This window comes from Platalea leucorodia, assembly GCF_965183815.1.
Source record: "Platalea leucorodia genome assembly, chromosome: 14".
NCBI classification, from domain to species: domain Eukaryota; kingdom Metazoa; phylum Chordata; class Aves; order Pelecaniformes; family Threskiornithidae; genus Platalea; species Platalea leucorodia.
In genome coordinates this window covers 11,211,542-11,283,397 of record NC_138836.1, presented here as the reverse complement: position 1 = coordinate 11,283,397, position 71,856 = coordinate 11,211,542, and the positions used below count along the sequence as shown (strand labels likewise).

Genomic DNA, 71,856 nt, shown 5'->3' with positions numbered 1-71,856 from the left:
CTGTCCCTTTCTGGAGCCAGCTGACAGTCATCCCAGATCACCAAGTTCAATCAGAGCAGCAGTAGGATGCCATTGGGACAGTGAGCAACAAACAGCTCCAGGCTCAGCCAAAAGGCCATCTATCAGGAGCTGAGAAGTTACTTTACCCTTAAAAATGTTCTTTAGATAGGTACAGCACAAAATAACCTTTCAACTCTGGTCTTGGCCTCCAGAACCTGTATCTCACAACACATGGTGGCCAGCACACTTGAGCTAATGAAACTGCTGTGACTGCAGGCACCAGCATGCAGAGGTCTGGTTTGCGAACACTCATGGACAACTCAGTGGTCTCCATTAGGATTAGACAGGTCTGAATCTATTTCTGTCACCAGTGAAGGTTTACACTACCTCTACATCTTCACAAAACCAGTTCCCTGGCAAAACAGAAGCCAAAAGACCCATCACTCCTCTACAAAACCTAGCTGCCAAGGGGCAAATGAAGAAAGCTCCAATGAGCACAGTCAAAAACAAGGCTCAGAAGTCTAGGCCATGCCAACCCTCTGGCAGGAGCTCCAGCATTTTGAAGTCTCCGGTGCTTCCCAGGTCTAACTGGCACAGGTGGTACCAGGAGGAATCGTGGTCCTTCCCCTGCAGCCAGTTTCTCTCGCCAGAGACATGGGAAGAACAGAAACATAATTAAAAAAACATTGGGGAGATCTTACTGGAAAGTCTGCAAAATGGGTGGTGGCTCTGTTTGAGCTGAAAGTCAAAGTTCTGTTTGATCTACTCATTTACCAGAGCTAGTTCAGAGAGCTAAGTACTGGCATGGACCTCAAAAGTTTATTTCCTTGCCAGTATTCCCAGGCTTGTATTACCTTCTTCAACAATAACACTATAAAATTAGATCTTCATTAATGCTGAATTGCACAGTAATTCACAAAAGAGAGCAAACAGACCTAATCTGACCATTCAGGCATTGATTAAAATGAACACCCCTGAGAACACCGTAATAAAGATTCAACACTTCCAGTGCTTGCCATTAGAGACCTGTCTTTTTGTAATGATTTGCCTCATTAAGCCAGGCACCGCGGACCTGCCATCCCCAGTCAGATGCTTTCCGACACTCGAAACGGTTGCAAGTGGGAGGCAACACGCATCCCACAGAGATTTCCCTTTACCCAGCCTACCTCCTGTTTCTGGTTAAGAACTTTTAACAATTACTTTTAATGCCAAAACACAACGTTTCTCAGCTGATAGGAGATCTGCACGTTTCCAATGGGAAATGAGAATTTGTTTTAGAGGGCTTTTGCTGGAAGAATGCATTCAGTAAGTGGGGGGTCTTCTCGTTCCCCACTCTTCCTGAAGAAGCAGTTCATATTTCCTTTGGAAGTTTTCATTCTTTCAGTAAAATATAGTTTGTTTTTAAGCTGGAATTTTTAGTTGTTTTGGCTGAAGTGGCATGTTGTTACCTCTGGGGCTTTAACAGTTTAATTTTACTCTTTTGAAAAAATATTAGAGAAACTAACCTAAATGGAAGCCTTTATCAGAAAAAGCCATTAAAAGTTTTGGAGAAACTTTTGTCTAATTAAGAATTGCTCTTAAATAATACTGTAGTTCTGCTCAGATTTAACTTCTCCCTGTTTATTTTATTTACATTCTGCACCATGGTGCCTAGCAGGAAATTTGAGTCAATCCCAACTCAGATACATTAGCAGCACTTTCTTGAACATGCTACCAGACATTTGTGATTGTCAGCTTTGACTTAGCAAACATTTGAGTGACAAACCTTTTAAATGGAAGAGTTTTCAAAAATCTCTATTCAGGATCAGCACCTTGCAAATTTGCATATCACAGCTGATTCTGACAATTGTTCAAGTTTGTACTGAAAGTGGAAAGTGTATCTAAGCAGTTATTGAGAAATATTATTTTAAAAGAAAGAAAAAAAAAGAAGGAAAAATAGGTTCATGGGAGTATTTCTGGTTTGTTTTTCTTTTTTAAAAAATTTGAAATAGACACAATTTGGAGGTCTACAGAAGGTAAACAATTGACTCAAAAGATTCCCACCACGTAGACACCTCATAGTGATTTTCCGTTTCTGACCAGCTCTAGAAGTCATTCAAACCTAGCAGTAAAAAGAAAAGTTGTTTTAAATAAGTACCCTTGCCCACCTCTGCATCCCGGAGCATCCGAAGACCATTGCTTCCCGGGCTGAGTGAGCAATCACATGAGTCTGGCTTGGCTTAGCACCATAGGGTGGGAGAAAAGTCTTTCTTTTGGTACTTCTGTTTTCTCATAGACTAAAAAAAAAAACAAAAAAAAGGTCCCAAAATCAACCTACTGATCTGACAGCAGCCAACCTGACACTTTATTCACATGCCGCGGTGGAGCCAGCCCAAGTGTAGCACCAGAGAGAAAGAGCCAGGAGTAATTCCTCATGTTTATTTTCTCTTGGTGTGCGAGTCGCTGCCAGGCAGCACCGCTCACCTCTCCGGCACACAGCAGGGCTGTTGTGAGCCGGGCTCAGGGCAGAGGGGAAGGCTCCGAGGTCTGATGTTCAGGAGGTCTCAAGTTTTCCCTAGCGTGGAAAAGCCCAGTTTAGATTCCCAGCTGAAAAAAACCCCATCACTATGCCTAGCAAAACCAGTGCTTCTGACCTCCATGGCTCTAGAGGGAAGCATGATATCAAACACAATGGAGAATTCTTTCACAGTGGCCTGTTTCTACCCACAAGCAGACTCATCATTAGAAGCCCTGGCATATCATCAGGTCCTGTGGGGACTACAAACACTGCTATTCAGATACAGCTCTGAACAGCATCCAAATTTTGGAGGTCTGCAAAGGCTTTAGTGAGGCTCAGCATGCTGCCCTCTTCCCCCTTGACAGCTCCACAGAAGACACCTAAGGAGCCTGAGCAATGGAGAAGGTCCATTGACTACCACCCACCTCCCAGTAGTGCAAAAAGCTTCTTCTGCACTGGTGAACACAGACAGGTCAGACCACACACCACCAGCCCATGGGAACAGCACAGATTCACAGGAGCACACGGAGACCCTGTGCTCCCTTGGTCCTCCCCCAGGCTATCACCCACTGACTGCTCTGCAGAGAGGGAAGGCAAATAACATGCAACGGCCATCAAAATTTATTTTACTGTCATCAACTTTTGCTCAAAATGCTCAATCCCTCAGCCTCACAAAGAGATGAGCTTTAGCGCAAATCCAGGTCTCCCCCCTAAAAAACACGGTCACCCTAACCTTCTCCTGCACCATCCCTCCCTGGGGCCGTTAGACCCTTCTTTTGCAGGGTCAGGACTCCTCTTTCCCTGGGCACTTCTGCAAGGGCTGGTTGCTCAGAGCTCCTTACTTCATTCTCACCTCCACAGCTGCCATGAGGTGCTGGTTCTCCCTCTTATAAGGGCCCAAAAGACACTTGTCTAGGACTAATATGGAAGATGGGCTGCTGAAGGGATTTGGAGGCTCCCAAAGTCAGCTCCAGGACACAATGCTGCTTGTTTTTCAGAGAAGGTCCACTGCAAATCCACCCCAGAGTAGGAGGTACAGGGGCAGAGGTGGGTAAGGCAAAAAAGCTCTTGAGCTGGCTAGGCTTCTCACAGAAGATCAGCAAGCTGGTCTGTGTGAGGGCTGCAAAAATCAAACCCAGCTCCTCTGGCAGGTGGGTTTTAGGGAATGCAATCACTGGTGGAAATGGCAACACCTGCTGAGAAGAGCTAGGTGCTGCTCTTGGGATGGTCCACAAATCCCCAAGCTCTGTGAAATTCATTGATTGCCACACTCCAGCCTTTACCAGTGTCACAGCCACAGTCATAGTGATGAGCCCCCACGCCATCCTGCAGTGCAGCGGTAGCTCCTTAGGGACCTGCATCTCTTTTTCTCTTGCACAGCAGAGGCACCAGGCAGGAGCCCTGCAGAAGGTGATGGTGTGCTGATTTCTTTCTTTCACCCTTTCACCCTTTCACTTTTTTGCAGTTACTGTAGAGCTGAGAAGGGCTCAGAGATATTTGTTCCTAGCAAGTACCCTGATTATAACGTGGACGGGTTATGGCTCCATGGTAAAGCAGGTGAAGGGGGCTGTGGCATGTCTCATCCAGCAATTTTCCCAATATCAAGCTGATCCACCTCCACTTGTGTCCTTTAACAGTGAAGTGCTTGTTTTATAACCACGATGGAAAGAATGTTGTGAGACTGGCATTAAAAACTTCCAGAGCTGAATGAAATGCCACTGCCTGCTGCACCGCAATGTAGGGATACCGGCCAACCTCAACCGAGGCTGACATCAACCCATCCTGCAACAGCAAGGGCGAAGTTTTACTTGTACACATATATTTACCCAACAAACATCCATGCTGCTGCCATGACAAGCGGAGTTTTCCCCTTCTCAGTAGCTGCCAATCCCATCTGGCATCAGTGTTTGCTGCTGCACAGGAGCAAGGGAATAAACGTGGAAAACTAAATGCCTGCAGTGGGAGGGCTGGACTTCGGCAGGGTCTGCTGCGAGATCCAACTCACTCGCTGGCTCCGCAGAGAGGAGCAGTGGGTACGAGGGTCCCGGGAGGAGCAGAGGGGGACGGGCAGCCACAGACAGGGCTCGAAGCTGTACGCCTGCCTGAGCGAGCTGCAGAGCAGAGGGTGCGAGGATGCAGCCAGCTGAGGTGCCTCATCCCCGTCTTCCCCGACTGGCTGTTCAGTGGAGTTGAGCAGGGGGAAGAAGTCTCCGCATGGCATTTCTTTCTCTCTAGTGAGCATTTATCATCTGAGCCTCCTTTTCGATGTAGAACATCTCACTGTCACAAGAAAATGTCTCTTTTTTCTCCCTGAAAATGGTCCTTGAAAGCCCTCAAAGCTGCCACTTTTCTGTGCTTTGGTTTTGTTCCCTTTCTTTTCCTGCTGGCCCTCTGTCCTGCCCTGCAGACGAGTGATCTGTTCTCCCCCTCTGCCTTCCCCATTTGCCTCTGAAAAAGGGAAATGGGAAAAGAAAAGCAGAAAATGGAATGACTAAAATCAAATTTGGGGAAAACCTAGGGCCAGTTCCCTTTTCCTAGTGTTATTCTTGCTGAAAACATTACAAGTTGGTTTTTTTATCATTATTTTTTCAATGATTTTCAATTAATTTTCAGCCAGCTCTGCTTAAGTTTGATGTAGATGTAAAGGTGGAACTAAGGACAGGGTTGGCCAAAAACACAAAGAAAATGTTTTTTTTTCTTTTAAATCTCCATTGAATATCCATTTTCAAAACCAATCATCACCCTCACAAACAAGCAGTGCTTCGCAATCTTTTCACTCTGCTACATTTCTATGATTTTTTTATTAACTGCATTTATTTTTCTGTTCACCTGTTTCAGGATTCTTTTTATCTGGGCTCCTGGCAGGGGCAGAGTTGATCTCACATACAAACTCCAGCCTACAGCCATCCTACTGACCACAACTGGGCTTCTACAGATAAGCAGAAAACTTCAGGAGAAAGCTGTAAATACTTCCCTAAGCAGCTAAACTCACCTGCTCCAAGCCAGAGGAAACCTGTCAGATTTATTGTAGTTTATTCTGGCCAGAAGAAATCCTGTAAGGAGGTGGGGCAGCGGGAGGATGCAGGGAAGGGTGTTTTCACCCAGCCCAGGATGCCCAGGCTGCTCGGTAAGAGGCTCGTGAGCTTCTGGGCTGCCCAGGGCTGCCCGTGGCGCACCGGCCCTCGAGTGCTGCCGATTCTCTAACCCAGAGCGCTGGGGTATTTGAAATTTCAATTATTTATGTGTTCATGCTGTGGGTTAATGCTGACTGACACTAAAACACTGCCTAGATTTAGCTTCATAAAATTTTTATCCCCACTATGAACTGCAAGTCTTTCTCCAATTTCATTTAAAGGAAACAGAGTATTGAAAAGCCTACTGAGGAATTCATGAGCAACTAGCTACAACCTCACTTTTCTTCCTAGCCAAATCCTGGGACTTCATTACCATGGCAACATATCATAATTTTAATTCCTTTCCTGATTGCCGCTGCACAGAGACCAATACATCTACTTACTTTCCTAGGATCCTGCCACGCGGGCGGGTGTAAGGCGCATGGCATTTGCTTCTTGGGGCTCATGAGGGATCCAGAGAAAGATGCTGTGTCCTATTTTTGGGTGAAACAACCAGAAAAGGTCAATAAAACTCAGCAAACCCAATCCAGGCAGTGCTTCTGGTGCTCTGAGCTTTGGGCCTCTCAAATGTGCAGGCAGAGCCCAGCACAGTGGGAGCCCCTGGAAAGAACAAGTTTCGTGTCCTTTGTGGGGTTTTATGTATCATAGCAAGAAGGAAAGGCAGCTTCCACCACTGTAATGAGAACTGAAAAAGGGATGAGGGGTGTTTATGAAGACACACGGTCTCCAGCGATCACGAGTCCCTGCTTCAAGGTTTCTCTTATTTCAGCAATTATCACACTCAAAGGCATTTATAGGATTATAATCTCTATTTGCCTTACTGTAGCAGACTGCAGGCACTGGAGACGCCTTTCTGAATTCATCCACTGTACCTGCACGAATACAGCATAGTCGCTGAGAACAAACAGAACTCGCCTCGCTGGGCCTTGGGGCTGGACTCTGTGCTGGAACCTGAAATGGGACCTTGGCCTGCCAGCAACACCCTCAGACTGGTGATTATCTTAATTATTTCTCTAATTCACATAAAATCAGTGACTTGTTTGAGGCTGTAAACCTTTATTCAGACTCAGAGGCCATCAGGGAGCACAGGGGTGTCACAGGTGCCGCTCTGCGTCTAGAGGGCATCAGCCAGTGAGTGCTGCAGGAGGTTCAGACAAGCTGAGCCAGGGACGAAGACAGTTGCTCCATTGCTTGAGCACAGGACCATTAATTGAGAGAGGTGATGGGCTGCAGCACCCGCTGCCCTTCTCACTCCCCAGCTTGTCCTGGGCTGAGCTCTACAGCATTCCCCTCTCGGCACACCCCAGCAAGGATGGAGGGAGTGGGTGTCTTTGCAATAGGCGTTTCTGTGGGAATTAGCCCTCCCGTTGGCAGAAAATTCTGTATTTTTTCCTCCTCAAAACACCCTCACTTGATAGTCTTCTGGAAATTCCCAGCAGTGACAAAGCAGCCCTGCGCATCAGTAACTCACCCATGAGAAAACAGCCAGCAGCAGAGACCCACCCGCAGGTGAGCCTTTGGTCTCCGTAGGGCCTGTCACTGAGAGGTGCCGATAGAAAGGACCTTCTGGAGTTTGGACCTGCCCTCTAAACTCACTTAAACTGCACTATACATATATATATATATACTTATTTTGTGTGTATATACAGATAACATTTACTATATATGTGTATTTATAATGCCCAATTTTGTTGCAGACATCTGGAGAGTCACAACTCATTTAAGCACAGAAAAGACATGGGAGATTCACCTTTCTTTAAGGGCAGGAATGAATGCTTCATTGACAAGAGCAGATTGAAATCTTAGTGGTGTGTGTATGTCCCTACAAGCCAGCCTTTTCCTCCACCTCCAGCCCTTCCTCTTGCTGAAGGGTTAAAAATTCTGAACAGAAACCACAGTCTTTTCCTTCTTTCTCTGAGCTTTTTTATTTAGTTACCCTTTCATTATTGTTTTCCTTCATCTAAAATAAAAGTAATCATCTAAGTAATTATAATCATAAAATGGATGTGAGCAAAATGGGTACTGCGGGGTTTATAAAATACAAATTTCCCTTTTCTGGGAAATATGGTCTCTCCTGCACTTAAACCTTTCAAGCTCTGCCCAGGCTCCTAAGGTGGCACGAACCCCACAAGGCTTGTAAGGCCCTGAAGAGGAAATCACTTAAATATCCAGCCCTCCTCAGCAGATGCAGGATTGCTAAGCCAGTGCTTAAACTGAAGAGTGTGCTTCAGCACTGCCTGCAACGGGGATGCTGTCCTGCATTGGAGCGGGAAAGGATCATTGTTGGGCATAAATTAATAAATGTCTAACAGTTGAGTTAGGTAACAGTGGACGTGCATAGAAATGTCTTGTGTAGGGGCAAATTGTGCAGCTCAGCAGAACTTGCTTGAACCTCACTGCTTGCCACTGGGCTGAGTGTCTGACCTCTATTAGGTAACCCATACCCAAGCAGGAATCAGCTCCTCAGCCAGCAAAGGACCCCATTTGGTTTGGTTTTTTTTTCTTTCTTTTTTGTTTTTTTTTTTTAAACTCTTTTCTGAAAATGACCCAAGAAAAACCTTCCTTGATGTTGGCTAAGCAGTTATTGGCAAAATTTCACTGATGTGAAAACAAGGAATCTTTCTTAAAGGTTGAATGTATCCAAATTGCTCGAGCCTGGTCAAGTCCTCTTCTTTTTTGCTGTTCCTTTATTTATTTTTTAACTGATAACTGCTCTCTGCATTTAAGTTAGGCAGAAAGGGGGAATTCCACTTTGATTTAGGAAAGGAAAACATCAGCTATTAGCCTGAGACATCATGTAACCTCCATTAGAAATTAACTTTTATTTCCAAATTATTTATTTCCAAAACACTGGGTTTTTATTTCCAAAACATTGGGTCCCCTAGCTCCAGAGAAGTTCCTCGCTCCCCTCTGCAGTGGCAGGTAAGCAGCTCACAGCCTGGCTTTATGTTGAAAAGCTACATTTCTTCTTTCGTGGTCTATGTGCCACCTTAGCACTGGGGTATGAACTGCATGGGAGATGGCAGTGTTTGCAAGTGAGGCATCCCAGATCCTTTACAGTGCCTGAAATGGACTGCAGTGCATCCCAAATAATTAACTTAACGGCTATTCAGGTGTATGGACCAAAACTTTGTCTACAGATCCTTCCAGAGCTGTTATTTTGCCCAGAACAATCAATCAAGATTTTTTGAGAAGACTTTGCTTCACAGCTGCTTCTCAGACACTAGTATCCTCACTGGCAAGAAATAAATTCTCATTACTTTAAACAAATCCAGCTCATTTCAAAAAGTCTCACAGCTTTTGAACTGAAGAACTTCTAACCATAAAAACGTACATCTCCACTGTTTGGTGCAACCTCACCGTGCGACCATCAGCATTTCTCCACGCATGCGCAAAACCGCAGAGACATCGCGTAGTGTGTGACGGACACCCAGTGCGCACACGCGCACCCATACACATGTGCAAGCCTGCGGGAGGGCATCTGTGCAAAGCTCTCTGCAGCAGCTGCGGCTGAATCTGCTGCCTGATTTTGGAGGCATCCCTGCAGCTGAAACATCACCAAGGTTTGGGGAAGCTTCTTCTCCCCGTTGTCTTACATTCACAGCAGCTTTGATTTAGCTGCAGAAAAGCAGGCTAATGAGAAGGACAAGGGCTCGGTATCAGTCACAGGAAGGGTGGTCTAAGCCATAGGGCACCTTGTCTTCAGCAAAGTGGGAATGTCTGTGCTGCTCCTTCATAGCCTGGCCATGTGATTTGGGCGCATTGCTGAGGATGGGGATCTTCTCGAACATCCTCACTGATGCTCAGGAGATGAAGACACAAGTCTGAGCTGTCACCACAGTCTCCCTGCAGTCAGAGCAGAGAAACAGCCACTGCCAGAACATGATACCATTCCCACTAAAGTAGATTTCCAAGGTAGAAACATTTTCCTCCTCCCTTATATACAGAAAGCTGTGATTTAGAGTGTACATCTACAAAGGACTTCCACCTGCAGGAGCAGGTGAGATGAGTCCTACCTTGGCCTCACTCTATCTGAGTTCATCTGCTGGGAAAACCCTGCAGGCTCTCCAACATGAGCATCTCCATCCTGGCTCTCTGGGTGAGGATCAGTGTGGTTTGATCCAGGACAAACGGCCTCATCGCAGCTGACAGCAGGACCCTTTCAGGAAAGTATGGAACCCTGTGGCAGTGCTAGGAAGAGATGTGCCTGAGCTGACCACAGCATTCCTGATCCAAGTGCAAGGTCCTGCACTTGGGTCAGGGCAACCCCCGGTATCAATACAGGCTGGGGGATGAAGGGATTGAGAGCAGTCCTGTGGAGAAGGACTTGGGGGAACTGGGGGATGAAAAGCCGGACACAAGCCGGCAATGTGCTCTCACAGCCCAGAAAGCCAGCCCTCTCCTGGGCCGCATCCCCCGCAGCGTGGGCAGCGGGGCGAGGGGGGGGATTCTGCCCCTCTGCTCCGCTCTGGGGAGACCCCCTGGAGCCCTGCGTCCAGCTCGGGGGTCCTCGGCACGGGAAGGATATGGAGCTGTTGGAGCGGGGCCGGAGGAGGCCACCAAAATGATCCGCGGACTGGAACACCTCTCCTACGAGGAAAGGTTGAAAGAGTTGGGGTTTTTCAGCCTGGAGAAGAGAAGGCTCCTGGGAGACCTTATTGTAGCCCTTCAGTACTTAGAGGGGGCTTATAAGATGGGGACAAACTTTTTAGCAGGGCCTGTTGTGATAGGACAAGGGGTAACGGTTTTAAACTAAAAGAGAGTAGATTCAGACTAGATATAAGGAAGAAATGTTTTACGATGAAGGTGGTGAAACACTGGCATAGGTTGCCCAGGGAGGTGGTAGATGCCCCATCCCTGGAAACATTCAAGGTCAGGTTGGATGGGGCGTTGGGTAACCTGATCTAGTGGAAGATGTCCCTGCTCATTGCAGGGGGGTTGGACTAGATGACCTTTAAAGGTCCCTTCCAACCCGAACGATGATTCTAAGACCTCCACAGCAGGTTGATGGGTCTTTGCTAAAGGGATCAGTGATGTGATTTTCTCCTCAGGTTTTCGTCTCAGGTTGACCCAAATACATAGCCAAGTGCAGGACTGACTCCTGCACACGTACTTGTTTAGACCTTGGTGAAACTGCGAGAACCAACAGCAGCCCTGTGCAACAACGTACATTTTTATGCTAAGTACATTTTTTTTAATGTGCTGATGTTTTGGCAACATGACAGCAGTTAGTCAGACCTTTCATTTCTCTAACCAGCTTTAAAGGATTTGTAATATTATACTCACTTATTGGAGAGTAGAAGGAAATTGTTTGTCTGATTATGAATCTGTTATTTATTGTGCATTAAGAGCACAATCACCTAATGCAGTCAACAGCAGGATATTTTATCCCAGTTTTAGGGAGGTGGGGGTGGAAATCCACTATACCATCCTACCAAGTGACATAAACCTACTCTGATCTCAGAACCCACCTCACGAATACTAAAGAGCTAGGACATAATGGCTTTTAAAGAATATAGTTTCCAATTAGGTCATTGGTTTCAAACATAGGGTGTACTAAATGAGTAACATTTGGTGGTAAATTTCTTTGAAGTTCTCATTAATCTTGGTCTTGGGTTTGAACTTTTCTTGGCCATGTTCCTTATAGAATTTGGATCCCAGTTATGTCAAAACGACTGATTAGCCCCACAGTTTGAAGGCAGGGGGGATTAGGTAGGGCGGGTGTTAGATTTCATGAAAGGCCTATTTACCTAGTCGTTTAGCATGACCAAATGGGAGGGCAGCCAACAGGGGCGACGTGTTGGAAAAATTCCAGCGTTCCTGGCTCATTAGAGATCTCCACAGCAAGTGGTAGCATTGCATTCGTGATAACAGCCGCTGTTCAGATTCAGCTGCCTACTGGGTCCAGACAAGAGCTGAGGACTTTCCTTGACCTGTGGTGGCTCTTCTGCATAATCAGACTGCCTGTCTCTTCAGCTCTTGTGAAATCAGTGGAAAGGAAGAAGTACTTTCAAGGAACATCTTCAGGTGGTGTCCCCTTCTTCTTCATGAACGACCTAAAGCAAACTTCCCCAAAAAATCAATTGAACTCTTTCCATCTATTCCAATGCATTCAAAACCAGGCTTCTGAATAGCTCAGAATCACCAAAACCAAGAACTGTTAAGAAACTCAATGGGATGCTCTCATATAGCCTCCGTCTAAAGAAGCAATAGGTTTAATTCATGAACTAATGAACCATAGCCCAGAGGAGAAAATACACGGTGAGTCATGGCAGCAGTGAAGCTTGGGAAGTTCTCAATAGGACATGCTACAGTGAATCAAACCTGCAGCATACTCGTGTCCATGGTGCACATCTCCTTCCTGAGGCTCCAATTAGTCAAGGAACAAAGAAATACATCAGGAGGCCTTTCCTGGAGACGACAGCCCAGCATCAGAGATAAGCAGAAGACTCAAAAGTTTCATGAAGTGCTCTGTCTTACTGGAAGCATGAAACAACTGAGAGCAGATTGAGAGACAGGCTACTGTCAGTCTCCAGGGGACATCTGATCTCGAGCCAAGACAGAGTGCCAGCCCCGGAGGGTGCAAGGGCAACGTTATTTACAGGTCAGGTGGATGCACGCAGGCTTGGCACAGCTTCAAGACCCTTGTCATCTCTTGCACTTATCGCTTACTTCCATGGTACCAGAATGGGCAGGAACAGCATTTCTGGGTGGTCAAGCCGCGTGAGACACAAGCCGTCCTTCACACAGCTCGGCTGCTCTCAGCAACGCCCTGTGAGCAATGCTGCTCCTGTTTGTGCTGCAAAACGGTCCTGGTAGTGGAAATGACTACATTGTTTTGCAGCTGAAATGCATTAGGAAACTGCAACTGGCACAGCAGTGGCAACGCTTGGTAAGGAGCCCAGAAGACCCCAGTAGAGCGCTCAGCCACAATAACATGGTATAAAAATAAGTTAAACTCATCTTTTCCTTGAAAGGAAAAAAAATAATCTTGGGATTGCGCTTTCATTTGAGGAATTGATTGGTTCATCTTTTATTTTATATTAAATTCTTGCTTCCATCTCTAGACAATCTATCTAAACACTGCATCCGTGATCAGAAAGTCCTCTCTTAGACCAAAGTGCAGTCAATGTCAGGGTACAGACCCTGTTCTCACTAGCCCTAATGAACACATTCAAGTTCCAGCACGGATTCAGCCCCATTGACTTTAGCAGGAACTCTTTTAACATAAATAACGTTTATACATATGCAGAGGTGTTTGTAGGATCATGGCCACACAATTAATATAGAACTAACTTTAATAAGCCTAATTAGGGTCATTACCCAATGGTGTGAAAAGTAAGGGAGAAAAATCACAAGAGGGGAGAAATCACAAGTCTGATTGACCACGTGTTACTTTCCCACAAGTTGGTGACCTCAGGGTAGGACTTCAGAAATCTCTCCTATAAAACTGGAGCTACAGAAAAGCGAGCTGGCTGCATTTAGATGGAGCCATGGAAAATACTTTTCTTTTTTTTTCAGCAGTACATTTTGGCTCAGAACCATTTCTTCCACAGTTAGGAGCTTGGTAACGTCCCTCACATAATGATGTCAAAGTATGGAAAAAATAACCAAGAGGAGGAGAAAGAGTGTGTAAGAGCCCTTTGGAAAGGACTATATTCTAAAGAAGCGGAGATTTTTATGGTGCTTAATAAAAGTTACACAGGCAAAAAGAGAAGTTTGTTGTGGTGCTTATTGTCTTGCCTTCTTCAGAAAGGCAAAGACGTGAATGTGACCTGCAGCTGAAGGACAGGTGGCACAAAACCAGTTCATTTACCTGCTGGTTTTGTGGCCTTGTTTCACTACCGTTTATGAAGTTCTTCTCAATGGAGCAGAGTAATTTCCTCCACTTGTCCTTATCTCTGTAGCTCATAGGACCTGGCCCCAAAACCAAGCAACCCAAAGCCACAAGAGGCTGTGGGCTTTCCAGCACTGCCTACCTTGACCCCAGCACCTGGGTCCTTCCCCTGTGGCCAAATCTTCAGCAAGTCCAAAGACCCTGAGCTGTCTAACAACATTTTGAAAGTTGGAGGGTGTATCTGTGCCTTGGGGGAAGGGGAAGAAGGAGAAGTGTCCTTTCTTGGGGTGGACCATGACCCTCCCCGACCGACAGACACTGCCAGTGCTTCCAGCAAGAGCACGGTTGGAGTGAGCAGGCAGCAAATGTGTGCTCTGCAAGAGAGGGAAGGTTGGAGTTTTCCAGGGTAAAGCATTTCCTCTGGTTCATGTCCAATTAAAAATCATTCGGTGGCCTACAACAGCTTCTCATCTGGCATATCGTGAAACCACTATTTCAGCACAATTTACAGCCTTTTGGGGAAGGGAGAACTTGGTTATTTAGTAACTTCCCCGCTCGCCCTGAGGAAGGTCAGATCCTTTTGTTCCCTGCCAGAACAGTGAAAGCCGTAAACTACAGGAGGGAGAGCGTGTTGGGAGCTTGTACTTACAGTGCAGCACACCTGGATAACCCTGCAAACAGCCATACAATGCAGGGAGGTCACATATGGAGAAGCAGAATATTATGGGATTGATGCATCAGGGCATGGTACGCAGCAGCAGCGCTGGAGGGCAGCTTATGAGCTGAGTACTACAACACAAAGTACATGGATTAGATGCATTTTACTGAGATTTGGATGAAATCTGCTGCTTAAAACCAAGCATTCCGTGGACGCCAGGAGGGGCTGATCCCCATTAATTTCCCCTTACCTGCCTTTTTGCTGTTAGGAGATGGAAAATAGCAAAGCAAGATTCAGATTTTCTTCCCCACAGCTGCTGGCACCTCTAAAGCAAGGTGTGGTACCCAGCTTTGCTCCCAGGCTGTGGTGTCAGCGGCTCCCTCAGCTTGCAGGGTATTGCAATGATTGTATGGGCTTATAGCATGGTAAAAAAAAACAAGGCTAAGGCAGGAATGAGACTAACTTGCCAAGGAGCTTCCCCCCAAAAGAATATTTGTTAATACATTTTAAAATAATAAGGATTTTTAAGGGAAAAAAAGTTAGCAACATTATTTCTATGCTGTCTTGTGTCCCAGGTTTCATGGATATTTAATTGTTGTTATTTTCGGACACCTCAGGCAGGCTGTCATGACACAGGCGCCACAGCCTCCATCTAGGGGGAGAAGCCAGCTGAACACGCAGATAATTGTTGCACTAAATTTTCCCACGAACCTCACTGAATTTCCAACCAGGGGTTTCAGGAATAAAGGTTAAAAAATCCTCAGGGCTCAGAAAATTCACAAGCGAGAGAAGGAAACATCTTCCATTGTTGCTACACATTTGTTAACATTTCATTTCACAAGAAATCAATACAACCCGAACTGTTTCTGCCAAAAACACAAAGGAACAATGGTCCAGGGCCTGCAGCCTACCCAGAGATGTTTTTTATCACCCCACCGAGGTATAAAACAAACACTTTTCCTCTGCCTCCCTATTTATTCTGAACAATATTTGTCCAAGAAGAGCTGAAACCTATCTCCAGGAGGTTTGCAGAGGAAAGATAGTGGATGAACAGAGAATCAAGTAAAGCATTTTGAATAGTCCAGCAAAGATGGCAAAGCAGTAGTTCCCAACATCTTCTTCATCTCAGCTTGCTTGCTCAGCCTGACAATCAACATCTTATTATGCAGTCCTAACAGTTCTCTGAAATTTAAACACGGCATCGGTAATGGTGTGTGATCTTCAAGGTCACTTTCTGGAGAGCTGTCTTTAGCCCAGTGGTCGCTAGCTATTTAGGAATAAAAATGACAATTTCACTAAAGCAAATTACATCCTGGAAGTATAATACACTTTAGCAAGTGCAATGGAAATGATCCGATGGGGGATCCAGCTTGGAATGCATTAGCTTTCACGTGTATAAAGCAGGTTTCTGGGATCCTGAAACATTCCAGTGTAGCCCTTAAAGAAACAGTGCCTCCCCTTCATTTCTCTCCAGGTACATGGAATTATAATTATAGTCCGTTTAAAAAAAGCAATCTCTTGCTATTGTATCTGGATACATCAGCCTATTTAGAGTGTATTTCCTTAGAGGTTCTTTACCTTGCAAAAAAGGATTAATCTCTGCCACAGACAGGGAAATACTACATTCTGCCCATAAGAAGCTCCTTTAACCTATCGTGCAGTTTCCATTATTTCTTTTCCCATGCTCTTATCTGAAGAGAATCTTTTTCTTCCTCCATTCAGCAACTAGCTCCCATCTGCTTTAGCCAGTAATTGCCTGGGGTGTCACAGTAATTCCTGTGATGATTAACCGATGTCACCATGGCCAGGCTGTGACATCACAGAATGAGCAGGTTCCTTTTGGGAACAGATGGAGTTATTTATTCAGATTTAACCAATGTTGGCAAATGCCACGTGGTGTGTATTTGCCAAACCCTCAGGAAGAATTTTCTCACCTCATAGTGGAATAAAAGACAAACCGAGGTTGGGGAAAAGGGAGAACATTTGGCAATGCATATTCAAGTCAACTTGAAGTGAGTTCTTGGAGAACATGGTGCTCTTACATATGGTGAAAAGAAGGCCTGATGGATGGGTGGTGATGTAGATCCATGGGTTCACTGGAACATGGCACCAAGGTGACGACAAGACTGCAGATGGAAGAGGAACATATTTAAATTTACCTACAGTGGGCCAGTAATTTCCAATGGGCAACTTTTGATGCCTTTCCCCATTTCATAATGACTCCGTACAGAAAGACTTGTAAAATTGTTGTATTCTTAATTCCTGTCGATGTTCATATTCTACCAGTTCTTCTTTGCAGATAAATCTCATACATCCTAAGCCAGGACTGTGTCACTGCCTCAAATGGAGCCAGGCAGAAGCAGCCCCGGAGTGGGGTGTGCTCCTGGGTGCCGGGTGAGCCGCATCCAGGCTCCCAGGGAGGCTCACGCTGGCTGCAGAGAAACCCTTCACAAGTGTCTGAGCGGCATTCAGATTCTTGGGGCTTGCATTTATTAACATGCCAATGTGTTGCTTAAGACGAAAGGGGGGAGGAAATCTTTCAAATAAGCTTGTAAATAGGATTTTTTTTTCCCTAGTAGAATGACAGCTTTTGTATGTTAAGCGTATTCCTTCTAGCTACAGTGCACATACAAAGAAGCAGCGTAATGCCACATGCATGCAGTTTGCTAACTTGGAAAAGAAACCCCCCTGAAAACCAAGTCTAACATCAAGGACAGACCCCCAAACCTGAGCTAGTTATTGTTAGCAGTCTCCTCAGTCTTGCAAAGCCTTGCACTTCACTCAGCTCTTCTTAGATTTGAACAGAGTGGAACCACTTGTCCTCTTAGTGTCCATCAGAGGTGTGTACCTCTGTGGGGACACAGTGTCTAGTTTCAAAGTGCCTAAAGGATTTTAGCTGTGCTCTTTTGGAGACAGTGGTCAGGACCACGATGTCTACTGGACTGGACTGTCCTGCAGGCATTTCTTTCCGAAACAAGGGCTGGAAGGACATAACAGTCCCACCATAAGACCTCCTGGCTTTCAGCAGTAGGAAACCTCTGAGGTTTCCCAGTCATTTCCAAAAAAAGTATCTGTCATTTTTCCAAAAAAGATATCATCACAGTTGGAAACATCACAGCTGCTCCCTCCAAAAACACATGTTGGAACTTTAACCAGCCTCACCAGAACGTTACCAGTTACACCTAAAACAACCTCAGGAATGGCAAAAGTGGTCTGGAGGGAAGAAGCTAGGCCTTAAAGATGATGTCCTGGTCTACCCTACCCCAGTGACACCCATCACTGCCTGGCTGCTGGCAGAGCTGTGCCGTTGGGAACGCCAGCCCACACACCACAGGATGCCCCAGTGCTATTTTGGGGCTGAGCCACACTTTCATATCACAATATCACATATCACAAGTGCCACATGCAGGGCCACGTCTCCCTCTGCTGACACCATTATAGGCACTGGCTCATGAGCCTGCTGGTGTCACTGAGCTAGTTTTTTTGGTGTAGCAATAAATAACTGCATTGTGAGATGCTGGGAACTTGGCTTCAGCCTCCAAGGAGTGAGGGTTTGAACATGATCCACAGGCTGCCTGTGCGCAGGTTGCAGGTTGCATTGCTCTACCTCATGCAAAATCATCTCACCAATAAAGCCCTGTACTGTACATTTAACAGAGGAGGCAACTCACAGAGCTGGGGTACGTTACATACCATGATGCATTTACTGGAAAAATCTTGAAACTTTCATGAAGCTCCAAGCACTGAAAAATAATTGCCAAGACCTTGTGTTTGCAACTTGATATCCCTGCTTTGCTTTTCAGAGTGGCTACAAAATTCAAATTAAGTCTTCAAGTCTGCCGGCATTTTTTGATCAGAGGCACCACATCAGAGCATACCCCTCTGGTAGGAAAAGCCAGAACAATGCCACCTTTAAATTAATTTTTGATATTGAGTCACTTTATAACAATCTATCTGACCTCTCTTTGACGTGACACCCATAGAGAATGGTGGAGCCACTGCCTTGACACACTAGCATTGCTGGAGACCGAACAGATCGAGAAGCATCCTTGTTCAGGCAGACCTCAGGAGGAGCAGAGGAGAAATGCTCTGCCTTGTAAACAACGGCAGGAGCCCAGGGCTCTGCCCACAAAGAAGAGCTTGCTGGTGCTGCAGTGTCCTGGAGCTGCCTGCCCAATCCAGCCCTGGTCACTCCCAGACTCATGCCTGGCCCTTGCACCCATCTGCACCGCACCTTTGCTCTGCATCCCCAGCCTTGGCCTCCCTTCTCCTGAAGCAACTCCAGACCTGCAGGGTTGTTTGCTCCCATGTCCAGCAAGCAGGAATGCAATGCTTCACATCAAAATATCTCATTTTCCCCTAAGACTTCTCCAGAGCCATTAGCAGAGGTCTGAATAAGCCCTGCTCCACATTAGTGGTGAGACCACCCATGTCCTCCTAGCTGGGCAGAGGAGCACCGAGGCACATGAGGGACATCTGGGAGAAGCAAACACCAGTGGTAATAACCACTGTGACCAAGAGACAGAGGGGCTCATAGGATGTGCTATGGTGGCTACTACGGCTGGCCATACTGTGCCAGGCTAAACGCCGCTGAAATCTAACGTCGTGTCTCCTATTGACTAGCCTTAAACCTTGAGAGCCAACTGACCAGCAGGAAACACATGGTTCAGGCATGTCACAATGATTTAGACTATCTTAAAATGTCCCTAAATCTTTGCGTATTGCCCAATTTTATCGTGTCAACTGTCCCAGCACTTCGAAAGATTCAAACATCCCAAGGCTGGGAACAGGACCAATTTGCCGAGAGCTCACAGACACGAGATTAAATCCTAAAACATTAAGAGCCTTCTGGGGTTTGGGTTTCCCCCCACTTCCTCTCTTGCTGGAATCAGGAAGTGCAAAGAAGCAACTGTGAAAATAAAACTTAGTTTCTTTTCAGAAAGTTACTTGAACTTTATGACCCTTATGTTTCATTCCCATTTAGGGCAAAGATCCAAGATAGTTATTCCTGTACTTAAACGAGGTGCAGTCATCCTTAGTAATTAAGGGCACTAGATCAAAAATTAAATTTATTGTACCAGTAACACAACCACAATGGATCTTCATAAAATTTAACCACACGGAGAAGTGGGTTGCCTGAGATCTGCCATTCAAGCAGGCTTTATTGAATTTATATATAGAATCATGAAAAATAAATTAAGAATGACGATGACCCTTTGTCTACCTAGAGGCCCAGGAAAGATGTTTGCCTCTGATACAGTTTGAAAATTAGCATTTTATAGGGCCTGGGATGCTGCCTAACACACAAAATACTTTAAAATTCTGTAAATAATGTAAGTAAATTAACAAGAGATAGTGACTGCAATGAATAAAACATAAGTTAAGTACCTTTCCATTTCCTCTGAAGCCTAGAGGAAAAAAGTGACTAGATTCAGCTCTTTGGGGGAAAAAATTGCAAGTACTTGTAGTGTTTGTAGGAAAATACACAGATAATTTAGAGAAACATTGAAAAATCAGTCTGAAGGATCTTCAACTATGAGAAAAGCCAGGCTTTTGTGGCAAGGACAAGTCCCTTGGGTTGAGTTTTAGCCTCATCTGGGGCAGTCCAACACCCACCGAACGTTCAGGGAGATCATCAGTGAGTCTTCCCCTCCTTCCTCACTCCCCCTGCTTCCCCCTCACCACCCCACCAGGCTCCTTGGAGGACGTTGCTCCTAGGGAGGCTAAGCACAGCTCAGGGGGCTTCCTCCTTCCAGTACAGGCTGCTGTGCCCCACTACAAAGTCTTCTGCTGTCTCCAAAGCAAGTCAGAGCTCAGAGAGCCAGGGAAGAGCAGAGAAGTCCAAGTCTGGTGCTTCTTGCTCTGCTGTAAGGGCTGTGACTGTAGCTGTCATGCTTCAAGCTGATGAGCATGACCATCACCAGCCCCAAACCACTTCCCAGATTAGCACAGGGTGCTCTCTGCTTCATTAAGTCCACCTGAGAGCCTGGACATACCTGAGCAGTTGTAGCATGGCTCTGTCTGCAAGGCAACATGTGGCTACCACGTAGACTTACCTGGGGACAGAGGTGAGCGTGGACCTCTCTTAGCATTGACTGATGTATAGATGGGGTTGCCCACTGGCTTGCACAGCCCCCTACATCCTTTTAAAGAGAGAAACTTCCACGAGGATTTGGTATGACTTTGGACAAGAAAATTAGTTGCTGATCTGTGAAACAAAGCACACGTCCCAAAGGGGAGCTGTGAGGTCAAATGCATTACAGTTGGTGAGGCATTTGGTTGACACAACCTATATTTTTACATTTACACTTTGGATCTGGCCTTGAAGCCCTAACCTGACATCCCTGGCTAAGGCAGAGTGGGAATCTTGCAGCAGCATGCCGGCTCTGAGGCGCGAGCCTTATCAGATGGGCTGGAAATATGTCAGCAAGAGCCTCTCCCAGGATGTTTTGGCTTGTGATCCGAGATGAACACCTGGAAGCCAAGAGGAGCCTGGAACAGATTAAATGAATTGGCCAGACTTTCTCATCTTGTTAACATGCTGCAGGCTTCATTTGTGTTTTGGGCAGGGATTCAGAGTGGTTCTTTATTTGATTCAAACCAGATAGCCCATCACAAATCCAAAACTCCTGCTCGTATCAGCATCACCCAGATACTGTCCCTGCAGGAAAAGGTCTTTGTGCAAAGGCATCTCTGACAAAATCAAACGCACACAGACACAGACTAGGGTTTTGCTGCAGGTAAAAGCTAGCAGAATATTCCGCTTTGTCTCTTCTTTTCCACCTTTCATCCTCTTTTCTTACTCCTCTACTTCTAGTTTCGCTGCCCCAGATCACGGGACGATTCAAACCACGGCAGCTTCCAAACCCTGCATCAGAAAGTTTGGCTGCAACCTCTACAAGGACAAACTAACACCACCTCCTTGGAGGGTCTTAAACACAGCCACGCCACGTGCCATGGCCAGGATGCAGCTGGTGCATCATATCCCACCACCCCAGACAACAACTTCTATTAATTTTTCCTCCTGAACAGCAACTTCATTATCTCATATTTATGGAATTGACTCAGAGGTCCTGCAGAGGTCAGGTTTCTGTAGCCATCCCATGCCTTCAGGATATGTGTGGCAAAGACAAGTACGCCCAGGTGACACCCGCGATGACGCACAGACACTGCCATAGCACTCTGCTCTGACCCACCATACCTGCTTCACCCAGTGCTCACAACAACTTTCTTTCAGGAAACAAGATGTCCCATAAGAGATAAATAAATTTAAATTTAGTTGGGTGGCAATATTCAACGAAGAAAAGCATAAGGTGGGTGAGGACCCAAGACAGCAACACCACAGGCATGAGAAAAGGTCTCTATGCTGCTCCAAGACCAAGTGGTTTCATGACCAGGGAAGCCCCAGCCTGACTGTTTGCATTTGCAGGTAGCAAATAAGAGAAAAATACTTCAAGAGAAAGGCAGCTTCTTCTCTTGCCCCTACCCCTGCCAAGGACCCAACATCTCATCAATCATTTCCATGTGGTTCGTGCTGACAGTATGAAAATGTCCTCCATGCAGGCATTAAACTGCTAACATCAATTACCAAATCAAGAAAATGGAAGGATTTTATCAAGTACCATTACTGCCAGATCTGCCTGTGTGTAAGGCCTTCCAGCGAGCGTATAAATCATTGAGTTAAACTGTACGGAGGGGGGCATATGGCCCTGCTGCTAGAAGGGAGCTTGGCTCACAGGCAAGGGAAATGGTCCTGACCTGCATTTCCAGGGAAGCACCGTTAGTGCCCTCTCAAGTCTCTGCACAGCCAGCTTGAAGCAGGAAAATATTGATTTCTACCCCAAACTCTGTCATTTATTCATTTTATAATCTTGGGCAAAGTGCTGCCCCATTTTTGCCTCAGTTTCCCTAATTTAAAGTGGAAGTGAGCCCAGCCAGCTTCTGAAAACTGCTTTAATATTCATGGGAAAACAACAACCAACCAAAAAAAAACCCCACCAGAACCAAGCGAAGGTCTTACAGACTCATCAGTGTGAGGAACCAGCAACTATTTTTTTTTCCTTTACGACAGCAGAACTCTATGATAAAAACCCTATATGGGTACAGGCACTCATAGCTCAGCAAAGTGTTCAGTAATTTGCTATTCTTGCGGCACAATCAGCCCGATTTACACCGGGAGCTGCTCCTGGAGGAGACCTCGACTTCAGACACATCTGTGAAGCGCCCGACGCTGCAAGAGGGACTGCAGGAACTGTGCTGCGAGACCCAAAGTACAAGATGGTGCATGGGAGAGAATTAATCAGTCGGCTCTGAAGAAGAAATTCCCCTTGCTAGGGAAGGAAACAGCTTTGCCTACATGATGAAAAATTTAAGAACCCCTGGCCTGGCAGTTTCCTCCTGGGGAGAGTTAAAGCAGCAGCCTGAAGAGAGAGGCAGACCTTTCCCTTTACATGTAAACTGCGGATACATTGCACCATCTCAGTGAGTTTCCTAAACAAATTGCCCTCCTTGCTCTCCTCAAATCCAGGGAGATGCTCATCCCTTCCTTTCTCCAGAAGAGAAACAACTAAAAGAGGAAGAAGCCTTGCCTCTTTAGTTAATACTTTGCCGAGACTGAACTCTCAGAGCTGCACCACCCCACCCAAAGCCAATGCCAGCATCTCCCTTACCCAGTGTTAGCATTTGCTACTCTGATTTTGTAGGGAAGAGGCTAAATGCAGGCATTTACTAGCCCTGGCATCCTTCCCTGTAAGCCAGCTGACTCCCTGTCCAAGGAGACTGTCTACTTATAGAAAAGAGAAGCTACTTTTCTTTGGGATTTCACCACTGTCCCGGGTTCAAGGGGCTGGGAGCATCGCCCACCTCGCAGCTCAGCTCCCCCACGGGGGTAAAACAGGGACGGCAGAGGCATTATCCGGGTATGGGCACTGATGGCTGGGGATGGGCACCACACAAGCCGTGCAGACAGCGGCTGTATTCTCCCATCCTGCCTGTCCCTCCTCGGCAGGAGAGTCCGCTGTTTTCTCTGCAACCTCGAGACACGGACAAGGTCAGGGAGGGAACTCTGCACGAGGGTCCCCGGGGAGCTCTGGCACTGGCCCTGCTCCATTAACCACCGCTGCTAAAACCCCGAGCAAACTCAACGGGGGCTTCGGCAAACAGAAAGCGGGGCGGGCAGCAGCGCCCGCGGAACAAGCGGGGCTTTATACAAACATCTGCACCTCCGCTCCCATCACCAGTCAAGCCAAACAAAAACAAAGGCACAAGCTTTCCATTTTCTTCTTTTATTACCCACCTTAAAAAATAAAACAAACCACTGGTCAGCCACAGGATTCCTATTTTTATGGAGACCATCCTGCCATGCTATTGCTCCGCAAGGACGTTATTAATGCCATTTACAGCTCAGCTAATAACCGAGCCTCTGCCGCTCTGTAGGCGAGAGCAATGGAGGAGTCATTACAAAGGTGATCCCAGCAAAACCTAATTCTGCCTGGCCGCATGCTGGCAAGCCAAAGCGGCAATCGTTCTGCGGCCTGGCTGTAAAATCAAATTAAATTAAAGATCCCATTTCACCAAGGGCCTAATACTAATTTGTGTAACATTTCCATTAAACAATGCTGCCTACAGAAAACATACACTAAAGCACTTTGACGATTTAACAGGGAACATTCCAATAGGAAACATTATTAGATTTTCCTACTAAGCTGCTCAGGGCACACACTCGCTTAATAGACGTTAATTACATTAGCAAGGCTGCAAATTCAGTCCTGGTGGAATCTAAGTGACTTTTGCAAAATTGACTCAGTCCTGGAATTTCTGTAGGAACAAAAGGTAAAAAAAAACAAAAACCAACACATAGATAGAAAATTGGAACAAAGCCACCATGTCACCACTTTTTCAGCAGTGGCTTTAAAACACTTTAATGTACTGGCACATTTTGCTTTCACATTCCCAGAGTGGAATTTTCACTAATTTCCCAGCTTGGCAAAATAATTGGAGAGAGCTCATGATATTTGATTAATGGATTTTTTTTTTTTTTTTCCAGTGGAAAGAATGGTTGAAACAGCAAAAAGGCTGAGTATTTCAGTTCAGTGTTTTTGTGAAGCCACTAGAAGTATTTCATATTTCTTCAGCATGTGCTTGTGTCCTATTACGTTCAATGGGGATTTAAATACACACTTTGAGTTAACAAGGCAGATAATGATTAGCCTAAATCAAGATCTAATTACAGAAGATTGTTGACAAATGATTTCAGACAACATGTAAATGCAAGCCAAGCAGCATTTCGCTTGCACCCAACAGAATTACTCTTTTCGAGATAATTAGCTTTGGCCTAGATGTATCATACCTAACATTTGGGTCTGTGCTTCCACAGACTGCTAACCTCAGCCACGTTTTGGAAGCACCCACAGTTTTCTGCTGACTGCCAAGGGAGCCTAAGCATGACTTTAGGACTCCACAGCTATATAAAATTTCTTCTGGCTCAGTCCTTGATATTTTGGAGGTACAATTCCTCTTTGGTTGTGCTGTCCACCCTTACACTAGAGCTTTTTTTTTTACTAGTAAGAGGCAAGAGCCATTAAAAGCTCTGTGACAGGCTAAAAAATGATTCCCATTTGCAGGGATGGAAATGGTAAAGCATTTGCCAAGGCCAGTAGCAGAACTGGGGCTGAAATGCCCTCCCTGGGACCCCCAGCCCTGCCTCAGTGCGTGCGCATGGACATGCAAACCCCTCGGGGTTTGCGTCGGATCCCGGCGCAGGGGGTTGCAGGGAAACTGTGGTGTATGGCCGAGGCAGATGAAGCCCATGAAGGGTTTCTGACGTTGTGTCTCTTCACACGTGCAAGCACAGGAAGGGCACTTACATGTACAATGCAATCTCCTAAATCTTAATTAGGTGTACTGTAACTTAAATTCAATAATGAGCTGATGACTCAGGGCCCTGAAACAGCCTTTCTGTTCATTTAAACATTTCAGCATTAGAAATACTAAATACAGTAGGCACTTCAAATGTATCCAATGCCTTACCCTAATCCCTTCCCTTACTCTGACCTTACGTTATTTCTAACAGATGTGTTGCATTAATAATTAAGATAAATTAAGATAAAGGAAAATTAGGTCTGATGCAAGTTTCTGGAGAAGTGGGAGGTTATGGAGTTCAGCGCAGTGGCGCAGGAGGGTAAAAGACCCACCTGAGCTGTAGTTGTTACTGGCGTGCTGGAGGAACACCATCTCTATTCCCCCAAGGCTTCAGTGCTGTCGCTCCTGGCTGCTGGGTTATAACCTCAGTGGAGTTTCATCAGCCTCAAGAAGGGGAAATCAGCCCGGAGGTTCCTATTCATTTCCACTTCTGCAGTGCTTGGGAGTTGAAGCATGGCTTTTGCAGAGGACTCTCTGGTGCTGGGTCCTGCTGGGTTGCTGTTTCCCATCAAGGTGACACAGCCTGTGACAGCTTTCCTCCAAAAACAGTGACCACACTGTGGGTGAGCATCCTGAAAGAGCGTTCACAGTCTCTCATAGACTGCTGAATCGACATAGCTCGTTACTTTGAATTCAAGCTAGCGTGGGTACACCTCTTGGCCTGACTCACCCCCGCGCACAGTGTAGATGGAGCACCTGGAGCTGCCCTGCTCCTCCTCTCATCAGTTTGGCAAAACAAAGGAAGACCTGCGTTTTCCCCAGATGTCCATCTCTAAGACTCATACCTTCCAAAGCCACCTGTCTCAGCAGCCAGGAGAGACCAGCTCTCCCAAGAATCTCCCAGTCCCGCTCCGCTGATGGGCTCTAACCCAGGTTTTCCAAGGTATGAAGGTGTCTCATTTTGACCTCTTCCAGTGAGAAACCAGCAGGGATAAACACCTGAGAAGGAATTTGATGCCTAGATACTGCTCTCTGAGAGCCCGGCTGCTTTGCTGCAGGATGACCCCATGCCCGGTGAAGATGGACTCATGGTGTTGACTACCCAAGGGGCTGCGGAGGTGGGACCAGCTGGGCTGTGGGGAGCTGGGTGAAGGTGGAAAACCATGGAGGAGAAAGGGAAGGTATTTCATCATGACAGTACTGGGTAGAACCTGGGTGGGAGGGAGCTGTGGGTAACTCTCTGCTCAGTCGCTTGGAGCTTGCCCTGACCCTTCACCGACAGCAGGCGAAGGGCTCCGGCTCCATTTCCACCCCCTCGGGGCAGGTACATGTCTGCACCTTTTGGAGCACACCAGAGAGGAACAGCCATTTCCCCTCAATGCACCGAGGAGGGGGAAACAAGAAACGGCTCGACATTAGATTTCTGACAGCGTTTAAGCAGACAGACACAAACTGAAAGTCACCCATTAGCAGCCTCTCTCCCAGGCAATCGCTCATGTCCTGTCATTTTGGCTAAAGTGTCATTTAGACTAATTGGCCTTTTTCAGAGGCCAAATACTACTTATGAACCCTTCCTTAAAACCACATGCAGCCAATGACATCTCCACTGTGAAGACTTTCGGGCTCAAAACATCTAATTAAGTAGATGATAACATCAACACAACTTCTGCTCCACTCCAGGAGCTGTCAACACACAGAACTACTGTTTTCTGCAGTTTTTATCATGAAATCCATTATATTTGGCATTTCTCTTAAGTCCCTAGCACAGGGACGCACACTATTATGTACGCAACTCTCAACTCCCTAATTTAACTTCATTTCTAGCATGAATGCTTGCAAGAAAAAAGAACTCTAGAAATCATGACCCAAGTGTAATTGAGGCCTCAGAAGTAGAAGCTAATTCAAAGCAAAACAGACCCCCTCTCCTCTGCCCTCATGCCCTCATTTCTAACAGCAAAGCTAGACTCAGAATCACTTAGGATATTACTCAGCTCAAGTGATGTGTCAGGAACAAGGCTCTGGCTGCAGCTAATCCACTGAAAGCAGCACTAAACCCCCAAAAGCACGGAGGGACCTCGTACCATCTCCTACGTCCTGCTGTGTGCTGGGGCAGCCCAAGGGTCCGAGCTTGGCTGGACAAGACAACCTCGTTTCTTCACAAAATCAAAGCGTTCCTCCAAAAAGGCTGAATGCCAGATGTTTTAGCCATTGCCCCAAAAATGATGCAGGAAACGCACAGCCTCGGGCAAGCTGCCATGCTAGCAAGTCAAAGGACTGGAGAGGAGAGATAACCAGATAGGAGAAAAGGGGTTTCGAGGCTGAGCCCAGTGAATGCTGCCTTTCTGGCAAGTTTTCCCAAGCAACCTTCTGCAATAGGAAAGAAATCTTGGGTTTGAGTAGCTGATGGCGCTAGGGATGGCAGAGGGCAGCTGCAGAAAGGAAAAGCACTTTGAAGTGCAGCTAAGCAGCAAAGTGCTCTGCTCAGCCCAGGGGAACCCCAAGCCAGCACGGTCAGCGGGCAGCCACGGGAGCCAGGGAAGGGAAATTCCAGCCTGACGGGGGATATTTTGTTTGGGACAGCAGATCTGTTTCCCCCCCACCGCCCCCAGCTGCAACCCAGACGCTGGTTTTTATGTTGCAAGATGTATTCAGCTCCGCTCACAGTGTGCACAGAATAGGGACATTGGACTGACAGCTACAGGCCGCCTACCATGGGCAATTCCACAATTTTAAGGGCACTGAAGGTACAGCTGAGTCTACTTTTAGGAATAAGGGGCTAAAACTGAAAAAACTGCTTCTTCACCTCAAGAAAGACCTTTGCATCTATTCATATCTGTGCTCTAGATAGGAGAATCTAGTTCTCCAAAGCAAAAACACTCCTCCTGTAGATCAGGCAGATTCAGAGCCCACATCTGGTCATCCTATGGGCTGATCTCCTCTCGCTCTCTGACAAAGCCCCACTAACATCAGTCAGCTCCATCTGAAACTGCTTTATTGCTGTGAAAACACGCCCCTGCTTTCCTTTTTTTATTAAAACCCTTCCAAAATCTGCTACACCTTTGGCTTCTTCCTGGGAATAGCACTGATCGACATTTGTTTGGGTGTTTATGCTGTTTGCTTGCCAAGAAGCAACTCTGGCGCCTTTCTGCCATTCAGCACCCCATAAAAACATTGGAGTATATCATAACTTTCAGAAACAATCTTTAGACAGAAGCTGTTACTAATCCACGTGCAGCACACATCTGACCACCAAATTTTGTCAGCGGGTCTAGGATTTCAAGATGATCATCCTTGGGAGGTCGATGACCTGCCTGTCATTCCCTGTGCTTTCAGGCAGGGCAGGTACCAGTGAACAGCAAGCCCAGACGCTCGCCCTACCAGCACACAACTCCCATTAGCATTGCCATCCGCACGCTTATATTCATCCAAGAGCTGAACTCGGCTGACCTCGCTTGGCTGATGAGATCACAGCCCAGAGAGGTATGGCTGCAGGCCAGTGAGAAAACAGATGTCTGCTATAGACACCACTCATTGATACTTTATTCCCATTCATTATTTATTTAATACACACTCCAGGTCAATTAGGGTTCTGTTATTGTGAACTCTGTACTAACATTTTTATAAACAAGGTCTGTCTAAGAATAACTGGAGAGACTCCCTTGTCAGGGGACATGATAACTCGCCGTTGCAAGGGGAAGACTGTCTCAGTGATGTTTTTTTTTCCCCCCACCCTCCTGTTTTGTTCTGTGTTTAGAAAAATTTCTTATCCTCTGATAAGAAACACTTCAGAAGTCTTTTGGACCAGCAGCTCAGGGCCTTCTCCAGCCCAATGGCATCCTCCCCGAGGCAGAGCTTACCAGGAGTTCAGTGCAAGTCCAGTCTTCGCAATCAAGAGAAGCTGACAAATAGATTAAGCGCCCAAGCACCAGCTTTCCTGGCACAGCACATGGTTAATCCAAACAGAGACAGCCACAGGACACTTTGGATGTTTTGCAGCAGAAAACCACTGTTTCTAACCCAGCCTTGCCGCCTTTGTGCTGAAGATTTCACAAACAACTTTTCTTCAGTTACAATTGAGGGAGACAGGAGGAAACAATCAAGAAGAGATAAGAAAAAAAAAAATTATTGTACGCTTAACATCACAAAAGCACCTAACAGGACAGTGCAAATATTGACCACGTGAACATAAAAGCAACTAGGGGCAGAAAGGGGAAAAGAAAAAAAAAAAGTCACCCCATGGGGACAGGGAAGCCATTGTTGGGAGCCATCTTCTTGGGGAAAAGGCAGGGCTAGAGGCTAAATTCTCCTTAAAAAAAAAAAAAAAAAAAAAAAAAAAAAGGGGGAAATATATTTAAAAAAAAAGAAAATTAAAGAGAGAGATGTTGCATTGGCTGTGGTCTTCTGACCAAAAGAGAAACAATTACTCATGTATGTGCAACCAAAGCAGCTCTCAAGTTACTGTTGTTTGGCTGCAGGGAAAGACCCCCTTGTCCACTTTATCAGCTCTGCCCTGGGACAAGAGATCAGCCGCATGGTTATTTTGGTCCAGATTCACCTCAATCCCATGAGATGCCTAATTCAGGGATATAATTGACTTGGGTCCCCTCTACCCTCACTAGCCAGAGCAAGGCATCTGGACTCATCTACGCAAATTCCGTTTGTTGGGGAGGTCTAGGCTGGGAGATATGATGGGCTTTTTATTCTTCTCGTGCTCTAGGGCAGTACAGGAACATATCCAGCCCCAACATAATGTGTGGCAGCTTCCCAACAATCCGCAGTGGAAAGCAAAAGTGGGTACAGGTGCCCCGCAGTTCCCTTTCCCGCATTGCATTGCGGGGCTGAGGGCTAGGGAGCAGCCTGTGCAAACGCAGCCAGGGAGGTATTATCAAATGACATTTTCCTTTATCCAGCGATAACTGATGATCAGGCCATTAGAACAGAGATTAATGTCATAGGGTCACAGAAGATAGTCTAGAAGAGACCTTGAGGTCATCTAAATCCATCCAACCGCCCCACAAAAGGCTTATTTCTGACAGATATTTGACCCCTTCAAAATAAGAGGGAAGCTTCTGACCAATATTTTAAACAAAAGTTTTCTTTGGCCGACTACAAAATACTTCATTCATTTATCTCATATATAAAAAGTCTCTAAAGGCACGTTTTTCAGGTATTTTCAAAACAGAATCAAACTCTTTTTAATGTGCCAATCAAAAGAGGCACTTTTGAACTTCCAGATTGTTTCTAGCAAAATAATTCATCTTGGGGCAACCAAAACTCCAGGGATTTATTCTTTTCTTGTTTTTAAACTTTGTGATCTGCCAGGAACTTCAGGTTGTTTTCATTAAAAAAAAAAAAAAAAAAGATTGTTTAGCATTGCCAGCAAAAAGAAATAATTCCTATTTGCACAGATCCGAAGACCATTCATTTAGGACCAAGGACATGAGTTGGTTAGGGGATATACTGTGCCACCAGTGAAGCAGTAAGGACACTTGAGGGATTCGCTTGGAAGAGTTTTGGTGCAATAACCTCTCTTTTACACACTTTTCCCCTCACCTTGTTTCTGCCTCAGTTCTTGCCTGTGTCAAGCCAGGAGGCAGGTACGCCTGTTGGCAGGGAGGGAAGAGCGGGCTAATGGACCTTCGTTAAGTACTTTGCTGAACTTGACTGAAAGGTGCCGCCTAAGCGTGCAGCTCTGGGATGACGGATGTGAAAGTGTAATGCAGTGTTTCCCTCCCATAATTACAATTTCATCATGTAATAATAATAGGTAGTGATTGATCGTGACCCTTCACCGCTGCAGGATGTTGGTTGTTAGGAGGAACTAATTGATCACTGGAGCTGCCATTTGGCCATGCAGGGCCCTTCCACTGCCTTTTAGAAGAGGAATGAAAGTCTCTTTAAATAAATAAAACTTTAAAAGAACCCAGATCACTATCAGGAGACTCTTAGCCCCTTCCTACTCTCATTGTGTCAGTCAGCAGAGCAGGAGCTAGAGAGCTGCCTCAAAAGACATCATTTGGGTGCTGTAAGCCTGCAGAGACCCCTCCTTTCCCTAGTCACCCACCAGGCAGGGAGACACGAGGTAGAGGACAGCAGTGACCACCCCCTCAGGCACCAGAGGGACTGTTTCAGCTGGTGGTTCCGGCACGGGGACAGAGTTTCTGCCCTCTGATCCCTCAGGAGAGCAGAGATCCAGTCCTCAGATGGGATTTGTATCTGCTTTAATGCTAGAAACAAGAACTGTGGGCTGAGGGCCAGGACCCCACCTTTAATTGCAAGCTCTGCCACAGGCTTCCTGATGTCCTTGGGTAAATCACTTCACCCCTTTGCACTTGTAGAGCGGGGATGAAATTTCTTGCATCTGAATGGCACAGTCTTCGGGGACAAGGACCGACCATTACCCAGTGATGCTGCCCTTCCATCCCAATGGGCTCAATGTGGCCAAAGACCTTTTGGGACCTCCTGTAACAGCCACAAGGACCTCATGCTCGAGGCTGCATCCTTTTGCATCCCCTTGAGAAACCCAGCAGCTGCCCAGGTGACTTTAGGCACCGCTTGATGACAGGACATTAATAAACGGAGAGATCTGCTGTCTGACAGGGATACAGCGCCTGCACTCTGCCAGCATCTGCCAGAAGTGTTGTCAAGCAACTAACTGCCTGAACTGCCTGTAATTGAGCTCTCAGAAGTATCTGCCCTGAGGTGAGCCGCAGAGAAATTTTACAAATGAAGATAATAGATGTTTATGTCACACACAGGCAACGAGAAGCAGCAAGCTACGATCGCTCACTTGATAAATCCACCTTCAACAGTGACTTGCAACAGCTTCATCTGCAGCTGACTTAGGGTCTCTCTGGCAGCATTCAATGTCTCAGCAAGCAGAGTCAGGCTGCTTATTGCCCTGCATTGAGCCATGCATGGTCACAGTAACCCATGTAACACCATCTTTATCCCACAAATATTCACAAATTTCTCTGGATTTCCAGACAGGATTCATTATATGCAGGCATTCACCAGAACATCTGGAGAAACAGGGCCAGCCACATTGCTAACATTAATCAGTTCAGGTCCCTTCAAGACAACACAGCTATGCCAACTTGCCCTTGCCAAGAATTAGTCAATCTTTTCTAACGTATGAGCTCTTCCTGAACTTACTGTTTATTCCCAGGACACATCATTATTTACACTTTTAAATGGGAGAGTGAAGGTGGTGAACAACAAGAGATACACGTGCATGCAGCTGTAGTATCCAAGTGCCGCACCAGAATTAACACCACCACCAGGGTAAGCTAAGGCAGAACCAGAAGCTCTGCTTTCAGGGTGGAAACAAAACAGAGGCATGCAGGCAGGGTAAGGAGCTTGCAAAAAAAAAAAAAAAAAAAAAAAAAACCACAAACAAAAAAAAACACCAAAAAAACCAAACCAACAAAAACCACCAAAAAAAAACCCCCCATCCAAACAATCCAGGAACAAAACCCAAGCCTCTCAAAATGCAGGTGTTTTGTTGTAGTTTTCTTTTTTTTTTTTTTTTCCACTTTTTAGATGACCTTCTAACAGAGTTGTGGACCTGTGAAGAAGCTGAGAAACTGCCCAACTGCCCAAGCACCTGGGGATTAAATGTTTGAGGTAACATTTTCAGAAATAATTGGTCCTGAAGCCCAGATCCCAGTTAGGCATCTAACTGCCAGCAGTGCCAGTGCAAGCAAATTGCTTTTATATTTTGAAGCTAGAGGCCATAGGAACTTAGTTCCCATTAGCTTTCCATAGGAAAATGAATGCCAAGAGCCCATGTTGCTTTTGGAAATGGGATTGTACAGAACTGGAAAAGCACCTCATTATGAATCTTTTGGAGTGCCTGTGAAATGCCAAGAAACATCCAGAAGATCGAGTCTCCCACCATTATCCTTCTTTGAGAGGGCAGAAAGTGAAGTTGAGTCCCTGAAACAGTCAGAACTTCTGAATGTGGCCTTCTCCACCTGCAATGGCCTCTTGGTTTGGTCATCTGTGCAGACCCAAACAGGCACTCTGGGCTTCATCTTTAAGGAGCTACACGTGAGCACAAGGGTTAATTCCTTTCACTGGTGGCTCTTTGAGGGCTCTACCACAAATGGCAACACACTCAGCAAATATTTCATACGCTCCCCTTCCACAGCTACTCCAGTCCTCATGTCCCAAGTCCCAATTGCTCCTAGAGGTCCTGTGCAAGACCCCTCACCCCGCATTCCCCATACCGCCGTACTATTTGACTCGTATCCCTCTGATTGGAGGCTGTTATTCACTGTTGGTACTAAAATACTGTGTATTTTCCAGCACAACACTTGAACAACTGAGTTGCCAAGCATGCTTTCAAACAAAGCCGTATAAAGCAAATATACACAGAGGGGGTGTAATGAGATCCCTGTGCTGTTACCCCTCCAGGGGTGAATAATGCCAGCCTGACACACAGCACATGCATCTCCTGAGGACTGACAGCCAACTGGATTTCTTGTACAACCGTATCACTTCATGCATCCGTGCCCAGGTCAAGGTAGGCAGAATAAGAGACAATCTCGACCAGTACCGCGGTGCTGCTCAGGATGGAGCAGGAAAGCACCTGACTGCCCAGGCATTTGCTGCTGTCTTTTGAAGGCTTGTACTTCGCCCAGAAGCTGTGTAGAAGCAGATCCTACCAGCTGCCCTAAGCCCTGCTGATCCACTGAAATCCCTTGGACATCCTCAGCGGCAGGGTGCTAAGTGAGGCTGATTTACACCAAATTGAGGATCTGGCCTTCCACACTGGAATTTGATGCAAAGATCTGAAAAAAGTTATTACAGTATTATTCTATGATGATCTTGAATTGTCCACGTCTCTGGATCCCCTGAGCAGCCCACAGCCCATACTGCAGACAGAGATGCAACACACTCACAGTTGCACGTGACTGTGGCCCCAGCTTTTGGGTAGATATCTGCTAAATTTGACACTGCGCTTTAGCAGGGCTGGCATCCCCAGGCTTTCTTGGTGCTGCTGGGCCCTAGGAGATCTGTGCTTTGGAGCTTCCCCTAGCCGAGCCGTGTTAGTACTTGGCTTGAAGTTTACTTTTTCCATCATTCTTGTGATTAAAGAAAGCCAAGTGCAGTCTGACACGTCTGCTGTCAATTCTGTTTTAGTCCATCGCTGAACAGCAGTTAGCATGGGTTTGGATACCAGTACAGCCCAGTGGCTCCAGCATATCTCCATATCTGCCTGATGATAGACCTTCATCTGCAAGTCTGCTCAGGTATCAGCTGGGACATTGGGCTTTCGCCTCCCTCCCTGCTGCAGAGCCACATCCAGCTGTCCGGGTCCTTCCTCTGATCCCCACTGCCCCATCTGGCTGCCTTATGCCGGGTCAGAATTAGCAAAAAAAGTGTTAATGCCACTCCATTTTCCAAAAAGTTGTTTTCTTAGTTTTTAACTACATGGAAGTTTCTGCAAAGCAGTTTTCCACAGGTGAAGTGGATTTTCCGTAGGAAATAATGAAAATCTGGGGGAGAGAAATGAGTCAAAAAACTCCTTTGGGTTTTAGGGGAGTTTTGCTTGTCAGGCTTTTTGTTTTTCAAGATTTGCTTTGGCTTAGGAGGAGGGGAGAGCAAGACATAGGGTAGAACAGCTCTGCATCTCCTACAGCAGGTTGTAGACAACATGGTCTCTCCTGTGCCCACTGAGACGTGGGACCCTGGGTCCAGGGCAGGTTGGCCAGAGCCTTTCCCACTCCTCAGCAGTGACATGTCATGCACCAGCCAGAGTCCTCCAGTTTTATGGGCTGCAACCACATGAGTGTTGTTCACCTGCTCACTTTCCCCCTGTCCCTCCCTGAGCTCAGCTTTGGGAATTCACCATTGGAGCCCGGCTGGTCATCTCAGAGGAAGCCCATGGTAAATCCAAGCCAGCTGTAACCACATTCCCCTTGAAAGCTGTTGGTGAAGCCGCAGGGGAATGCTGAGCTGTAGGTGACTTCTCTTATCCCAAACCAGCCAGCAGTGCAATTTCACTCCTGATGAGAGCTTGAAGAGCTGTGGCTAGTCAGCCACATCCAACTTACTTAAATTATGCACTTATTATCTCAGTGGGCATGACCCACTGGGTTTCAGAAATGCTCTTACATATAAAGTACCTCTTAGCAACCCCTGCCCATGCAAAGGGCGCAGAAAGACAATATCTGAAGCATCCCTACACAGTCCTACCTGACCCATTTTCTGTATCACCCTTCAGCGACCTGTTCGCTGCCTGCAGCTGCCTCCCCAGCTCGCCCTTCGAAGGCAGCCAGCCTCTGCCAGCTGAGGCTCTGCCTGCCTGGCATTTCCCTGCTGGCATTTCTGGCTGCGTGCTCCCTCCTGCTTTCCCCAGGGAGGTGTTGGAGCAGCTCTAGCTGTCTGCCCGGGTCATCTGCCAACCAGGTTACCTTGCAGCAACCCGGGCTGGCTGGAAACAGCAGATCCTCCCATGGGAGATGCAGTAGGATTGCTCTTGGTGACTGTGGGTAGCAGGCTCTGCTTCTGCAGTGGTTGGAAACAAAGGGATTTTTTGGAGGTTCAGGCCAATATATGTAAAGCACCCAATACTTGGATGCCTTTCTAAATTACCCAAGTTTCTTTGATCTGCAGCTGAGGCTGGAAGTTTCATAACAAGGGGTATTTGCTAATCTTTTTATGTTACATTCAAGGTCTGCCTTGACCAGAGAAGGGACTCAGATGCGCTGCTGGACAAAACCCAGGCAGAACACGGACCTCCAAATTAGAGATTCACCTCTGTTCACCTACGAGCAGCAGAAGAGAAAGGTTCATCTCCAGTTCCTTGCTCTTGGAGCTATCTGGGGCTGGAGATGGGATACTGGATGCAAGCTACATGTCTGATCCAGTCTAAGATAAAGTCCTGTATGGGAGCATCCTCAGAGCTTGCTCCAGGGACTTGGAAAAGAGCTGAACTTCAGAAAACAAACCATTAGTAAAAACCAAGATGTGAACCAAAGCAATAAAGCAGGCAAACTAACACTTCCAATAACCAGGAAGCACATGCCTGGGACCGAGCCACAGCTGACAGGTGGAGCAACCAAATTTAAATTTCTGCAGCAGCCTGTATCTACGAGAAGAGCCAGGGATGCTGCGAGGAACAGAAGAGCCAGCAAGGTTCTGTGAAAAGCACTTGACAAAATTCCCTGGGAGCTGCAGGAAAAAGTGTGGGGGTTTGGTTTTGGTTTTTTTTTTTTTTTTTTCCTTTTGTTAGAATAAGAGACAAACCAGAACCTGCATACCTACCTTGGTACTAGAAGAAAGGACAAGGGATGCCTCAGGGAGCGAGGACGAGCTGAGGCCCCGAGGAAGACCTGGGGTAGAGCCCACCAGGGTTCCTGGGGAGGGAAGCTAGAGTTGTGCCACACCAGACTCCCTGCGCCCTTTCAAGGGTGATGGAGAATTATCTAGGGATGCTGTTCTTATTAAAAAGAAAAAATTTTCTTTGCTTCAATGCCAAAAAGTTATATAAAAATAATTCATGGCCAGATTAATGAGAGAGAGAAAGTCATTAGAAATCAAAAACGAGATAATTCCACTGTAGACATGAGTGATGGTGAGAAATAAATTATATTTGGCTGACATTACTTAATTAGTTGGAAACATGGTGCTTTCTTAAATTTTCTTTGGTAAAGCTTTTAAGCTTTTGACACATAAATTCCCAGCTAAATAACCTAGATGTCAAAGCAGCCAGTTGCATCTTCTCTGCCAAGCCATTTTTTGAGCATATTATTTTAAAGCTTCATTCCTTTGTTCAGAATTTTGGTTACTACCAGGGCACAGCACGTAATTTCTGGCAAGAGCCCAACATCCAGATCAGACTTTGTTCCTGAGGACAGCTGGTACCAATGTCCTCCCTACCAGCTCCTGGTGGGATGGGAAAAGATCAAGCCAAGACAAATGGTGATGCCTTCATTGCTGTAAGCAGCTTGAATAAGCAGTAATACTTAGCACTGCTGTACTGCTTCTCATCAAGCACCTGAGAAGACTTAATGAGCACGAATTAAGCCTTCCAGTTATAGCTGACTGTATAAATAGTTGCAAATAATATTCCTGGAGGATGCTCTTCAGTTTTTAACCCAATTGTTACAGTGGCTGATTCTTGCAGTCCTATTTGTAAGCCCCTACTCAGAGGGAGGGGGAAATTGTGGAGGTAGAAGTTAAGATCTAAAAATCCTGCAGGACTGAACCATGGTCTGCTGGAAAATAAGGGAAAGCAGCAGTAAACAGAGCAAACAGCTTAGTGAGAAGAGCTTAGAAACAGCGAGATCAACCAACCTACCTTGTCTTTGGGACCAGTTGTTCCCTCCCAGTGAATTAGGGTGTAGGACCCTGCGGTGATCTGGGATAGATGGCTTAATGAAATTAGTTATAACCCACAAATGGGGAAATCGTGATGGAGAGGACGCTCTGAGGACTCGCAATGGCCATGAGGTTTTACCCCAGCTGAAGGTACCAACACTAACATTTGCCACAGGAATTCCTCTCTCTAATAAAGAGGCCATTCAACAAGGTGCTGAACACTTACCTTGCATAGAAACATCTGAATGATTTATAACTAATTAGTCAGTATTATTACTTTTTTAAATATATGCATTAGGAAAAGAGTTAACACCATGGTTCTTAACCACAGAGAGAAATTGGAGGATAATAAAGTTTAGCATTAAATAAAGCTATTAATGGACAGATCTAGTGGCTAAGTAAGATTTTTGAAGGGGGAAAAAATAACAAAAACTCAGGAAGAGAAGCAAAGCAATTGTTATTGCAGTATCCTGGCGGTTAGGGAACTGGGACTGCCAGCAGCACAAACTCTCAGCCATCTGTATACCAGTCCCACGGAAAAAAAAAGCACTCATGTAATAATGACTTCTGCCTTAAACCAGGCCCCAGTAAAAACTTTCTTAAGCTTCGAGATTGTTTTAAATGCATTATTATGGTTCAAAGCCCAATAAACATGGAGCTACCTACAAAACCCACCAACTTTTTCAATGGCTGCGTCAGCATGGACTCACCTCCAAGCTTTAACAGCAATTTTTGCCTTCACAGGTCCCCCGAGCTCTTTCCCTCGTGCTTACAGGCTACCCCAGCTCTCTCCTCCCTCATTTTAACCTCCCCTCGCCCTCCTCAGAGGCCTCCGCACCCTCCGGGTGCCACATGAAGATGCTTACAGCAGCAGCCCTTTCACTTTCAGATGAATTCCCCCCCTGCTCTGTGCTTTCCCATCCCTGGCACCAGCCTCTTTGCAAGGTGACACCCTTCTGGGGTGTTGTCTTAGCACCAGACTCCAAGCACCTTTGCTAGAAATGCCACCTTCGTTTGCACAAGCTAGAGACCTGGTTGATTTTTAGATGAAAGCAATAGCTCATCACCAGCATAGAGAAAAAGTAAATCCACCTTAGTTATCACCATCATTAGCAGCAACCTTTCATTGGCTGCCTCTGCCTCACCTACCTCCTCATCAAACCATTCTCCTTCAAGAACCTCCTCCCTTAGCAGAAGCCCCCAGAGCTACCACAAGACCCTTCAGGCCACCTCCTTCAGAGCAAACGCTTCTCTGCATTCAGGATGCGATCCCATAAACCACAGACACTCTTCTCTTCTAGATGCTCTTGCCAAAAGAGCATCTCAGAATGGGGCCCGGCCCAAACTGAGTGGGGAAGCACTCCCCAGTATCCACAAGCCCAGGTGCAACTGGGAATAGCCTACAGGGAGATGCAGAGGACGGGGCAGATGCTGAACACCACTTCCCAGGGACTTACCTTCCCTTTCCTCTGCAGCACCAGTCCCCCGCGGAGGAGAAGCCCCCACACTCCGTCCATCCCAGAACTGAGTAGTTCTTAGAGAACACAAGAACGAGGGACAGCACCCCATGAGCTGCTGCCAAACCGGGTTGCGCTCAGGCCTCGGGTGCCTACAGGATCGACATCTGCTGGGGCAGCGGCAGAGGAGCACCTGGCTTTGAACGCAATCGAGGCGAGGTGAGAATGAGGTAACAAGTTGCTCAGCTCCATCAAGCTGCGGTCAGCTCTCGGCACACCCAGCTGTGCCACTCAAAGGTACATGGGAATTTTAAAGTAAAATCTATGTATACATATTTTAAAAATGAGGCACCTATAGAGCTTAAGCATTGCTAGGGTTTGGGAGCAGCTAATTACAATCCCGCCAAGCTGGAGGTTTCCAGGTTGAACTCTTCCTAAATCACTGTATTAAATCTTGTGCTTACTTTTGACTCCTTTTCTAGAAGGTCTCTGAAAAATGGGCAATCTGAGACTCCCATCAATTACTCCGCACCGGATGCAAGACTTGCTAAAAAAGATTAAATTATTTTAATTCAGTTTAGTTAAGTGGCAACTGCTACATTACATAAACCTGTAACGCTCTTTAGGCGCTGCTTTGTGTAGCACTGGCCTGGGACTCCTCTGAATTTAATGATAATGAATTTTTATATCTTAAAGTGCGAAGTGTATAGGGAGCAATGGCAACCGCTGGCCCCAGAGGTTTGGCCCAGCATCACTACTCTGAAAGCAATGCTTTTGAAAAGAAACTTGGCACTGGGGAGTTTCCCCACCACCGGCCATAAAGGACTGAATTTGTCCTCCAGCATCCCTGACGCAGGAGGATGGCTTCACCGAACACCAAAGCCGTCCATCCTCAGGACTGAGGGCAAGCCCTCAGGTCTCCTTCTCCGAAATGGTGTTTGATGAAGGTGCTGTCGACGGGACGGATCAGCCCCCACACAACCCGACCGAGCAGAACACGTGCACGTTCACGCCCCAGCGAAGCCTCGGGCTCCCAAACACAGCCGGGTGCTGGGTGGGAGCCCACGTATGCGATTAAATCCTGCTGGCTTCAGCACGCGCGGCGGGGCTTTGCCGTGGGGCCGGCGCAGCTGCACGGGCGTTAATGGGGTGGCGGGGGCAGCACCACCAAACCCTCGTGGGGAGGCCACCTCCACCTCCGCAGCGCTGAAGGAATACAACCGTGTCCGTCGCTTGGTAAAATATAGTTTTTATTTGTTCATACAAATAGTATGAATTATCAGAATTTCATTTTCCTAGAAACATCTTTCTTTCTCTGTGTAAAATTAATTTGTGTTGTACATACCACAAAATACTCAATTTACATTTTTTTCAAGTTTTCTTTTTTGTGGTTTTTTTTTGTTTTTCTTCACGTTTTGTTCTTTTTTTTACAAATTGGCTACGCTACAGTACCATGTTACAGACAACACATCACTAATACCTGTACTGCACTTCTGAACACAGGACTGAATGAAACTCAGCCATAAATTAATGTTACAATGTGAAAAAGAAAAAAATAAAAAAAAAAAAGAACTTCTAATCACACCTCCAAGCTTAATTTAAAAGATATTTTTTTTAAAATGATGACAATAGTACTAATTCCAGTATTAGCAACCAGACGTACACCACGGGGAATTCACTTCATTGTCTTATTTGTTAGGTAAGGCCTTGACGTTAAAAGTCTAGTGCAGACTTCATTACGGAGGATATTGAGCCGGGGCTAACGATTTGCTTAAGGTTAGAGGAGTTATTATTCACTCTCTGTATTTCTACTCCTCAAGATTGCTTCATGAGAGCATTTTGCAGCAGGGCTTGATTATACAAATCAAGCCCACGCTCTGCTGTACAGCTGAGGAAGGCATCGGGGTATTAAAAAGTTGTTTCCCAGAAGGAAGAAGGAAGACGTAGCGGATGCGGAATCCTCCAGCGTTCGGGAGCAGGCAGGCACACGCGCTCGGAAGGGACCCGGGCGGGAAGGAAGCCGCGCCGACGCGGTAGATCCCGGCGGCTCTCGCCACGCGGCGCAAGGGCTCAGCCAGCGAAACCGCCTGGGGAAGCGGCGCAGGCGCGGCTGGGAGCTTGCCCAAAGGCCAAGTGGAGAGGACGAGCTTCTTTCCATACATTGCATAAGCTGGCTCGCAGGAAGACCGAGGTTTTGTGAACTCAAAATCACTCTTTTCCGCCAGGAAGTATTTTCTTCTCCTCCGCCCTCACCCCCTGCAGCCCCTTCCCCGCAGTCACCCAACAGCAGCAGGGTTTGTGAGAAGCAGACACGCTCGAGCGTTCATCGCCTGTCCTGGCAGCGAGGAACAGAGCCGGGGACCTGGCTGGAGCAAACACCAAAGACCCCAAGCATGCATAGATCCAACTACCACTCGAGTTTGCAGCTGGGTTTTGCAGGACGGGGGTGGTGTGCGGTGTCTGTCAACCTGCGCAGCCCAGCAGGTCCCGCACCCACGCCCGTGACCTCTGGAGCAGGACCGCGTCAATCCGAAGCGTCGCTTCGCTGCTAGAAATGGCTCAGGGCAAAAAGGGAGAGGATTTGCCCAACTGCCCCTTTTAGTAGAAAGATGTGCTTGGAGGCAAACCCCAGGGAGGGATTTGCATCCCGCTCACAGCAGGTTTGCTGGGCAGCTCACTCCTGACGTTACGCTTAGCATCTGCCTTTCCTTGAGGACACCGCAGTGCGTTGCACCCCATGTATGAACCCACACGCGTCTCACCGGCACTGACAGGGGTGCAAGTCCCTAAATCCCGTCAGAGATGTGACACAGCTGAGCCAAGCCAAGAGCCCTTAGGTTCAAAGCAAGCACTGAAGGGCAGCGCTTTACCTGCCGATCCCTGCAGTGGACCCAGATGTGGGTCTGCTGTTCGCTGTAGCCACCTGAGCAGGACCAGATCAAGACCCAGGGAGAACAGGCCAGGCTCCGAAGGGCCTTTTCATCACCAGAGAGAGCTGTAAGGGGCAGGCAAGAGCAAGGAGGCTGCAAAAGTAAAAGAAACATCTGGGAAATGCCACTGAAAACACTTCACCACAGCTGGGCATGGCTCAGCAATGTAATGCTCAAAGGTGGTTTGCTATGGGTGACCGGGGAGAGGTGCAGGGCACGCATTTACACAGGCAATGCGTATGAAACTAGAGCATTAACTCAACTCACATATGCTCTGCCCGTTGGTGCGTTTGCTGTTTCGAGTTTTACTTACGCCGCTTGCTCTATGCAAGTGCTTACACAGTAAGACACGAGATCTAACCAGCAAGCTCCGCGCCCGGCGCAGGACGTTCTTTCAAAGCTTGCAGGTGAGGTGCGTGGGTTTTCTGTTGCCCGAAGACAACATGGCCCTGCTTCTGGTAAAAATTCAAGGAGCGGATCACTTCTGCTGTCACCTTGCTCCAAAAATGTTCCAGTTGAGCTACCAGAACCTCTGACAGTAATGATAAGGCATCCGACACACATGGTATTTATCAAAACCTCCTGAGGACGCAAAACACGGCTAGAGCTCTCAGGAGAGCCCCGCCACCCTGGCCTAACGCCCCAAAGCCTTTGGTTCCACCTGAGGTGAAGGATCTCCAGGTTACTGTGCCTGGGTTGATGGATAAGAGCTCAGAGCCTCCTGTCCTGCCTGGCTGCCACCCCTGTGCTCGCCCAGGGCATCGGGGAGGCACCCGGTCACGCACGGGCTGCCAGCAACGCCCCAACCCAAGTACAGCCCCCTGCTTTTCTACAGATTCATCCTCGTTGGCAAAGCAGTGCTTCTTCCAGGCTCTAGGCAAGTGCTGCTCCTTGGGAGAGACCACGGATAAGGTGTTGGACCAAAAAGTACTGGGAGTCAAGAGGGCCAAGGCTGATGTTCCCCAGTCTCACACACCGGGGGCTGTGCCGGTGGCTGCAGGGCGGGAGGTAGCGCTGCCTGTGCCGTGTCCTGGGACACCCTCCGTGCTGGGAATTGCTCCAAGCAGAGACCTGGGGTTTTCGCGTGGCTCCGCGGCTCTGCCAGCGTCTTTGGTGGGTGGACGCTGCTCCCCGCACTGCCGGCGCAGCCGTCTCCCAGCGGTGCCCTGGGCGCACGGGCACCCCTGCAGCAACGCTTCCTTCAAGTCATTCAGACCAGCACCGAGCGTGTCACAGACAGATACATATACTTTTACATTTGTCCTGCAGTAAAGATTTAAAATGCATAGAGGGATCGTGGGAAAGAGCCTCCTTGACAAAAGGCAAGGAGGAAGAGTATACAGAGGAGACAGCTCTGCCCATGCAACAGGCTCTGCAGCTTCTCTGCTAGAAAACGAGCGTGTTCCCCTCCCGGCAGAGTCCGGGGCTGCAGGACAGGAGCCGTACGGCTTGGGGTTCCCTGCGCTTCACAGCCACCGGTAAGACACGCTGCTGCTCAGCAGAGGTACGTGGGTTGCAGAGGGATGCCCAGCCTCCCTCCCCACCCGCCCCAGGGAAGCCCCCCCGGGGCCGCGGGACTAACCGGAGAGCTGTGGGACGCGGGAGCACAACACCGGAGCAGAGACTGGGACACCGGAATAGGGAAAGCAAGTGTTTATAAAGGCCAGATACCCGTAACAAAAATAAATTTGTGCTTTCCCTCCCTCCTCGCCCCTCCCCTGCCACCCTCACTTTTTCTGATTTTTTTTAAAATACAAATTTTGTTTAGGAAAAATGGAAGCACTGTTTGTTACAAACCAAACCAATAAGAGGAGAAATCAGGAGGAGAAAAAAAAAAATAGAAAAGGAGAGACATATTAGAATTAAACTCCGTGGAATGTTAAACAGGTTACGGGCTACCGTTCTAGCCAGTGCGGTTAGGCAGCTTAGTGAATTAATTGCTTAGGAATTAAAAATAAATTATTATAAAATAGATTTCTGTACATTTTACATACATATATATCTCTTTATATACGCAAACCGTGCTGAGCAAGTAATTACAGGGGACTTTCCCACGCCAGCCTCAGTCCCAGCCGAAGTCCTGCCCCGTCATCTGGTAGAACTTCATGTTGAAGGGCCGGTAGAAGTCCCGCAGTCTCTGCACCACCTCCTGGTCTATGTCAGGGTGGGTCCTGCCTTTCGTCTTCCCCAGGCAGTGGGGTTTGCTGCTGCCTTCCGCCTTCTTCAGGCACGGGAACCCCTTGGTTTTGTTGAAGTAGAAGTGTTTGTCGGTGATGATCCTCTTGAGGCCCAGAAAGTCCTGGACCCTGCCCAGCTCCCCCGCGGGGTCGCTGATCAGCCTCTCCCCGCTGACGAAGAGGATCTGCCCGATGGGGAAGTAGAGGAGCCAGTTCTCCAGGTGCTTGGCGTAGATGCCAATCTGGATGGCGCTCCACGAGGTGTCGATCAGGCCTGTAGTCCTGTTTTTGAAGGTCAGGCTCTCGAAGGTGGGGATATCGGGCTTCTTGGAAAGCGTCTGGGTGTAGTCCGAGATGGCTCTGGTCACGGGGTCCCGCACCACCACGATGAGCTTTGTGCCCTTGGACATGGAGGAGATGCGGGCTGGGGCCTCCTTGGTGACAAAGTAGCTGGGGGTCTTCTCCATGGTGATCTGCCCCTCCAGGGTCCTGGGCATGAGGTCCCTGCCAGCAAAACACACAGACATGGGTCAGAACAGCAGGTAACAGGAACAAAAATATGCATATGCATATATATATATATATATATATAAACACATAGATACACAAGAATTTTTCTCCTTAAAATGCCTACACAGGTCATCTAGCTCATACAGATAAATCCATTTTCCATTGATTTAGGGATTAAGAGGGGATTATTATTAAAGGCCACTGTATTAGAAATCCAGCTGAGTAATCTCCCAGTTATCCATGAGTGGATTAGCTGGGCTGCACTCTGCACCTGGAGTGCGGCTACATGTACCACACTGGCTCCCGACCGGTCAGGATGAGTCCTACGCTGCACCAGGCAGCTTCCCTGGCTCAGGTCAACGCCAGAGAGCCCTCCGCCCCAGCCCAGAGCTCATTTTCCCCAGAGGAACGAGAGGAACGCTGTGGTGGAAAAGCGGGAGCTCACTGGAGCACGTCCACCTTGCTTTCCCTTAGCATCCCAAACACAACACCTTTCCCAATTCAGGCAAGAGGGTGCAATCTGTCCCTGGCTTGTCAACAGCAGGACCTCACCCAGCCACAGGGGTCCTCTTGCACCCAGCTTCACCCATTGCTTTACTATTCCCTATCGCTGTGCAGACTTGTTCCCTAGCACGCACTAGAAGGAGCATCAAGAGCTGCTGATGGCATCTTCGGCACATCCCAGGCCAACACCCAGCGAGGACAACCTCTCCCCTCCACTGCCACGCAGGCTACAGCAGGTCAGGATACGGCGTACAACCATGGAGAATGCAACCTCAGCTCATTGGTAGGACGTACCCTCACAAAACACCCTTGAAACCTAAATCCTTCAGCAATTCCACCTTATTCCCTGGCTATTTCTAATTAACCATGTGGGGAAAGACTAGAGAGCTTGCAGAAATTATGGAAGCAGCATGAAGCAGGAAGAGTAATTTTTTCCTATCATTCACTAGGCAAGCCTAAATATTTCAGACCATTTGCCAATTCTTTCCCTTTATAACCCAAAGGGACTCATTTGCTCCGGGCTGCGAGACAGTTAAAAAAAAAAAAAGGCAAGAACAGAGTCTGCCACAAAATTAAAGCTATAAAACTTGATGAAGTTTTCAAAGCATCCACCCAGCACAGAGAAATACCCAGCCGGTGTGTGACCTGCAAGCCTCGAACAGCGTTCCCCTCAGACGTACCACGCTGCACACAGAGGCTGTTTGTTCCCTGATGGTCACCTCCTCCCTTACCACTTTTATGCTTCTACAGCAAAGATCACTGCGGGCTCTTGCAATTCAAAAAGCCACTGATAATTTCTGCTAAAGCCAACGGTTGCCCCAATAAAAAGCCAAGGAAAAAAAACTGACCCATCTGTTCTGAGGCCAACAATAGGAAAACCAGGAATGAGAGGTGTGATTGAATCAAAAACCATCATGTGCCTACGAAAGTTGGTCAGTAGCTGTTTTATGCAACTGCTATTTAGCTCACATTGTACCTGGTATTTTATTTCATCAGCTTCTGGCATTAACTTTATGCAATGTGTTTACTGGCAAGGGGCACCCAATGACTACGCCTCTGCACCGCAGGTGAGGGAGCTCGGGTCCTCCCCATAAAGCCCCTTCTCTGTAGACCCACGGTGGGAGATGGTCCCCATACGAGACGTGCACAGGTCTCTGCAAGAGGAGGCGATGGACAAGCCGGACTGTGGAGGAAGGGGATATCAGCTTGTGGAAACCTCCAGCCATGCCCAAGAGTGGTGGCAACCCCTAGGGCTGCAATTTCAAGGCCACGCAAGTGGAGTTTCACATGCAGATAAAAATCACGCTGGTCCACCAGACACCCGGGACGCGAGAGCTTCTGGAAGTCAGGAGCCAGCATGTGCCAAAAAACTGTGACCAAAATAAAACTCTATCCTTCGCCTTTCTGGCCAACTCCGCAAACCCGTAACGCCGTCGTAGAACAGAGCCAGTCAACAACGCTCAGAGAGCAGCGCTTAAATCTATCGCGGGCTGATGCGGATTTCGACAGTCTACTCATTAAGTAAGTGGTGTCTCTTTTTATGGCCACATTAAATCTGAGTTCTACATCCTGCGCTGGCCACCAACCACTTTCCAGCTTGATTTAAAAGGTTGGTTTCAACCCATGAAGTCCTTAATGGCCTGGGACCTGCCTAGAGAGGAGACTGCTTCCCACGACGTGCTCACGACGGCCGCGCTGCACTGAAGCCCTTTGGCTTCAGGTCGGGTCCACCCGATTGCTTGCTGTACGGGGCCCTGCACCTTCAGACCGACTTCTCCTCCAGGAGTTCTACAGCCAGTATTTATCAGTCTCCTGGGAATGACGCAAGGCTTATTTTTTCCTCCTTGCACAAGAGAGGCACTGGGTAGGGCTGGGCCGTGAAACAGGAGGAAATTGCTGGGGGTGGAGGTGCTCAATCAGTTGATCTGGTTGGGAAACACTGCTCTTAGTGTTTCAGCGAACACAGAGGAGTGCACCAGAGAAGTGGAAGACGGCAAGGAGCAACCCTTTGTCTAAGAGGCACCCACCAGCCCGGTGTCAGTCCGTTTGCAGACCAGTCAGCACCTGAACCCACACTCTTGATTTGTGGCTGAGGACATCCAACATGTCTTGCTTCTCATAGAGCTGAGAGCACCCAGTTCTGTGCAGGTCTAGACCCCCCCCAAATTGTGTTTTTTTTGGAGAGGACCTGAACCCTTGGCATTTGCAGAACATCTCGGTGGTGACCCATCACAGCAAGAGAAGCCACACAAGGCACATCATTGATGCTGCTACTGCTGTCTGACTTGGTCAGCACAGGCTAAGATGAGCAGAGATAGAAATGGAGCCTTCAACCCAAGAACAAGAACTGAATCCACCAAAACCAGCCTTCAGCCCGAGCTCCAGCACTCTCTTCCTTCGTTGTACCCAGATAGGTGCCAGGCACAGCCCAAAACTAAGATCCTCGAGATTGTCTGAGACACTGCCCTGTTTGAAAAGTGGCTGCATAAAAGCTAGACAGCAGCAAGTGAAGCCAAATATTGTGGCCCATTAATGTGGTTTGAACCTCTGGCAGCACCACATCCAGGAAAGCAAAGTTCTATTGCATGGGTCTGCCCGTTGTGAGGAGCTTTCCCATGGTTTTCACAATTTCCCATAGAGGCAGCAATCGTCATGCTGGCAGCCAGAGACAACAGAGCCTCAGGGACAGGAGGAACTGGTAAATTGGCTGGTCTGAACTCACACAGGTGGAAGTCACCAAGAAGTGTTTATTCCCATTCAAAGCACAACTGGATAAGGGCAACTCGGCCCACGTACAGCACTGCAGCTCCAACACAACACGCCGGACGTACGTGTTGGTGGAAGTAGGACCAGACTCCAGCTCTGAACACATCTGCTCCTGGGGCTCCAAGACAGCAAGGGCTGCACTAAATGTCAGCCATTGCAGAAGGAGGGGAAAGAGGAGCCGTAATGGTCAGAAGAGCTGTAGCCATCGTGCCCTGGCAGGGTGCAACCCCCTTGGGCAAAAGTAACAGAAACCCACGGTCAGCTCAATGGTGCGTGCACAGTCCAGCCCAGGGGCAGCTCGTGACAGCTGTGGAGTCCTCTATTTCCACGGGAGCTTCACAGGCACGTTAGAGCCCTGGGCAGCTTCTGCCAGCGCTGTTTGGTGCAAGGTAAGAACGGCAGAGGTGCAGCTGCCACCGTTGTCCGTATGGGAGAGGAAAGGGAGACGATAAAGGGAGTCAGGCTGTGGGAAACGGGGAGCTCAGCTAAGCCCTCGGACAAAAGCTGCTGCACCAGTCGGGGCAGAGCTGGATGGAGACACCACTGAGGGCTGTAGCGGACACTGTAGTGGAAAATAAAGATAGTATGAAAAGCTTGGCAAGCAGTCCCTCCTGCCTTGTTATCCTCCTGCCTTCTGGCAACCTGGAGTTCAAAGACCTCTGGAGCCAGCATCTGCATCCAAATCATCCCATTTCATAGCGACTATGAACTGTCTAATCCTTTCAAACCCGTGAATACTTTTGGCCTTGAGAACACCCCACAGCAGAGAGTCCCAGCACTGAAACACTGCCTTCACCCGTCATTTGAACCCTCTCCCTACCTCCCTGCTCGGGAAGGGACAAGGCACCTACTTTCTGAGCATGGAAAAGGAAAAGCAAGGATGAGGAGCACCAGCAGAGTCCCGGCATCCCTTATTCCCTGCTGAGCCTCGCCGGCAAAGCGCCGCTCTGCTGACTTCGGCAGAGCTGCCGGCAGCGTCGGGGGTCCCAGCGAGGGGAGGGAGCTGCTGCCTGAGCACAGGTATGAATTTTCTGCAGGCAGAGAGCAGAGCCCCTAACCCTGAGCTATTAACATGTCAAGAGGGACAGAGGAAAAGCTTTTCCTTTAATGAATATTTCCTCAGTGAAGCCTACACCCTTCGTAGGCGAAGTGATAGGCTTAGTCTAAAGATGGATTGGCCTACTTTACCTATTAACCACTTAGACTAATGTAATAAAGGCTCTCTTTATTCAAACAGCCCTAATCCCCAGCCCCACACAGCTCTGAAGCCTGCAATAAGAAGGGATGCTAAAACGAACTCTGCCAGGCTGCTGCTTGGAGAGGCTCTGGGGGTGGGGAAGGGAATTATATTCTATTTTCTTAAGTGCAAACTTCTCCAATATGAAAACTGGACCCAGAGCGAGATAAATTTACAAAGTGGGGATGACAGGTGGCCACACGGTAATCCAATCCTGAAGCCTAATGCCCTTTGGGGCAGCTTTTGTCTGCGCAGAGGGGCTCCGGGCTAATCTGCTGCCACTTCTCAAGGAGGAACAGCGAGGGGCCGCGGGCCGGGGGGGTGGCGGGGACCTCCGCAACCTGTTGCTGCGTCATTCGCCGCAGGTAGGACCGGCCGGCGCGCGGGGCAGAGCACGGCCGTCATTACTGCATTCATCCCCAGGGACATCTGTCGGTCTTCCCCATGCACCTCCTGCCATTCGCAAACACCGGCTGGGATAAACCCCTCCAGGGTCTGCCGGAGCCCGGGGGGCTGCAGAGACAACCGGCCCCGCTGCCTGCCCACGCGGAGGTCGCCGTCAGGCTGCCCAGCCGAGACCCGGCGCGCTCAGGTGCTCCTGCTGCCGAACAGGAGTCCCACAGCCGAGCGGATGATGAGCTTTCCTGCCTGGGGAGGGTTTCGTGCCGGATACATTCCTACCCAGCACCCGGAGCCGCCCAGCATCACTTTCGGAGATGTGCCCCTCACCCCAGCGTGCTCGAGAGCTGAAGTCCCACTGGTAAGTATTAAAATCGAGGTGCCCCACGCTGCAGCGACAGCACCCTCCAGTCTCAAACCCCTCCGCTCCAGACCAGTCCCCTTGCTCAATCCCCTGAGCTGCCTCAGTTTCCCTCTGCAAGGATGACAAAACTCTCCCAGAGGAGATGGCCAGCTGGGTATAGGGTATTGTACAAACAAGAGAAAGGTTGTTATGGTCAGAATAAAATGCCATAGTATCGGGATGCAGCTACGAGATGCAGACCGGAGCGCTCGCAGCAGTCCCCGCGGCAGCTCTGCCAGCAGATACAGCAAGAATCGCCTCTGGTGCAGAATTTCTAGACTTTCCCCCCACAGCTGTTCCTTAGAAGCAAGGAAAATAGGGGAAAGGGGAGAAAAAGCAAGTCAAACTCTTTTGGACATCAGCCACATTCATGCCGAGTTCAGGCCTGTAATCCAGAACCATTTGCTTTGCCGCCTGGCAGTGCACAAGCAGAGCATCCAACCTATTTCTGGACAGTTTCTACCCAAACTCCTGACTAGTGCTTCAAAAAGACAAAAAGTAATTTCTTCCCAGAAAACCAAATTTTGGCAACTTGACTGTTTCTGGGGAAAGCGCCCACAAATCCTCCCAAAAGGCTGTCTAAGAAACCACATAGATTAGACAGAAAGCTTATGGTGAGAAGGTGAACAGAAATGGAAAAAAGGAGACACAAAAGCTCTTCTCCCATCCTGGGATGAGACAGGTCTTTAGCTTCCAGAGTTGTGACAGGGAGTTTGAAAACTCGAGGTGACAACAAGCCCAGGCAGCACGACCTGGAACATGGTACAATTTGGTGCACGTGATGAATTTGTTATGACTTTTGCTGCATTTCTAATTTGCAGGTTAGAAAGCAAATAAGCCTGCTGTTACCAGCTCGGAAAAGCTTTAAAGGAAACAAATGGAGAAGACGAAGCAGGTTGAAGCCTGACCCCCTCCCATGTTGATGCTCTCCAGCCTCTGCATCCTTTCCTGTCCTGTCCTCGTCCCCAGGGGCAGTTTGGTCCCCTGTCCCCATCCCAGCATGGTCCCACTCAGCTTTGCTCTGGTTAGGATCCCACCAAAGCCGAAGGGATTGTTTCAAACCACGGTCCGTCCATCTGTCCGTCCGCTGCCTTAAATCAAACACACTTTTGAGAAGGGCGTTCCTGCCCTGCACAGCCAATTCTCATTCTAAATCCCCCAGCTTCTCTGCCTCTTCCTCTCCTCAATAAACAAATTTAGGCCGAGCGAGCTAAATCTAGTATCTTTAAAAAGAGCTGTAGACACCCAGGAAAGGATGGGGGTGGCATCTCCATTGCTGGCAGCTTTGCCTTCCAGCCCACCCCGCCCTGCCAAGGCGATACCCACTTGTTCCCAGTCTCCGAGGCAGCCCGTTGCTGTCAGAAAGCAGGAAAAATGTGCAGTGGTGATCAGAGCAGCCAAGGGCTGGATTGAAACCACAGGCTTGTAGCCCCGCACCGGCACGTGACAGCGAGCAAGAGCTCTGCCGTGCTCCGGGAAGCAAAAACCCAGAGCATCACCAGCACCACCAGCACAGCTCCCACGGCTACCACGCTGGACCCATCCTGATCCTCCTCTCCACGGGACTGATCACAAAATCATCAAATCCCAGAAATACTCCCTAAAAGCAAGAAGAACCTGACAAGCTCAGGGAAAGACTGTTAAAGTAATAAAGCATTTTAATTACATCGCGGAGCCTGCCACCAGCATCAAGGTCAAATGGCTTCAAAATTACCCACTTGGCTTTGACTCTGCTTTCTGGTAGCAGCAGCTCTGGATGGGGGAAGGAGGAAGATGGAGAAGGAGGAGGAAGAAAAAGAGAGAAAAGAAGCAATAGCAAATTCCTCTTTGGGCGTAGGAGCACGTGCTGGCTTATTATTTGATATATCACATTTTTGTTACCAAAATTTCCCCTGGCTCAGGCTGCCATTGCACCAAGGACCTGTACAGTAGCACACAGCCTCTCCTCTTTTTATGACCAGCAGTAAGGGCAACATGTGTGCCTTTGTCTCGAGCGGGAGCCCGTTGTTTGGGTTGGCAAATTATACAACAATAAAAGGGAACGGCTGGGAACCAGCCTTGGCCTTTTTGAAACGGGTGTAACCCTATCCAGCTCCGTCAAACACTCACCACGACGTTTACACAAACCAGATGATGGGAATTAATGAACTTTGGGGGTGAGGAAGGGGTAGGTAAAGGAGGAGGGAAAGGGGGGAAAAAAATATGTGGGCCTGAAAGTAATGTTTTTCTCACTCTCCTTGCTCCCTGCCCCCAAATCTGCCAGGTGCCCTTCACCTGTTGGGGAGTTTGGGGATTAAAGGAGGCAGAGGAGGGTAACAGCATGCGAAGGCTCCTCATCATCATGAAGCCGCTGCAGGGCTTCGATGGGGCCAAAGAGCCAGTGGCCATGGGTGGCATCACCACATACCCCACAGGAACAGGCTCCAGCCCCGCCGTGGAGTCTGATCTAAGTTCCTTTGATGCGGACAAAAAAAACCCATCAAAGGCTGGGGGAGCGGGGAGACGGGGGGCATTGGCAGATGGTCCTTTGGTCCCCACTCCACGCAGGCAGAGCCAAGTCGCACCAAACAGCCCCGGCAAATCAAAGCCAGCAGTGCCTCGAGAAAGGGACAACGTGCTGCTGCAATCATGAGGGGCTGGGGTTTTTTGGGCGATTTTGGTTGGTTGGTTGTTTTTTTTTTTTTTTAATAAAGGGCTTTATCCACCTCGCCCAAAGTCACTGCATTCAGCTCACATCCAGGAGCCACCACGGAGGTTTGACGCTCCCTGCGCTGCAGGCGAGGGACACGGGGCGCCTTGCCCGGCCGCAGCCACAGAGCAGACGGTTTGCAGCAGCATCTGAGCACCCGACCTGGACAAAGCAGGGCCTGATCCACGCACAAAACCTGGAGGGTTTGTGTCTCCAGGAATAGCAATCAGTGTGATGAGCAGAACCGGCCTCTGCCGCAAAGGCTGCCTCCCACCCCGTGCCAGCCAAAAGCCACCTCCCTCCCAAACGCCTCCCCCACCTCACGGGTGTAAGTAAGTGGCTTAATGACTCAGACTTAATGTCTTAATGTGACTTAATGGCACAGACTCATAACAAAGATAATGACATGTTATCCCTCCCAGGGCTGCTGCCCTGTATAAGTGCCATATACGGTGCACTGTATAGCTGCAGCCTACAGGGGAGGAGTAATGTAGAGCAGCAGAAACACTTGATGGGAGTCTTGTCTGCATGGGGCTGGGGCTTGTGCTTTCACCAGAGAGCACAATAAAGAGGCCAAAGAGCCACAAAAACTCCTTTGAGGCTGGTGGGTGATGCGGCCGTCACTGCGGGGACAAGCCTGTCCTTGGCGCGGATGCAAAGGCACAAAGTTGGTCTTGGAGGCGGCTGGCTGGAGCGGTCCCACTTCCCGCCCTAGAGCCGATGCTCCAACGCTGGCAGCCCTTGGGAGGAAGGACTCAAGGGCATGGCACCAACCTGAAAGCTTGGGAGAAATGTATTCTGCTTGCGGATGCTCACGTGGATGCGCCTGCAGGGTGCAGCCCTCTCCTTCAGGCCAAAGGCCCTGCGGCCCAGGGATCTCCAACCCTGGCCATAGGAGGACTAGGGCAAACAGCAGCCCCTGTCCCCCGCCGCTCTCCCAGCTTCCACCCAAATTCAGCTCAGGGACTTTCCTGCGCCTGATGCGGTTTGTCTACCTAACAACCCTCAATCAATCTCTCTTCTAACCCCTTGTCCCAGTTCCTCCTGAACCCACGCAGACCCACCAAATGCACAGCCCGCCCTGGGTCCTTGCTTTGCCCCTTGTGCACCAGCTCCTGGCCTCAGGCCATAGCCGCAGTCCTTGCATCAAGACACCAATCCATCCCTCTATCTCCAGCCCAGCTCTGACTTTGCAGAGTGCTGTACTTCCCCCAGGACATCTCTTTGCCAGGCTGAGGTCTCCCAGCCTACTTTGTCATTCCTCAAACAGAAATTCCTCCAGCCCTAATGAACAAACCCAAAATGTTCCCGCTGGTGGACGCATGCGCCAACTGAACATGGGCTGCAGAGATGTGGGGCTTTCTTTGGACTAGGAAGGGCCAAGTTTCCAATTATCTCCTTCTCTCTTCTCCCAACAACAGCTCAAGATGTTATAACTGCTCAGCAAGAACTCTCCCTCCTCCTTTGCTGGAGCCAGACAAGATATTCATCAACTCTACCAGTTCATTATATAGGCCCTCCTCTTTATGTAAACAATGAAGGCTCTTTCTGTCCCCCATCATACTTAAAAGCTCTGAACTTCCACTAAATAATTATCTTCACTGGGGGGAGAGAGGCAGAACTTTACATATCAAAGGGCTGCTTTGGAGGGATTTACAATAATTTAAGATGAAGTGGTAAATATTCTATTCATTCCAGTTCATCTCCAGTAATAATTATAATCCTATTAGCAAGGTCCCAAGAAAGTGATTGCATTATCATCTAGTGAGCATCTATGTGGATTTCTTGGAGGGGTGGGATGGGGGAGGCCATAGGCAAGTAAAGAAGTAAAAGCAACAAAAGATGCAATTGCCAGCACCTCCCCTCCCCCAGAAGGATTTGGTCTCCATTGTCCCGATGCTTCAATAGCGCTTTGCTCTGAAAATAAGAGCTTTTGAGCGCAGTAAGGGGGTGGGGCTGAAATGAGCATCTTATTCCTCCCAGTCACCCCCGGTTCCCTTTCATTGCCGCGGGTCCCCCCGTTGCCGCTCCGGCCGACAAAGAGCACACGTTGCTGTTCCTGGCGGGCGCGGGGGGCCAGGAGCAGCGTCGCGATTAAAAGCTAATTGCTGTTTATGGGTGAGTTCTTTAGAATACCGCCCAGCATCACCGGACTTCGCTGCCCACTGGTCAAGTCATGTGAGATTACTCTAATCTGTCTCCATTTCCCCCAAAAAAGGAAAAAAAGACTGTTTTTGTTTAAAAGAAGAGCAGGGAGGGGGCAGTTCTGTGAAACTCATGATTTAAGGGGGGGGGGGAAACCTCTAAACCCAGCAGGAAACATGACTGAGCTAACTGGCAAACTGGGACGAAAGAGTTTTTTTCTAGCAGATCGCAGGGCCAACTATCTCCGCCAAGCTGTGTATTTTACTTCTGCGCCATGTCGCCTCTTAGTACACCCCGCTGGAGTGTTTAACTGGAATTTACCCCTGCAGCTGCACCAGCGTAATCTCCTTCCCTCTCTTCTGGCACCTGAAGGCCACCAGCATTAGTCCTCACCACCTCCAGGTAGCTCGGCTCTGCTCACCCTGGCGTGGATGTAAGTCAGCAGCTACACTGGTGCAGGTCTGGAACAAGCCAAGATGATTACTTTCACGGAGTCCCAGAGTTTATTGCAAAGCAGTAGAAACATTTTTCTCTAGAAATTAAACAGACAACAGCCTGAAAGGGAGGAAAGAGGAAGAATTTTAGGCATCTGCAGAGATTACAGCGCTCGCAACTCACTCCTGGGGAAAAATAAATTCTCCCGACTGCCTCTGCCTCTTATTCTATCACAACCAGAAGGACCAGCCATTTCTCTGCCCTCAAAAATTTACAGCCGTGAGTTAACAGTACATGTACTAAGCTCTTGCTATGCAAAGATCTGGTAGATCCACTTACGGATTCATTGCAAGATGAAGCTCTGCTCTCGGAGCCTCTTGCAGAGACTGCTCCTGTAACACATCCTGGTACCAGAGAGGTTACTTCTTGAACTCAGCTTTCCTTGGGTAGCACTGATCCGGCCCTTCGTGGGAAGCAGGAGCTAGTATCTGCTGAGCTTGGACTGGCTCAGCAGCTGCAAGCACAGAAGTAATGTCCCCATCCAAAAAAAAGGCAAAGCAAGAGAGTCGAGGTCTGGAGTTATCAGCTAAACTGTGGAAAGAAGTAAACGTGACTGCTGCAAGGCTTTTTTGCTAGCTCAGAGTAGGCATAAGCAAAGGAAGCCCGGCTTGGAAGAGGTTTAAAAGCAGGTAAGAAGTCATAGCTGGTGGGAGATCCAAAAACCAGCTGTGGGACATGCAGGTGACAGCAGTGTCGCCTAGGGCAGAGGACGTGGGGCCAACATGGCTATCACTTGGGTTCAGCTAACCCCCGAGACCCCGACCTCAGGGGTTTGGCTTCAGCTCCAGCAGAACAACCAGGCTGTTCCCATAACTCCCACCACAAAGCCCACCACTCGCCCTCAACTCTTTTGCCACGCAGCCAAGCGGGACCGGTGCTCACTGCTCGCACCACAACCTCTTCCCGAGGCTCTTCCCTCTCGCCCCTTCCTGGCCATGGAGGCTCAGCCAGAACCAACGCGGCAGGACCATCAGCCAGTGCCGGCAGCGTTCAGCCATCAGCGACGCACCCGCCAGCCCAGCACAGAGTCCATAGCCCCAGACTGCTCCCACACCCACCAATTTGCTCTCTTAATTTGTAGCAGTGGCACTAATCCTCTCAAAGATGTTAAAACCCCACAGGCGCTGCTACTCACTGGTCTTTTAGACATCCTCCCTCCTTATAGTTCTTGGGAAAATGCTTCCTTGCAGCAAGGGGAGCAATCTCCATCAAGTTAAACCCCATGGCCGTGGGGATCTGGGGCTTGGGGGAGGCAGAAGCAGGCGTTGAGGTTCATAAAGCCAGCACTGCAGACTGTGTACAGCTTGCCAGCTTTCAGCTGCTGTCCCAGAAGCACAAGGTATTTCAAGAATTAGATGCCCAAACCAAGTAGCATCATGACTCATCCAAGAGCCGAACCACCCGCCACTGCACACGGAGCAGAGCGTCCTCCCAGCTCCCTCGAAGGGATGCACCTTGGGGCTGGACCCTACACCCAGCACAGGACAGCCCGTTACCCATGACCTGTCACACCAGACCACCCCAGGGTGGACACCAGGAGGTATTCCTAATCCCGGTAGCCCAGGGGAGGTTATCCCATCAGCCTCACCCCTACAGTACCTGCTCTTCAAGGCCCTTCCCCAGGGACCCGTTATGCTGCACGCTGGTGGTGGGGAGTCCAGCGAGCAGAGTACGTCTCGGTTTGGACGCAAAGGGCACGCATGGTGCATCTAATGCAAGGGGAGATGGTCACTTCATGTACGCCCAAGTCGTCTGTACGGCAGCTACGCACCACCGCAGCGTTTCTGTAGCCATGCCGCAAGAGGAAGAAGCTTCCCAGAAAAGGGGTTGGTTCAAGAGAAGCAACCCCTGGTTGGGTCCACTCTAGGGTGGCAGTCCGTAGGGTTTATACGGATATGGATTTTTATGGCACATACTTATAAATCAACTTTCTGGCTAAATAAGCATGCACCAGTGACCATTGCAGCAGCCTCTCTCTAACCACCAAAAGCAGATGGATGCGGGTGGCCAATACTGGTACCCCGAGGCTGAACTCTCAGAAACGTGTAACAAATTTCCACTCAGGATAGGACTAAAGGGAGATGAACTTTAGCACCCCTTCCCACGTTGTCCCTCTCCCCTGGGGCGCTGCCAAGCATGGCATTTCACGTGGTCCAATTTTGCTAGAAAGGGGGGGAAAAAAAAAAACAAAACAAAACACACCCAACCAACCCAGAAACCAAAAAGCCAACCCCAAACTCAACGTTCCACAAGTCAACAACCACCGAACGAAACCAACCCAGTGATGTATGGGCAGGACCACGTTCCCCTATTGCCACGTTCATAAATCACAGCCCCGCTGAGAGGTCTTTTGTGTTTTCCCCCAACACAGAAATGAACGCCCTGATCTGTGTGCCTGCACAGGCAGGTAACAACTCACGCTGATAATGCTGCCCTTTGTTAAACACCCGCAGGAGCGGCCCAGCGTTTGCACAGGGAGGGCTTTGCTTGCCACCTTGACACACATTTCTCCTAATCAAGCCCAGCCTTCCTGCGCTGGGGCTTTACAGCTGCGATTAGAGGAAAAAGCCTCCCGATAAGCCCCAGAGCCCCTTGCTGCCCTGAGCGATGCCCCAGCTTGCACCTCTCGGTTCATAACCGATGCAGGGGGAGCATCCCCAGCGATTCGTCTGCCCCTGGGGTAAGACACACCAAAGGGGAGCTTAAACCACTGTGCTGGGTGAAGAGCCCCAAAAGGGACTGGTGCCAGCAGCAGCTGCGTAACAGCTCTGCTCCTGCTCCTCTTCCTCATGGTGGGCACAGCAAAGCAGGGAGGGGAGCAGGGAAGCTGCTTTATTCACCCAGCAGCACTTTCCTCTGGGCACTGACAGCCCTTGGAGCATCTTCCAAGTGATGGCTGAGCCGCAGCCCGCTAGCTCCTCTGCAGCACGTGGGAAGGGAGCTCTCAGGGTTGCAGGGCCAGGGCAGGCTTGAAACAAGCCTTGAGGCAGATATACATCTACAGGTCTTCAAAAAAGCCATGTAGGATCTCAAAGAATCCACCTTCTGCACCTAAAGGGATCCTATGGGCATCCAGCATCGCCTGAACAGCAGAGGCCTTCAAAAACACAGCTCAGAAAGCGGCCAGCTTTCCATTTTCACTATGGAAAAAAAAAAGTTACAATTTTTTTCTGCCCTTTTTGATAAGGCATGTTCCTAACATAGGCCAAGTGATGCCGGCAAGCTGCTGCCAAACCCCAGCTGCATGACTCCACCTGCCTCTTCAGCAGCACCCAAACCAGCCACGTAACTGTGCAGCACCGAGGTTCCTCCTCGACTGTCTTAATGAGAAGGGGATGCCCCCTCTGACCATCAGAGGACAGGTCACCGTCCCGGTGGCCAGTAGTGGCAGTGACAAACAAACTACCTACATGGGAAGGGGCCCAGCCAAGCAAGTGCGTCCCGTACTCGCCAGCTGGCTGCTCATTACCCTGAGCATCCCATCGAGCGGGTCAAGAATTTAAAATTGGTTTAGACTTTATTCCAAGCTGAGCTACCCAGTTAATTTCCAAAGGTCTCCTACTTCCTTCCCAGCAAGGGAGGGGTGGCACCAACCATAACCCAAACTGGTGGCGATCTGGACACTGGGCCGGTCAGCGTGGCCCCCATTGGGATGAGCTATCTTGGCCACCTGCTGGAACAAAAGGCCTGGCAAATTAATACATCGGTGATCCTCTCAGTACTGATCCCTAAATGTATTTTAACACAAATGGGATTGTCACCTCAACTCATTTGTTAATGGATTCGTGATTTACAGTCATAAAGGAGTAGCACTGGAAATTAAGATCGTTCCATGGTGAACAGCCCAGGGCAGTGAATGAGAGACATTTGTCCAGGATGGGATTTTTTCCCCCAACATCTCCAATCAGGCCAGTATGACCCTCCCCAGTCTCTCCCCATCCTTTTTACACACCACCCCCTCCCCAAGCACAGAAGGACAGAAAAGAAAATTAAGTTCCAGGACAAAAAAAGTAGCGTGCCTATTGAGGCATTCGAGGTATGGGCTCGTGGTGCCACCGCATCCCAAGGTGGGTCCCCAGCGACGCTGCAGGACTCCGGGTAGAGCAGAAGGAACCAAACCAGCCTTGGGAAGGAGTGAAACTCCCAGGGAAGGAGGGAGACAGGCACCAATTAGGGAAACATGAAGGAGCAGGTCTGTCTGCAGCCTCCCCTCCTGCCCCAGTCATTACGTGGGATCATGACGTGGTCATAAACAGTCAATGAAATACAGTCAAGAGCTCTTTAAAGAGCAGGCTCAGCTGGTGGAGATGCTCGGCTGCAAGTACAACAGATGCAAAGCACTGCTTCTAATTAAAAAGGTATTCATGTAATTAGAGACTTCACATTGCCATACCAATGATTTGATCTAGTCCAGCACACTTGCCCAGGCTGTGTTTAAGAGGGCTCTCCATGCTTGCTTTCCACTTCTGACTACTTGGGTTGTATTTCTCTGTAACCGTGCCCACATCTTCACACCCCGCAGGCTGCGACGGCAGGTCCACGACTACGGTGGCGACCAGAAAGGACCTCATGGAGCAAAACCACACATGCCATAACCCAGCACCGACCTTCAGCATCCCACCCTGTTTCCATCGAGAGCTGATTTCCTTCCAGAGCCGGCGACAGGGCTGAATTATCCCGTAGGCCTTCAAGCCTTTCTACATAAAGAGCACAGTGGGCCGGTCTGCTAAGGCCTTGGAGCACAACCCAAGTGAAATGACTTTTCCCTGAACACTGAGGAGTCTGAATGAGAGCTATTGTTATTCAGATGAAACCAAGTGTCAGATTAACAAATCAATGGGCATAAGAGATATAAAATGGGTTACCATTGAAGCCTTTCAAATACCCAAACATATGGATGAACCAAATGTGAATTGTAATTGACTCACCCGCACCTTTGATCTCTACACCCTTGGGTTCCCAAAGAGACAGCCCGGCCCCCTCTGATGGGGACTGAACTGATGCGGGACTCCATTGTGAGCCCTCACAAAGCCCTTTCTCTCTGCCTCCATCTCCTGGATGTAGCAGCCTGGCACTTGGAAATTGAGAGAAGCCAGCTCTGCCTCGGAGAGCCAGGGAGCTGGAGATGGACAACCCAAGTTACCCAAACACAGCCTCTCACACGGAGCCCGTCAGCCCCAGGCACCTCCTCCCACCAGCCCTGGTCCCCAGCGGTGGCCCTCAGTCAACTGGACGTGCACAAGGAGGTGTCCCGGGAAGCAGCAGAAGAGGCCCCAAAGCAAACGCAGGCAGGGCAGACACATTCCCCCACTCCTCCCGGAGCTGGACGTGGGGTCTGTTCGGTTTCCCAAGGATTTCGCTGTGCAAAGCCAAGGATCAGACTCTGCCGATGGGTTCATGGCATGCACGTGCCCAGACTGCAACACTCGGACTGATCCAGAAGGACTGAAAGCCCCTCTGCCCTTCTCCAAGTACCCTGACATCTGACAGCACACATCACCTCCGCTTCATTGAGACATGATTTTTAATTTTCCAGGGGTGTTTCTGCAGCTACATTAAAAGTAACCTGGAGTTTAAACTAAACCTAATCCCTAATTTTTGTTACTTTTGGGGTTTGCAGCGAGTGAGTTTTGACCAGTTTTGGATAGATGCAAGAGAGTAAAAAAATACAAGCATCAGTTTTGATACCATGCAAATCTCAACTCCACAGGAGTCGCAAGGCAAGTTATTCGCTTGGCTCTAGCCTCAAGCCTCATTGCAAACCTTCAGTTGCTGTGGCTGTCCCAGGAAACCCAGCCCAGCTTATTCTTCTACCTCCACGCTGCAAACCCCACACAAACGTGCTTTCTGTGGAGGTTTTAACCCCACACCAAAGTGGGGTTAAAAAAATGATGCAGCTCAGCTATTGCTATACTGAGCCTTGAAACGCCTGTTGCTGAAGGCAGACCCCAGTAGCTATTCCCAGTACTAGGCTATTCCCAGCATCAGGCACCGATACACAGTGAAGCGATCCCCACCGCGAGGGCAGAGATGCTGCACGTGTCCTTTCCTCCAGCACCAGCAAGAAGACGACTGGGTTGGATGAGGGAACTGGGTGAGCCAGGGAGTCCCCTGGAGCGGGCGTTGCTCTGTTCCTATCATTTTTGGGCTCAGACCCAGCCGCGCAGCTGCTTAACCCAACTGGTAAGCCTTGCTGGGACGGCTGAGCGCGCGACAGCCGCAGGGCTCGCCTGCGGAGGAACCCAGGAAGGAGAAGACTGTGCGGAGGAAGGTGGGCGAGAGGAAACTCCCGGGCTCTTAATCTGCTTTAGGACCATACGAGCTTGCTGTTTATATATAGCTTAATTAATTATTACACTGCATTTAGCAGTGTGACCTTGAAATCGTCTCTGGGGGGAGCCAGCAGCCGCGGTGCAGCCAGGGCAGCCAGCCAAGGCGTCGGTGTGCGCCGAGACACCGGGACGCTCCCCGCGCGCGGGACAGGCAGCTCCTCCCGCGCGTCCGGCTGTCCGGGCAGCGCCAGCCTGTAATTAAGAGGCTTCGGAGCAGACAACAGCTCCCGGCCCCTCTCGGCTTGCAGCAAACCCAGGTTGAAACCCTAACCGGCTATTCCACTTCTGCTTTGGCAAGGCTGATATCTTCTCCCAAGGCTTCGTTCGCTGCTCAACACCCCCTATTAGCTTTTCCCTCTGCTTTTCAAAATACCATGCAGACAGCCCAAGGCTCATTAGCTACCAGACCAGCTCGAGAGGGAAATTAAAAAGAAAGAGAAAAAAAAAAAAAAAAAAAGCTACGAGCTTTGTGTTAAGTTGCAACAAGTTCAGCACTGGGGAAGAGGGAAGAAGATGGACTTTGCTAAGCCCTTCCTCGAGAAGGGGCAATGCTCAGGCTGTTTGGCTCTTGGGCAGCTCAGTTTGCTCAGTCCAGCCATGGTGAAGCCAGGGCAGATGCTCAGGGATGTTTACAGGCACCCACGAAGCCCACCACCCCGCTTGCTCCCGGGTGAGACCTTCGGGAGCTTCCCCCATCCCAGCCCACCTGCAGAAGATGGGGACAGCCCCGGTGCTCGCGGGGACCGGCTCCGATCCGGCACGATTCGCTAAACATGGCACCAGAGGCGGGTGCAGGGGGTTCAGAGCAGAGAGGCACGGCATCTCGGCATCGGGCATCGCTTTCACCCGACACACAGAGACACGGGGCAGAGCAAAGCCATGGGGTCCCTCTGCAATTCACACTCTGCAATTCCCAGCCCCGCGTCTAAGCCAGCTGAGGACCGTGTACAGCCACTGCTGGGACCGAAGGGCTGGGACACACCTGCTGGTTACTCCAGCACCTCCTGCTTCCATCCCAAGTCTAATACACCTTTAAAAAAAACAAACCGAAGGCATGCCAAAGCTACAGGCCTTGCCAGTTTTTAAACAAATATTTAATAGCTCAATGAAGCAGCAAAGCACTTATTAATAAAACGCCGGGGTTTTGTCCTCCCCCTAGTGACGGGAAGATCTCCGCACCGAGCCGCAGCATCGCCCAGGCTCAGCCGCCCGCCGCGGCCCACGGACCCCGCTCCAAATCAAAAATACTAATGCAACTTAACCTCACCGTAATGCCAGCGCGCTCTGCTCTTCCCGCGTTTCATCACTCTTTCACCAACTCAGCAGCTTTCTAAACATTTCCTACACCTCCACGTGCCGCTCGCCTGTACTTCGTAAACTTTCAAGTTTTAAGACAAGTTTGCATTTGATACTTGAGACAGGCTGCAAGCTCGGGGCTTTAATATAAAGCTTGTCTAGCTGCTTTATCGAAGTTAATCATTGTAATGGATTTTGGCTTCTGGGGAAACATTTTCTGTAGTCACACGGACACATGCTGAGGGCCTGATCCTGGAGCCCTCCCCCAGGCAGGGATTCAGACTGGATTAAACACAGTGAAGTTTGGGGACCTGCTCCAGTCCTGGCCACCAGCACACTGCTGAACACTTGTCTCCTCACCAGAGCCAACTTCCCACGTGAAAAGTACATCTTTTTAAAGAGAATCGGTGCTTTCACTCCAGCCGCACTCAGTACTGCCGGACGGCGGTTGTGGCAACAAAGGATTTGGCCTTGCATTCACATTCAGCAAGGGATGTATAAAATATATACTTCCTCCTATAATACTATACACTGGCATATAAAATAAAAGCCCATGCACAATTCTCACTTTCTTCTGGAAGAGCTGCCTGCCACGCTGCCAGGAACGCGCACCGGAGGGGAGAGGCCGGGCCAATTCAAGGGAGACGTTACAACTGCTCGCTTTTATTATAAACTAGCCACTTTGGTGGATTTGCAGAAGTCCCCGGCAGTACTAGCTGAGTGGGCTGGCCAGATTACAGCTCTGGTCTTACAAATTTTAGTAGCACAAGAATGACAAGAAGGCAAGGGGCTGTCCTTACGAGGAAGGACATCTCCCTCCAGCGAGGGTTAGCAGCGCTGAGCCCCTCGGACGCCGCTGTACAAAGCCACGTCGAGAGCAGGGTTACCCACGCGTGGCCCTGCATCCAAGACCGGCTGCAAATTAAATTCTGGGTCAGATCCTCCGCTGCCATAAAGTGCCATGACTCCCCTGAAGCCAGTGCTAAGTCACAGCATCCCTCAGTAGAGATGTTCTTTCTCCATCCCTTCTCTGTAGGGAGAGGAGAAAACAAAATAGATTTTGAAGCAGGCTAGTTCCAGGGCGTTTCTGAGGAGGTTAAAGCAGATGTAAAGCATTTAGCAGAACATGGCATTATTTTTCTTTAAATAAAGTTCTCTCTTTCCCTCCTACCCACCACATGACAGAGCTCTGCCATGTTCACTTATTTCAGCAGAAATTAAAAAAAGTGAATTATTTACTTGAAATCAACAGGAAGCCTTCTGCCAGCAGCACTTCTACACCTATTTTCCTCTAATATTCCCACCAGCATCGTCAAAACCTCCAGCCACCCAAGTTTCTGAGCCTCTCTGAATGACTCCTGAGACAGGAGCACACGTGCTTGCAGAGCCGGCATGCAAGGTCTTGCAGGTTAGCAGCCAAGGTAGCCAGCTCACAGCTTCCCACGTGCCCCTCCTCACCCCTCCACGGCCCTCGTCCCCTCCCAGTACAAAGACACCCCATGCAAAAGTCACCATCACCAAGTCCATTTTCATCCTCTGTCTTCAGAGCTATCACAAAAAGGAAAACCACCATGGGGACGCTTGGAGCCGACGCGGCACCAGGAGAGGTTCTCTCCTTCCCGTAATGTTTACGAATGAACTAGGGCCTACTACACATCACGTCTGAGCAGTCCCCACCATCCCCAGGCTGAAAGATGCTCGAGACAGAGGGACCACGCTCCTGACCTTGGCTTCCTCTTCTCATCTGACCCACGGCGAGATGCGATGCCCTTCCAGACTTGTTTGTGGGCACCTTGCAACCACCTCCAGTCCAGGAGCAACTCCCTAATGGCAACACCATGCCACCGGTAAACCCCTGCCCTGAGTTAACCCCACCTTCCCTCTGAGCCTGCTGATAATCAATACATTTCATCATGGGAGCCCTCATTTCCATTCAGTAAGTCAAGATAAGGCCCATTTACTCAGTTGCCTTCCAGCTGCTGCTGGTGATGGCCGTTGGGCTGAGCTCCTTTAAAAAAAAAAAAATATCACATGGCATTTCTTGCGAGCTAATTAAGAAACACACAGCGAGCTGCTGAAAGACCTGAAATTGCAATGGCATGGACAAGCCCCAGTACAGTCATCCGCAGCAAGTCAGGACCCAGCACAGCACTTAGTCATTTCTCAAACCAAAGCAGCAGCCTCTCCTCCAGCCCCTCCTCACACACCACATGGTGACAACAGGTAGCAGCCGATAGCCCCTGACCCCCTAATTACACTGCTGAAATAACGTGCCCCGCTATTTGTTGTTCTTTGAACCCATATGTTAACCGTCCCGCATGGCCCTGGCCAATTCATTATCCCGTGAACCCATTGATCACCCACGGCCACGCCAGCAGAAGACACGAACGCTCACGCTGAATGATCACTAAATTAGTGATCCTACTTGGCATGGATTAATAGCACCAAATCCAGGCTCAAGCAGACAGAGCAGTTTAGCAAGTGAGGCCTGATGGCAAGACAAGTCCAAGATCAGGCCAGGTCAGAAATACAGCTCAAAAGAATGGCGGTTTGGGTAGAGTTTTATAGCCACCGCATCCGGGGCTTGCTGTATCCTTTTAAAAACAAAGCCTTCACTGGAAGTGCCTGGAGATATCCAAAGCTCAGCGTGCCTTACAGACATCTGCCATGGCCCACTTGAACAGAAAAAAAAATAATAAATCCCAAACCCAGAGTCGAGCCCGTGGGTTTTCATTCCCATCATTTTCATGCCAAGAAGGAGCACAACGTTCCCCGGCACGCCGCGCGGTGCTGCGCTAACGCGATTAGCCAGGCAGATCCACCATCCAAATAAGTCACCCCCAATGCATGGTCAACTTTGAAAAGTTCAGCAGCTCAACAGGTGAGGCCATGAAACCCGATCACGGCAGACAATGTCGTCCCCCCCCAGCGTCGTGCTGGGAAGAACTTGTCACGTGCGTCATATCGGGCAACATGCTTGAAACGGAGCAGCGCAGTGAAACCCCAGCAACACGAATAATCTTTGCCATCTGTTTGAACAACTCAACCCTCCTCAGATCTAAAGGAATGATCCCATGCAAACACAAGGGCCTTGCTGACTGATTACAGCAGCCCAGCCCTTCTTTTTCTGGGGCCATTTTCTTCCGAGCTTTGCACAGCGGCTCAGGCAGCGTCACGGGGAGCTGCTGGAAGGGCCAAGGGGCGCTGAACCCTGTGCACGTGTCGAGGGGGACCATTAAAAGACCCCGCTCACTTAAGCGCAACACAACGCAAGGTCAATGGTTGATTTTTAGTTTTATTTTACAAAAATCTCAAGGAGAAAGCTGCTTGGCAAAGTCACCCCAGAGAATTCAACTGTCCTTTAGGATACGCTCGTTCCGATCAAATGCAGCTCACGGGAACGTGCTGGAGGAATTGGTCTTTGCTCAGATACGGTCATCTGCACCCAAAATTCAGTTGGGAGAATCAAGACCATTCCCAAACTTCCCAGGGCCAACGAACCTTGCGACACCCAGCAGAAACAACACACTGAGTTGTGCAAGCACACGGTTGTGTCCGCGCTGCCGGATCCGTGCCCCGCTCCGGAGGCTGCGAAGTGCGGTGGCAATCAGGCGGCAGGTATTAAACCCTCGCTATGACTGTAAAGTTGGGATTTAGAGAGAACGGCCAAATGCAGGGGCAAAATCCTGCCTTGCTCAAGATCTGCCCTCGGTTCAGCAAGGCTTTCCCCCCTGAACTTTTAACCATTATCACCTTATCCTTCCCCTGCTCCCCATCTGGCCCATTTCAAGCATCAGCACTGCGCTGCTCACACCCCCACACGCTCCTTGGGCCAAAAAAGAGACTGCTGGGGAAAAATAAATAGATTTAAAAAAAAAATGAGAAAGTTTCTCCCAATTCAGGAACTGCTGTGAAGCAGCACTTCGCACATTAAGGTCCCCAATGCGTTATTTAGGTGACTGGGGAGTCTACGAAATGCATGTTTGAAGCTGTGTATCGCACACCGCCAGACGACTGGGCCTGATCCTGCTAACCCACACCACCCATGGTCTCAGCACGGAGAATGAATTAAGGCAGCTTGGCAATAGCGGGAAGACAAAGCCCCAGCGTTTTAAGAATTTCCCCCTCCCCCCAAAAAAAAAGGAAGAAAAAGAGGTCTCCCCTCTGCACTGCTAGAGGCGGAGAAGCTCGGGCTAGCACGGCTACCGGGATTACAGCCGGCGTAGCCATGGCACGGGGTTTCCTAGCAGAGGGCTACAGACTCGTAATATAAATCAGTGGTGTTGAGTGGCGCTGGGAACACTCAGTCCACGGCAGGAGGGACCGGGTACCACAGCCCACTGGGCCCAAAGTGATAAAAAAAAAAAAAAGAAAAAAAAAACCAAAACCCACATAACACTAATGACATGATCTTTTTTTTCTTACCTTACATTAACTATAGGACAAAAGGCTTTCAAGTCCCTAGTATATTTAAAAATGCATCATTGTTGCATGAAGTAAGAAAGGAAATTTTAAAAAATAAAACAAGCTCAAAACTGGATTTTCTAGGCTTGCAATAAACACGTTTTCCCCCCAAACCCATATAGTAAACCCTAAGAAAACAACAGCTTCCCGAGGGGCTGCCAGGCGGGCTGTTCGGCCGGGCAGACGGACACATGCGCGCACAGGCTGCGGCGCTGAACTCCTTACTGCTGCGGAGAGGAAACTTCTTTATCATGCAAAAATTCCAGGCGCTACTTAAAATTAGTTTGCAGTAGTGGCTGGTTCCCGTTTCTCCTCTGTCATGGTACATATTTTCACTTGAAGCAGTTAACATGCTGTATTCATTACAGGGGGGAAACCCCCACAATGTGTGCACAGAAGTTATTTCCATTAGATTTCTAGCTATCTCGCTATCGAAAAATCAATTTATTTTTTCCCCTCTTTTCCCTCTGCTTTTTAGGAACGGTGGTCAGCACCACTTGATGCTGTTTTGCCTTCCACACAAAGGGGGGGAAAAAAAAAAAAGCAGATTTCATTTCACTTGACAGAAAACGGAGCAAGAAAAAAGTTTGTATTCCCTCCTTCAAAAGTTATTTTCTATAGATGAAAACTTTAGACAGAGATCAGTAGTTAACATAAATACAATTAATTGCAAATACCCCAAAACATAAGCCTTCATCAAGCTAAATAAGCAAATTTGTGATGCCTTCTGCCTCTCGGAGATCTGAGAAAACATTACATCGGAACACTTCATTATATGTCAGAACAACTTAAACAAACAAACAAAAACTTCTAACAGATAGGACCAAATTTAGCCAGAAGCCAGTCAAATAAAATATACTTTCAATGAGACATGGGTCAAAAATGGCATCTTCATCTCTTCAAAGCCAGGCAATTGGATTTAAACGGCAGGGAGCGGGTGCTGAGGAGACAAATCACTCCCCCAGTTCCAAAGTTCAGGCAATTTGTGCAAAAGCATCTGAAAACCAGAGACGAGGCTTGCCCAGCTCATGCGCGACGGCTGGCACAGCGGATATTTTATAGCATTTTTAATCTGATTTTATTGGGCCATTAACAAGAAAATTCAAATGCATCTCCTTATTGACATTAAGATAATAAATAAAAGCCTCATTAGGGCTTGGAGAAATAAGCACGCTCTTGAGGAGCGCTGAGAAGCCAAAATTCACTGAAGTCAGGGGGAGTTTTGAGCTATGTAGTATCTGATTTCTGACACTGAAACTTATAGGAACAAACTTCTGCATCTAATTCAAACTGAAGTTAGAAATAACGCACAATTACCAAACAACTTGTCTGTTGATTTGAGCAAATACATCCTTCCCCCATATATTTTGCATTATTTCATCTCCCCCGCCGCAATCGATCCGGGTCCCAGTCCCGCAGACAGACAAACACGCTCCGATCCTCAGGGCGAATCGTACCCGAGTGGTTTCAAGACCTGCAGCATCACTTACGCTCGCTGCTCCCCATTCAGACCTGAAGATTTGTTGTATTTCCGTTAAAACACCCCTTTTGCAAAGATACTATTTAATAACGTAGCAGTGCGTTCACAGGGATAGGGCCCGTCCTGCTTAAAATTAAGCAGCTGATAAGGTGAAACTTTAAGAAGTTACACGCAACTTTGATGCCAGCTTCTCCAAATTTAAAAATAATGTGTATCCTTTAAATATTGACTTTCGCCCACTGCCTCTGGGATAACAGATTAATGTAATCATAAGCATTATTCTCTCCTTCTCCCCTTCCACCTCCTACTTGTAAAAGATTAATCAACCATTTTATGGTCTAATTTAGGTGCCTAATTAAAAACAGAGTTCAACACGTACAACACCATTTTGCTAATAAATCCTGACAGGTCTTCTGCTCTGTTATATGCAAGTTTTCCTTTCAAAATGCAAGATTAATATTTTATTAAAACCAACTGAATTTATAAAGATTTCATTTTGGTCGCTATGGGACGACACGCTGCATCCTCCACCAAAACTCAGGAATTTCATAAAACGAAAGCTCTTTCAAAAACACCTTCCTCCTCACCAGATCTTATCCTGCAGTCATTTCACTAACTGCTGAGGGATGGCAACATTAAAAAAAAGAGAAGCCATAAACCTAATCGGACCTGCAGGGTGGGAGCTTCAAGACTACAAAGAGGTTAAAATTCAGAAGTTCACAGCTCCCATCTAGCTTCAAAGTTTCCATCTCTGCTCCTTTAGTAGTCCTGTAAGCACTCAGCAGAAAGGCATATTCAAAATATTCTTGATAAAGGAACTTCAGTCATAAAAAGGATGAAAAAAACCCACCCTGCCCTGGGGTTCGGCCCCACGCACGGTGTCCGGCAGGGCTGCGGAGCCCCGCACTTCTCCGCACCCATCGCCTCCTGCTTCTTCAAGCCCACCCGCACACGGCCACCTCGCAAAATTACTTCGACATCCACCCTCGCAGGATGCAATCCCAAAATGGATCGTTTCTTTTCCCCCAGCCAGAAAGTTTCACCCCGTCCCCAAGGCGCCCGTTTCACCACCGCATACCACACCACCCTCCTATCCCCAGCGCCGCGCTGGGAACTGCAAGCCGGAGCAATTGATCAGCTATAAAGCTGATTATAGTGGTAGGGGAAAGTTAACGGAGAAAGAGCGCATGAAGCGATCGGGGAAGTTTTATCTCCACCGCGGAGCTGCCGCCTGCCAGCCCCGGGCTGCCGCTGCGCTGCCGGAACGGGTGAAACCCCCCAAAAACGGGCTCTGGCGGGGAGCGCTGCCCTGCGCAGCCGCTTCCCCGCCCCGGAGGGGGCTCCGGCCGCGCCGGCCACCCCCCAGCAACAGCCCAAGCTGAAGGAAAAAAATACTCGCTTCAGCAAAAGCCCTGCAAGCACAACGAAATGAAAGCGTTAAAAAAAATTTAAATTAATATTTAACCTTTATTTAAAGATTAAATACGGTTTGGCTAGCATAAAGTCTGCGAACACCCAGCCGCCGCCTGGACTAACGGGGAAAGCAAGTTCCGCGCTGGGCTTGCGCTGGTTTTGGGGTTTTTTTCGGGGTTGCATTTAGCGGAACGGTCCCCTTTCGCTCCCCCGCCCTGCTCCGGAGCCCGCGGCGGCCGCAGCCCGCACCCCGGCCCCGCTGCGGGGCGGCCAGCGCCCGCTGCCGCGCTCCCCGCGCCGGGCCGGGCAGGACGGGGGGGACCCCCCGGCCCGCCCCGCTCCCGCACACCGCCCCGCAGCGCCGGCGGAGAAGCGGGTACCTGTACCAGGCGAGTCCCCGCTCGTAGTTGCGGTCGAAGAAGTGGGGCTCGGCGCCGACGGCGCGGACGTCGGGGTGCACCCGCAGGAACTCCAGCAGCGCCCGCGTCCCCCCCTTCTTCACCCCGATGATGATGGCCTGCGGCAGCCGCTTGGTGCCGGAGCCGTTGAAGAAGCTGGAGATGGGGCTGGCGGCGTCGGGCGCTGCCCGTTGCTCCTCCAGGCTGCTCTCCTCAACCGGTTCCCCCGGAGCCGGCGGCTGCAGCTGGGGAAGCGGCGGGGCGGCGCGGGGCGGTGCGGGGGAACCGCGGGTCGCCAGCCCGGCGCAGGAGCCGGCGCAGGAGTAGAACATATAGAGCCAGAGGAAGAGCATGATGGAGAGCAGCAGGAGCCTCCGCCTCAGCGGCGGTAACGCGACGGGGACATCGAGGCAGCGGTTCAAGCGCTGCCCCATGTGCCCGCGGGCGCAGCGGGATGCATGGCTGGAGCTCGCCCGGTTCGGCTCGGCTCTACCCGGCGCCGCATGGGCACCCCCGAGCCTCAGCACGGCTCCATCGGCCCGGACACGGCGCTGCCCGCCCGCCCCAGCGCCGCTCTCCCGCCGCCGGCAGCGCAGGCAAAGGCAGCGGCGGCGGAGGCGGGCGGCGACGGGCAGCGCCTTCGACCTATCAGAGCCGCGCTCTGTGGCATAATGAGCCGGGAGGAGTAGCCAATCAGAAGAGCGGTTAGCGCGCGGGGGCGGGGCGGAGGAGGGGAGGAGAGGCGCTCATTGGCTGGTGAGGCGGCGGCGGCGGGCGCGGGAGGGCGCAGCGAGCCACCTCAGCCACCTCAGCGCAGGGCTCGCACCGTCGGGGCAACCGCTCCGTCGCCTTCGCTCGCCCCGGCGTTGCCGTCCGGCGTTGCTGTCCGGGCCCGCGGGCAACGCCGGGGCGAGTGAGGGCCATGGGGACGCTGCGATCGTGATGCGAAGCCTTCCAGCCCCGTTAGCCAAATACAGTTTCAGCCTCCAGGCTTTGGATCCTCCCGAGGCGTTTCCTCACGCATTACTCAGGTGCTATCTGGGACATTTTTCCCTAAAATACCACATTTCCCAGCATATAAAAACCACTGAGGAAGATGGTAAGGGGAGATGATGAGGTTTTGGAGTACGGATTTGGGGATGAACAGCCCGCCCTGCTTCTCCACATCAGCCTCACCTCAGCTTGAGGTCTCCTCCTCCCACTCTGAACGTGCGGACCCCAACTATCAGAGCCCCCGCGCTCCCCCGTGGATGGGGAACAGCACTCCCCTTTCCAGCCCCCCTGCCTCGATACCCACTGCTAATCCAGCACAGGCTAAAACAGCACCAGGGAAGGATCCTCATCCAGCTCAGAAGCCCCCAAAACCCCCTTGAGATGTTCTTGCTGCTCACCCTCCAGCTCACCAGCGGCTGCACCTCAGGGACGGCTGATGTGATCCCTGTAAG

At 49.1% G+C, this 71,856-nt stretch overlaps 1 protein-coding gene across 1 annotated transcript; it reads right to left on the bottom strand.

The window, feature by feature from the left end:
- Window positions 1-43,765: 43,765 nt before the first annotated feature.
- Window positions 43,766-70,845, bottom strand: LOC309597368 (heparan sulfate glucosamine 3-O-sulfotransferase 3B1-like; the record flags this gene model as incomplete). Its single annotated transcript, XM_082326669.1, has 2 exons — window positions 43,766-44,384; window positions 70,394-70,845. 2 exons carry the CDS (start codon window positions 70,843-70,845, stop codon window positions 43,766-43,768), a joined length of 1,071 nt encoding a protein of 356 aa, XP_082182795.1.
- Between the last annotated feature and the right edge of the window lie 1,011 nt (window positions 70,846-71,856).